Raw genomic sequence first — 72,089 nt, 5'->3', positions numbered from 1 at the left:
CTGTTCGAAGTTACTTTTGAGACAGCGGCTCCACCAACAGATATCGGGTGTTCACACTTGTGTCATAACTGTTGCTAGCAGGTTAACTTCGGGGAAAAGCCTTTGTGAGTTAATGTTCCTCCGAGCTCAACAACCGTCTGAAGTGGACCTAGAGGGTCGATGGGATCCCTGACTACTCGCACAGGTTACAACAAACATACTCTAACACTAACCGCAATTCACACAGGAGAAAGAAAATTCACGAGCGTCATCGCAAATAAAGACGTCGAAAGAATGTATGCCTTTTGACAAGACCTAGGGCGAGTCCAGTCTTACTAGCTGCTCGACCTTCTACCATTCTTTATAAAAGTCAACAGGCGAGAAAGGTCAAAGATCTCCCGGCCTCCCAAGCGTTCGCATAGGCGGGCAAGTCGTTTGACTGCTCGACCAACTTTGGTATGCATCTTATGCGGTCGAGCCTACCTCCTGCTTATCTTGCTAAGAGGTGTACGCACCTTACGCGGTCGAGCCCATCTCCTGCGTAATCCCACACTCGAAAATCTTTACTGCATAACGCAAGAAGAACGAATGACTAGGGCCAGCTCCCAGAATTTATTTCTCTACAGACGGAGGCGGATCAGTTCGATTACATATTTTACCTTTAAAGGATTCTCAAGGTCACAAGTTGCCCTTAAGAATTGTGGGCAACTGTAAAGGGGTAAAATACCCTAGGCTGCAAAAGGGTTTTCAAGACCCAGCTCATCAAGGGGTCATCACTGGAAGACAAAGGAATAGAGGGGGAAAGGGGACAAGAGGGGCCAAGAAGGGACTAGGGGGCATGAAGGTGTCAAGAAGCATGGAGGTGTAAGGAGAAAGTGAGAAATGAAGAGACGATCAGACACGCAAAGCAGAAATCTCTCACCACTACCTAGGAGCACGCATGGAGAGAGGCAAATAAAATGGGTAGGATACCTACGGTTTCAGGGACTCTTCAACTTCTTCTAACTTTTGGGACTTGTTTTTCAACCAAAAAGTTTCAGAGAGAACATCTTCTCTAGCAAGTAAATCTGCAGCTCCAATTGTACAGTGATAAATGAAAGGTTATGAGAGATTGTAAACAAACTTATTATAGTAGAATCTCCCCTCCCCAAACTCTTATGGACGTAGGCCTAGTGTCGAATCACGTAAATCTGTGTATTCATCTCTTTATATTTTCTCTACATTTAATTATTGTTTATTGCTATGGATCTACGTATCGGCACTGTACAACCGCACTGAACCACTGCCAGGAACTCCAAACAATACTGATCCAAGTGTAGCCCATTTCAACCCCATTTCTACGCGTCCCAAGCATGAATATTTCTTCCGTTCCACGCTGCGAGTTTTTGCACTTTAACAATGATCATCCATGCATGTATCGCGATCAAAGGTTGTTCTTACAAAACAATTACCATGGATGCTTACGTTGTCCGACTTGACATCTAGTTAGAATACCATAAGTTGACGAAGTCCACATTAACTTTGGCGAATCACGAGTACTTCCGCATGCGAGTTCCGCGTGTGAAGTACTTTTGGCAATTTCAACAAAATATTTCAGAAAATTTCGGGTGTCAGCTTTTTTCACTCATCTTTCTGTCCTTTCCTCTTGTTTTTAATGTTTTTTCTGTTCAAAAGGGTGTCTATATTATATATAGTAAGTAATTAACTAATATCAAGTCTTGACGTAATATCGGGTATTTATAGACCATGCCAGCGAGTTAGCTAGGTGTAATTGTCTGAACATATATATATATATATATATATGCGCAGTCTAGCTCTAAAATTAAGGAAGAACCAAAAGTGAGAAAGGAGTCAGGAAAGGTACCCCGCACCAGCAAAGAAAGCGATATGGATCATGAGCTCCAACCCATTGATGTTCAAGCTGCAGAAGATCCAGATTTATTATAAGAACTAAGCAGTACAAATCTTAGTAAAATATTATTTCAATATATAAAATCATGATCATCTTATTCAAAGAGAAGGGTAACCGAATCTCTAACCAACCGACACGAAACAGGGGGTAGGTTTCCATACCAGACTGACAACGCATCCAAGGCAATTGTGGAATTCTTCATGGAGCCAGTCATCAACATCAGTATTGAATAGTACCAACTCTCCAAGCTGTTTAATTTCATTACCAGAAAAAGAAAGATGAACGCAATCCGATATTGATCAGGAAGAAGGAAAACATGTATTTTCAAAGTCTTTTAAGGACAAAAATCTCATCTTCATCTTACTATGGTCTTGTTTTTCCCAAGCACATGGAATTTAACAGTAAGAATAGCAATCGAGAAATTAAGCTTAAGAGAAAACTACCAGAGCATGACTCCTGAAGCAGCAGAGAGCTTGATGAATTCCCAAAGTCCAGTAAAGGCTTGGGCAGAAAATCCAGTCCAAGTTTCAGGAGATCCACCACACATGGCATAGCCACACAACCCCAAAACCAAAACCCACCAAGAGATATCCAAAGCAACAATAATACCAACAAGCCCAAAATCCAACACATAAAGGAAGAGCCAAGTAGCAAGCAAATTAACCAGCAAAGCCGCAAAAGAAACCCACGCAATCACAAAGGTCTTAAGTTGCGACTGCAAGAACCGTTGCACTGGGAACAGGAACGTAAATCCGATCTGCAGCGGTATTAGGCACAAGGCCACCACCTCCGCCATCTCCGCCACTTCGTCGGAGAGTCCTATGAGTTTCATAATCGGGCCAGCAAAAATGTTAATGGGTAGGAGCAAAATACCACAGAGGAAGAGCACAATCCATGACCTCTGCAAGTATATGCCCAACATGTGGTACCTCTTCGCCCCAAAGGCCTGCCCACACAGTGTCTCCAAGGCGCTCGCCATCCCTAACTGAATTTCAAACTCTCAGAATAAATTCATTCCAGACATGCAGAGAGACTAGCTAGCAAGTCATAGAACATAGAGTTGAATCAATACCATGAAGCCAAGATTGAAGCCGCAGATGAGAGTGAGGGATATGGAAATGGCAGCGAACTCAGCGTCGCCGAGATGGCCGCCGAAGGCTAGAGTGATGAGGTTCATGGAGAAGGTTACGATGCGGCTGAAGATGGCGGGGCCAACAATATGCCATAGCTTCTTTGATTCAATCCAGAACCTTGAGGAAAGGTCTTTATTAGCTTCTAGATGATCTTGATCTGCTTCATCTTGTATCGACGATTCTGGCCGTATGAGCGAATGGTTCAGATTGTCATGATCATCTTCCTGGTTTAAACTGTCCCTCATCGAAGGTGAGTAGTTTTTGCCCACTTAATTTGCTAGTTTTCGAAATATTATTCGGTAGAGTGTTTGCTTTGGAAGAGAGGCAATGGTCTACTAAATATAAGATGTCGACAATCGACAAGACTTGAGTACAAATGGTCGTTTGAAGATAAATTAGAAAAAGTCTCACAATTTTTGTTGGAATATATTCCAATATCCTATAGGTTAACTTTAAGTATAGGTGAGGTATGAAATTTCATATTATTTGAGAATTTTTAATCTTTATAAAATTTTAATGAGATTTTAATTATATTATTAATTAATTTTTTAAAATATAGACAATATAATTTGAGCAATTAAAGTGTTACAAATGATATGGAAGACTGAACCATATGCATTTTCACCACGAGCCCAATTCATGGCAAAGATATCAAAAACTGCAGCACAAAGCATTTTTCCACTGAATTTCATCGTAGGTGAAAACGTGGCAAAAAAATCGTCTCAGATGCCTCTGATTTCGCCTCAAACAGGTGCGCAGAGAATAAACCCCCTGTTGGGACCAAATTTCCAGCAGCTTATGTGAACATAAATTCCTCGCAAAAGCATCTGCTGAACTTGCAAAAACGGTGGAAAAAGATCGTCCGTTTCCTGCGTTAATTAGTGCCGCCGTATGGGGTTTTTATGATTTTTCTGCAGTTTTGGTTCTGTCGGCAAAAATGTTTTTCTACAAACTGAATTTTTTCCCATTTTTCTGCAGTTTTTTGTTCCGTCGGCAAAAGGGTTTCTCTTTCTGCAAAATTGCCTAATTTATTATTTCCCGCAGTTTAAGAATTCGGCAGTTACAACTTGAAATACTTGAGAATCTCCTTAAATTTCCTGCAGTTTTGCAGCCCTCGAAATTGGGTAAGTTCTTCTGAACTTATTTTTTCCACCAATAACCATTTGTTCTTCAGAAGCCGTAATTGGCCTGGCTTTTTAAACTACTATTTATTCATGGTATGAATTGAATTTCTGAAACTGCCAACTGAAAATTTAAGTTGCAACTGGAAATTTCAGAAGCTGCTACTGGAAATTTAATGATCCTATCGTATGAATTGAATTTCTGAAAAAGAAGAACTATGTCAATGTCTCTATGGTACTCTTGTCTCGTAGCCCACATTCCCCAACCCAAACTGCACATCCTTATATATTATAAACTGCACAAGGTACATTCTCCAACATATACACACATCTAAACTTACAGTAGCATAATGTAGCTGAGCGTATTCAACTTAAATTCAAGGGCAACATAACCAGTTTGTACTGAACTAATACATGGAGTAGTATATATCCTTGTTGTAGGCAGCTTTTCAAATCTTCAAGCTGTTGCACAGGCAAAAGCAGAGATGGGGGTAATTGAGTTGTACAGGCAATCTGGTCCAACACATTCAGGCCAATGTCATCAATTCTCTGTAACAATAAATGGCAGAGTCATCAATTCTAGTAACCAAGGTTTCCTATCTAATATTGTTACTATAACAGTTAAATAAAAGCCATAACTCTTAATGGTCGATAGATGCTATTAGATTTCAACTATAGATGAATAATTGGATATGAGGAACTCTTGAAAACAAGTATTCTCTGATGAGAAATAGAGAGCTTGGGCACAAATGGAAGAATCTGGAATACCACAGCAAAGAAACAATATAGTAAAAATGAGTAACACACTAACTAAAGTGCACGTGCATACAAGTGATTAAAAATAAATTTAATACACTAATAGGCTCCATCAAGCTGGAGTGTGTAAATTGATAACACCCAGCTTGGATAGAAGACTATGAAATCTATTTGTTCCTAAAGGCCTAGTAATAAAATCACCTAATTGATGTTGAAAAGAAACATGTAAAGTAATTACAGTGCCATCTTGAATCAAGTCCCTACAAAATAACAATCTATCTCAATATGTTTAGTTCTTTCATGAAAAAAGAGGATTAGCAGCAATATGTAATGCTGCTTGACTATCACAATACAAGACAGATGGAGAGGAAAAAATAATTTTAAAATCAGCAAGTAAAGCATTGAGCCATTTTATTTCACAACAAGCAGAAGCCATTGAGCGATACTCAACTTTAGCAGAGGATTGAGAAACAGTAACTTGTTTCTTGGACTTCCATGAAATTAGTGAATCACTAAGGAAAATGCATAAACCAGTGACGAATCGTCTGGAATCAAGACATGTGGGTCAATCTGAATCACAAAAGCCTTTCAGCTGCAGAGAGGATGAACTTGGAAAAAACAGCCCTTAACCAACAGTAGCCTTAATATATCTTACAACTCTAAGAGCAGCATCATGGTGAGATTAGCGAGGGTGGTCCAAAAACTGACTCAAAGTATTCATAGAATTAGAAATACCAGGCCTAGTGAGTGTCAAATAAAGAAGTCTACCAATCAACCTTCTATAAGATGCTGAATCATCAAGTAAAGGGCTAGAAGAATCAATTTTGGACAACCGTAAATTTTGATCCATAGGAGAAGTAGCTGGTTTAGCAGCAAAAAGACCAGAATCAGTAACAATCTCTAGTGCATATTTTCTCTGAGAAAGAGAAATACCTTTAGTAGATCTTGCCACCTCAAGACCCAAAAAATACCTCAAATTGCCAAGGTCTTTCAGCTTAAAATGTAAATGCAAAAAAGCTTTAAGGTCAGCAACAGATGTGGAATTGTTAGAGGCAATGACAATATCATCAACATACACCAACAGTGCCATAAAAGAACCACCAGAATTCTTTGTAAACAAGGAATAACCAGATTTAGACTAATTAAAACCATAAGTAATCAAAGTGGAAGAGAACTTAGAGAACCATTGACGAGAAGCTTGTTTTAAACCATATAGGGACTTAAGGTAACTTGCATACCTGAGAGTCTCCAGGTTTAGAAAAACCAGGTGGTAATTTCATATAAACTTCTTCATCTAATTCTCCATGAAGGAAATCATTGTTCACATCTAGTTGATGTAATTCCTAGTTGTGAATGGCAACCAAGGCAAGAAAACAACGAACGGTAATAAGCTTTGCAACAGGAGAAAAAAGTATCAAAATAATCAATGCCCTTACGTTGAGTATAACCATTGGTAACTAAACAAGCCTTATATCTCTCTAAGTGCCATCAGATTTCAACTTGCACTTATATACCCATTTACAACCAGTTGACTGCTTGCAGGAGGTAAATCAGTTAAAACCCAAGTAATTTTAGCTTCAAGAGCATTAATTTCAGCTGTCATTACATCCTTCCAATGAGGATGTTTTATGGCTTGATGAAAAAATTTAGGTTCATATAGAAAATCATCAGAAGAACAAAAATGTTTGTAAGAATTGAAAATTTTGGAATATGATGAGAATGAAGAAATAGGATAGACAATACCTGCTGCTGAAGAACCATCAACCAAAGGAGAATGAGCAACTTCATTGTTAGAGATCAAGGAACAATGGTAATGTTGTACGTAATCAGGTGGTCTTCTATTTCTTGTTGATTTTCAGGTAGGAATTGAAACAAACTCATTTTCTGGATTGGTGGAAATATGAGATGATGTGGATGGAAGATTAGATGAAGTGGGAGTGTCTAAGATTGATAAGGATTTAGAACATTGTCTAAAAAAGGGGCTGGTATAACAGGATCAGAAATAAAAACAGAATGTAATGAAATTATAGAATCTAATTTGAAAGGAAAAATAGTCTCATGAAAGACAACATCTCTTGAAATCAAAATCTTGAGTATGGATATTGTACAATTTATACCCTTTTATGCCAGTTGGATATCCAATAAATATACAAGCTTGAGCTGGAGAATAAAATTTGGTTGAAGAACCACCAAGAATGGATGCATAACAAAGGCAACCAAAGTCTTTAAGATGATTATATTGAGGTTAATAGAAAATAACACCTCATATGGTGATTTATTTGAAAGAATAGGAGTTGGTATTCTGTTTATGAGATAAACAGCAGTTAAAATACAATCACTCCAAAAATTTAAAGGAATATGAGATTGAAATCTAAGAGCTCGAGCAACATTTAATATATGTTGATGTTTTCTTTCAACAGTAGCATTCTGTTGAGGAGTATATACACAACTAAGTTGATGTATAACTCCTTTATCAGCAACAAAAGATTTCATATCAAACTCCAAAGCATTATCAGAATGGACAGTTTTTATTTTTGAATTAAACTGATTCTCAACAAAGGAGAAAAAAAAGCTTGTATGTAAGATCGAGTTTCAGATTTTGATTTAAGTAAGTATATCCAAGTACACCTACTAAAATCATCTACGATAGTTAAAAAATATTTGAAGCCATTATAAAAGGGTATAGAGAAAGGTCCCCATACATCACAATGAACAATTTCAAACATTGATATTGAATGAGATGTGCTCAAAGGAAAAGGCAATCGTTTTTGTTTGCAAAGAGGACATATATCACAATGATTAATATGTTGAGATGTAAAGTTGGAAAGATTAGAAGCAATTTCATGTAATCGAGATTTAGAAATTTGTCCAAGTCGACAATGTCATATGTAAGAATTATTTCTAACAGAATTACAGTAAGGTGAAATATCAATATCAACATAATTACATGAAACAGAAGTAATGCCTGGTACTTGCATTAAATGATATGGTCCTTGTGATTACTTAGCTACTCCAATCGTCCTCCAATTGGAGAGGTCTTGAACATAATAGAAATCACGTCAGAATAAAAGAAAACATGATAACTGTGAAACTGATTTGCTTACTGAAATAAGATTGAAAGTAAATGCTGGAACATACAAAACATCAGTTAGACCAGGAATCAGAAAGTCTAACCGTGCCCTTATGTGACTTGAGTGTATGACCCATTAGGTAATTTGACAGAAATATTGACAGGGAATTTATGGAAGAAAAAAGGGACAAGTGGCCAATCATGTAATCGGTTGCATCTGAATCACGAATTCAAGATTGAGATGGAATAGTATTACGAGTATTATTAGCAAGAACAATAGAAGTACCTAAAAAAGAGGGATCGAGTGTGGAGGGTACAGAAGAATTAGAGGGTGTAGAAACTGTACTTGCTTGATTTACAGTGGGAATGTTAGACTGAGTTTGAAGAAATGTAATGGGTTGTTTACATTGCTCTTGAGAAAACGGAAATGATTGGGTTAAAACTAAATCAGAAACATTAGATTGGCTAGCAGATACTTGATTGACATTAGAGTTTCGTGATTTTAGTTTGTATCCAGGAGGATACCTATGAATCTTGTAACACTTATCAATAGTATGTCCTAATCAACCACAGTGTGTACAGTATGGTCGGTGCTTATAAGAAACAAAAGACTTGCCATGTTTGAATCCATTAGATCCATTAGGTCCAGTTGATCCATGATTAAAATCTCGAGTAGAATCACGATTCGAAAACATAATGACAGATTCAGTAGAAGTCAGAGTCAGATACAATTTCTCTCTATTTCTCTTCTTAAAGAACAAAAGAGAAAACTATATTAATTGGGGCAAATGGATCAGAAAGTAAAATCTTACTGCGCAGATGAGCATAAGACTCATTGAGGCCCATCAAGAACTGTAGAACACAATCTTCTTGTTGAAAATCAACGATTTTCTTTATAGCTCCACAAGAACATGGGGGCAGAGGGCGAAAATGAACCATCTCTTCCCAGCAACTTTTTAAACGGATAAAATAAGAACTTATAGATGAAGCTTCTTGAGTTAAAGAAGCAATGTTCTTTCATATCTGAAAAATGAGAGGACGACTGCTTTGAGCAAACATTTCCTTTAGATTGTTCCACATCTCCTCAGTAGAATCGATATAGATGACAGAGGTCGCTTTCTCCTTCAACATAGCGTTGAGAAGCCATGATAAAACCCTTGTATTACACCGGATCCACGCATTATGCATCGGATCAGAGGTAGGAGGAGGAGGTGGTGGCAGAGCACCATTCACAAAGTAAAGCTTATTCTTGGAAATAAGGGCCATGGACATAGACTTGTTCCAAGCAAGGTAGTTATCGCTGTTGAGCAGTTGAGAAACTAGAATAGAGCCAGGATGGTCACCGTGTTGAAGGTAGAAAGGATTAGAGTAATCCTCAAAGTGATGAGAATAATCAATGGAAGAATGTGGAGGTAGAGAGTCAGAAGCCATCTTCAATGTGAAACGAAACGGCGTTGAGAAATTTTAAGGTTTGTTTATATCTAATACCATAATGGAAAATAGAGAGCTGGGGCACAAATGGAAGAATCTGGAATGCAACACCCCGTATTTTAGTGTATTTTTAATTGAATGATTATTTGTTATTAATTTAAAAATTGATTCTCTTGTTTTAAATTTTCAGATTTTAGTAGGTTTATTTTTATAATTTTTAATTTGTGAAAATTGAATTTGACATGTTTCCCTAATATTAATTATTGTTATGCATTTAAATTTCTTTTTATATTAAATTAACTTCTTGTTGGATTTAATTATTTATTTTCATTTTAATCACTACGTTTGAATTATTTTATTTTACTTGTTTTTTTGAAATCGTTTCCATTGAATCATTTTTATGACCCAAGATGTGAGGATTGGACCTCATTTCTTTCCCTCACTTTTTCTTTTCCTCTTTTTCTTTTTTCCTCTTTTTCTTTTCTCCTCATTTTTTTTTCTTCTCCCCTGCTTCCCGCGCGACGCCAGCCTCCCTCTCTCTCTCCAGTGTGTTGCTTCTCCTCCACCCAGCCCGCCGCCGTGCGCCACCGTCCGGCGACACCGCCCAGCCCACGACCTTCCACACCCACCGGCGACCTCCCCCTCCGGTTTTCAGCTCCTCACTTGTCGCCATTATCCTCCACGCACGGCTTAAAGCCGCGACATTCTCTTCGCTCCAACGCCGCCATCGCATCGCCGTGGCCTGAACCGCCTAACCCATCGTCTTCCCCTCCCCTCGGCGACCACTTCCCTTCAGTTGCAGCCTCCCTCATGCCGCCGTTAGCCACCACGAGCTCCTCAAAGCTGCGGCATTCCTTGCGCCGTTGCGCCGCCGCCGCGCCACCTCCGGCCACCATTTTTTCACCACTTCATCCTCAACCTCCTAGCAACCCAATGCACCCAACCCGAGCTCCGATTTACCACCGGTAAAGCACATCCAACTCTATTTCCATTTTGGGTATTTTTGCACTTCAACCACCCTCTATGCCGCCACCCATGGCCAACCACCACCACCACTAGCTTCACCGACATCCCTAAGCCCTACCCTATCAATTTCGGGTCTTGGTTTGCCCCCGTTCAAAAGTGGATTTTTGAGACCCACGGCCACAGTGCATTTTGCACTGTTCTGTTGCTGTGTCGCCACTTCTAGCACCTCCGTGATCTTTCAAAAATTATATTATAGCATTGTAAGTATTTTCTCAAAGAACTTTTGAGATTTAAATGTATTTTACACTAACTCATATTTACTGTGAATTGGTTGGTTGTGCAGGACTGAGTCCGAGGAGTAAAGGGTCGGTTGGATTGGATTATGGAGTTGTTTTTGTGATTGGCTTATGATGTGAGATTTTTTTGGCTGTTTCGGGTTTAAATATTGGTATTTTGAGTTTGACGTTGGTTACGGTGGATATTGATGATTTTAGAAAGTGGTGATATATTTTGAAATTATGAAGGTTTTAAGTTTTGTGGAATTAAAATAGGTTATTTTAGAAGTTTAGGCTTAAATATCGAAATATGTGATTGATTGGAAACTTACAGAAATTACGTGATTATTTTATAGGTGACGATTTATAGTCGACTCGACATTTTTTAGGAAAATTCTGGAAAAACTAAGAATTCCAGGTAAGCGGGGTTCCTATGCTAGACCTTACAAGAATTATTGAGACTGATGTTGACTTTCTGAAAACTTTGCATATTGTTGTGATGAAATGAGAACTTTGGAAAAACCAACCTCAGCCGCTTATTTGCACTACTCATGAATTCTGTATGAAAAAAAAAAAAAAAAATTTGGACATGCATTGTGTAGACATGAGCTAAATTTTGCCATGTTGTCTCTGAAATCTGAAAAAGAGCGATATTCAGAATCTGAAAAATTGTGCATTGATTTAAAAAGATGCTCTGACTTTTGTTTTCGGTATGTGAGAACGATTTGATTATGTTTCGGTACTCTGTTTTATTTTGATATGGCATGTGAAAACCTTTGGCATAGTGTACTGATTTTGTATCTAACTCTGTCTCTGCTTTGCTCTGTTATGCTCTGCTCTGTTTGGGTTGATACCAACTTCTCTGTCTTTGAGTGCACCCACTTTGGAAACAAGGTGGTTTTATTGTGATCTTTTCTGTGTGCACACTCGGGGCTCCGAGAAGAATAAGGAAAAGATTTCACCTCTGTCTCTGCCCAGTTTTGCTACCGGGGATAGCACAATCCTACCACAGGGGTGAAACATGGTCTCTGCTCTGTAAGATGTCTGTTTTGATATGATGATGATGCTCAGATTGTGTTATGCCAAAGTATTTTTGAATATGAAATGGATCATTAAATATGAACATTTGACTCTTTTGGAGTATGAAAAGATTGAAAAGTCGCTCTGATTTTCTGAAACATGTTTCTGAGATCTGCATATAAAAATATAATGTTTTGTTTTTGCATACTGAACTTTCTGAAAAGGGCTCATGCTTGCACGCTAGTATATGTTCTCTGCTTACTGAGTTCTTGATAACTCACCCCCTCTTATCTCTAATATTTTCAGATGATTGGAATATTTCCAGTTGAGGATCAAGAATATGGAGCATAGGTAAGATGAGTTAAGAATAGTGGTTTAAGCATAGGAGGGTTACATGAGTATTGAGGATTTTGTTATTCAGTAAGTTTGATGCGTTTTGATGATATGAATTGTTGGGAGGTTGATGTTTTTATTAAGATTTTGTATTGTCTTGGATTAATTATACTAGAGTATTTGATGTGAATTAATTAGTAGTTTGTGAGATAGAGAAAAATTTGATTATGTACTATGTGGATGAAAAATGATTTTTAGCGACATGCGTTAACTCTCCGGAACTTCGGAGACGGGGCGTTACATGGAATACCTTGTTTTATTTCATCAAACAGTGAAGAAACAATATATAGTAAAAGTGAGTAACACACTAACTAAAGTGCACGTGCATACAGGTGATTAAAAATAAATGTAATACACTAATATTCTCATCACACATATCAATTCAATCTCATAATATTTATACACATGCTTTTGCCAAAAACAAATCTGAAAAACATGCATTATACTTTCTATTGACCACCTGCAACTAACTTAGATTAAAAAAAAAAATCCATCATGGATAACTCAAACAATTTAGTGTATTGACAAATAACATCATCACTTGTAAATACTCCCTAATTTCATCCCAATATAACCTCTCCCTACATGTTATTCTTATCAACAAGTATCAATTTGGCTTCTTTCTTCCTAAAACCCCTTGTTTGGTAGCCATGCACATTGAACATTCCTGAACTGCACAAAATCAAAAAACTGGATATATGAATCTGCAATTAACTCTTGTCCACATTGAACCGCATATTACAATTTTTTTATGAAAAACACCAAGTACTCTAACTACAATCCATGCTAAGTATAAACCATAGCCCATCATATACTAAACACCAACTCTAACTATTTATTTATGCCAACTTCCTATACTAAATTCTCTGAAGATAATCATAATGAGCATCTTATACTTTTGATGAGCTTGCAACTAAGTTTATGGAAAGCTAGAAATCCAATAAACTCAAGTTCACCATACTAAATTCTTTGAAGTTTTCATTATAAGGTATCCTAAATACATATAAAAAGCAGAGGGAGAAAAAAATCTATACATCTTCCTCTACTGCAGCCTTGTCCTTGCTATAAAAGTACAACTACCATTTGGTTAATAATAAGCATTAACTGATTACGATAATCACATATATCATAAAATGAAATTTTATGCATTTTCCCTTTTTATGAAGATAAGGCTATATTGGAACATGCCTCAGTCCTTCAAGATAATCAAACTTATTGGAAAAGGCATTAGTATTGTGCCCAACACGAAACCCATGTTTAAATTTTTTTTATATACGGATGACAAGCTCACTTGGGTTTTAATGGATAAATTTGGGTTTCAGCTACAAGCCCATTTTATTTACGAAGATCTAGCCCATAGTCAGCCTAGAACCCACGTCAGAAAACACCACACTCAACCTCACCAAAGGGCCTCTGTTTTTACATCTCAAAACAGGGCACTTCATCTCATTCGGTGCCACCAGCCATGGCAAGGGAAGCCCAGGGAGGCCGATGCCCCAACCACTCCATGATCTGCCGCTGCCCAACCACCTTGTCGCCGCTGCATTGCTGCTCTCTCGGTGAGTATCTCGTGCGGTCTCTCTCCCTCTCACGGTTTACTCTCTTTCTCCCTTCGTGTTTACTCTCTCTCATCTCTCTCTCTTTCTCTCTCTGTGTGCTTCAGCCTCACCATACACCATCGACCTAGCCAGCCACCGCTTCCGTCGTCTCTGGCCATTTCTCTCGGTGAGCCCAGACTTACTCGCACGGTTTTGTCTCCCTCCAGTTTTCCTTCTGCTTTTTCATAAGGAAGTATTGTCTGTTTCTGGTGTTTGGTTCCTGCGTACAGATTTATTACAGATTTATTGAATAGTATTAATAAGCCATTTTTTCGTATAGCATTTGTAAAGCATAGTAAAGAAATTATTTGAAGTATATTTATATTACTGCATCTAGTTTACAAATCAGTATGCTTTCTTGCATTTTGATGTTTATTTTGATATTGAGTTTGATTTATTTGAGATGTTTCTCGTAAGTCATGTTTAGCATGAAATTATAATTTTATGTAGATAGTATTTAAAGATCTAAAATTTTAGTTTTATAGTAATAATTGTTATAACTATTTTCAGTAGTGGATTAATAATAAGATTTTATTTTATTATAAATGCTTTAAAATATATTTGAGTATATCTTACTAAATGAGTTTTCCCTTTTTTTTACATTATTTGAATTTGACATAAATATTTTAATATATTGTAAATTGTAAGTGTAGGTTGGCTTTTATATTTTAGAGTTGGAACATTCTTTTAAATCAGCTGACTTCTTATGATCTTGATGTTTAAAATAGATTTGTTGTGTTTTACAAAAACTATGTTAACAATTTTTAATGAACTTTATGTTATTGTATTAAGGGACTAACGTATTATTTTAATTTGGGTTGTGTTTAGTATTGTTAAATTAGGCATGAGCTTATTTGGATAAAAAATATTAGCCATAATCTTGATTTCATAGAAAATATTTAAAGACTTTAATAAAACTATCTAGTACTAATTTTATAATTAGTTTGGTAGTATATAGTAAGTGTTCAATCTTTTATTTTAAAATACTTTAAACCTATTATATAGAAATAAATCGTTGATGGTTTAATTTAGATATGATTAGCAGTTTACATGATTTTTAATATAAGTATTATTAAGTATATTTTATGAATTACTATTGCTTAAGAAATTTATGATGTCCCACTATATTATTTGTTCTCAGTATTAAATTATTGTTTTAATAATAATTTATAGAAAGATGAGTTCTAAATATAATTAATTTAATTTTTGAAATGAATTTAAGTTTGTTTTGTCGTATTTGATAAAACTATATTATAATAAGTTAAGAATGTACTTTAAACGACGATAGTATTTTGTTAGATTTCTGATAGCTAATAATTATATTTTAAAAAAAACTATTTTCGTAGTACGAATTTAAGTAAACAAAGAGTTTTAACAAGTCCTTTTAGAAGTTTAGTAATGGTTAGTGTTTTGTATAGGTGACAATTGACATTCATTCAGTATGATGTGGAAAGATTCAGAATAGTACTTAAGAAGTCTAGGGAAGCGAGATTTATATACTAGTTTTGCACAAAAGAAATGAAATGAAGTTAACTTTAAAAATATGCATATTTGTTTTTGAAAAGAAATCTGAAAACGACCTCAAATGTTTATTCTGCATATGCATAAATTTTATATAAGACAGTATTTTACTGTGATGACTGGTGTAGACATGAACAATTTTGTGCATTCTGTTTCTGAACTATACAAAAAGAGTGAATATGAAAATCTAAAGTTTTTGCTGTGAATAAATGAAGATGTTTTGATTCTGTTTATTTCAAGCATATGAAATGATCTGAAGCTGTTTAGTATTCAGTTTTGATATGATGTAGCATCTGAAAAACATTGGCATGAATTTCTAATTCTATATCTTAATATGATATGGTTCCGATGATGTTCTGTTCTGTTTCTCGTTAAGGTCCCGTCACGGATATAATGGTGGTTTATAACCCTATCACGGGGGGTGAAACATGGTATACGGCCCAGCCACGAGTATAATGGTGGTTTATAACCTCACCATGGGGGTGAAACATGATATACGGCCCAACCATGGGTATAATGGTAGTTTATAACCCTACCACAGGAGTTAAACATAGTATTTGTTTCGATGCAATGCTCCGATATGATATGAAGATGATGTCTCAATTTATCACATGTCGAACGATTTTTGAATAAGAAAATTTTTCTCAAAGTTTCACTCTGATGTTTTGTAAAAAGTTTTGTTTATGCATTTTGAAAGTAAATATATTGTTTTTGCATTCTGAAAATAAATGTTTTGTTTTGCATACCAAACTTTATAAATGTTCATGTTTACATGCTAGCATATGCTCTCTACTTACTGAGTTGCTGATAACTCATCCATGATCTCTACAATATTTTCATATATTTGATAGTTCAACTGAAGATCAAGATTATGAGACATTGGGTGAAATGATTTAAGTATAGTGGATTAAGCATAAAAAGTTTTTATAAGTATTGACGATTTTCTTAGATTTTTTGTGTTATGATGACTTGACTTTTGAAAATTTTGTTATATTGAGAAATTAGTTTGAATTGAAATTTCTATATGATATTAAGAATTGGAGTCTATAATTATATTGTTAAAATGTGAGTTTAAGTGATAGGAAGTAACTCCCCCCCCCCCCCCCCCCCCCCCGCCAAGTGCACTAAACGTGCTAATCCATCACCCTTTCTCCTATGTTCCTATTATTGGTTAGAAAACAAAAACTTCACAAAAAATCCCAATATCAAAGGAAAGAAAAAGCAAAGTTCATATTTTCCAGTACTTTCTATATAGCCAAACTAGAGAAAGCAAAAAAGATTGCTAACATTTGTAGAGCCAAAATCCAAGGATTTATAGCTAAATAAGGGACAAGGCAGATAAACCTAATGCTAGAATAGATCAAAGTGGAATTAAAACATTTAACTGTAAAACATGGAATGATAGAAGCTATGTACTCTACCACTCTTGATCGTCAAGCTCCACAAAAACACTCAAAAGCCTTACTCGTTATAAAAGCCTCTGTCATAACTTTCGATCTTTTCTAATTCATAATGAAGCACTCAAACGAAGGAAAATGTAGAAAAATCACAAATTACAGAGGTTGTAGTTGAATCGTGGCCACAAACATCATATGCTTTTAGAACTTCAATAAAATCCAAATTTTGTCACCGACTCAACTGGGTATTCTTAGAAGCCGTAGCTAATATCTTCTCTGCCATTGTCATCCCAATCTTCACTTGTATTTAACTAAAATCCTCTTCATAAAAGTCATAAAACTATCAAACCCACTAACCCAAAAAACAATGTTAATGAGATAAGGTGATACAAACCCAAATGAGCCATGGGTGGGAATTATTGACAGTGTCGCTAAAGCAAAGCATACCAAATCTTTCTACTGAATAAAAAAGATAAAAAATGGAACAAGATTTAAGCAAAGGTCATTGAAAACATTTTGAAAAATAAATGGGAAAGAAAATTACTTTCATGGAGACCTAGATTCATATGTAAGAGTTTTATTTAAACTCAATGTCCCACACACCTATCTTGATAGAGTTTGGAATAGTTCAAAACTTATCAGTTAATAGATGAGTTATAATAGGATAAGAAAACTCCTAAGAGATAAGATTAATTATATATCTCTAATCACAGTCAAACACTAAGTCTTAGATTTCTTGATGGTCAGAAATCTATAAATAGCACTAAGAGGTTAAAGGATTCTCACCTATAACATCAGAGTGCCTCTAGCCATCGGGAGACACTTAGGAGGCTAAGTTGCTAGGGTGATCTTTCTCTCATAGTCAAATTAATTTTCTCATCAAACAGATGGAGAAAGGGACATATTTAATTATCATTGTTTTATTATTGTGGATCATAGAAAATAAAAAATCCAATTATTAATATTCATGTTAAAATATTTAACATGTAGTATCAGAGCCAAATTTTAGATTTTTTATGATCTCAATAAAATGTACGGCGAATAAATATCTATTTGGTTTTATATGTGCTTTCGTGTACCTATAATTTTTATCACATGATATGTTGAAAATATTGTCCTTTCTATCTGGCAAATTAAATTCACGATGATGTTGCACAACATCTATTCTGTGGTTGTCTTTTATGAAAGACCACGCACTGACATAATGCACATGTGTTGCTAAAAAGTTCAGAATACCATGTTGTGCATCTGCTTGGTGTTGTTTCATATAAATATATATATATATATATATATTCTCCCTTTGATGTGTGGGTTTCTAGACTGTGTTGTGTGTTTTGTATTGCACATTGTAATGGAGAAAGGTTGAGATATGCCTGTAGAGAATAACCATGTGAGCCATTGCAGTGTGGTTATGTAGCCCGTGTATTGTGTATTGGCTGGATGTGGGGCAAAGTGTCATGTGTGGTGGTCAGTGGCTCAACACGCGACTGTAAAAGAGGTGGCTTTATAGGGCGGCGCAAAGGGGCTGTGAAGTCCCGAATGGGTGCTGCCTCTGCTTGTTTGAGGTTGTCATTGAACGTACGGTGAGGTCAGCGCTGGGGGAGGAGAGGAAGTCCTCCGTGATGGCCCTGTAACGATGGTAGAGGGCTTTAAAGCCCACTGCCACGGTGGTTCCATGGTATGAACAAATATATATTAAAAAAAAAAAAAAGTGACCTTGGGGTTGGCGGCGGAAGGAGGACATCGTCCTCTCCACGCCGAAGATGTCGTAGCCAAGGCTGAAGACTGTGGCAGCTGAAACTTGAAAGGATTAGTGGCAGCGGCTGAAGGTTGAAGAAGATGTTAGTAGGGTTTCTGTTATGCAATGAGGGATGGGCTACTAGGCTGGGCCGTGGCCTCTGGCCCAGTCCAAGACCAAGAGAAAAGAAACGGGCCACTGATGTGGCCCAGCCAGGAAGAAAGCAAAAAAAAAAAAAAAAACCAAAATGGAAAATCAGGCTGTAGGCCCTGTACAGAAGGCCCAAATTGGGTCTTTGTTGACCAAAGGCCTCACTAATGAACCGGGTTTTGGCCCGAGTTACTGGACTGATCCGGTCCAAATCGGACCGGTCAAATTATAATATTATTATTTTAATAGTATTTATTTATTAGAAAAACTTTTGAAATTTGATTTTTCTTTTATATGCATGTTATTATTATTAAATACATGTATTAAAGTTTATTAAGTTTTCTATACATGCTATTATATGTATATACATGTATTAAATTAAATTTTATGCATGTTATTATTGTTAAATACATGTATTAATTAATCTTATGTACATGTTATTATTAAATACATGTATGAATTGTTTATTTTGACTCTCATTATCATGTCATGTATATTTGTTTATCTAATATGAGGTAAATAATTTATTTTAAAATTAAAGAAAAGATTGGTTGCCCAAAGGTACAAGATTTTTTTAATTTTGGTGAAAAATCATTAAAACTCCATAGTAAGGTGAATAAAGTTGGAGTGAACAATTTATATGTCAAAATCTACTCCCAAATGAGGGTCTTGATGACACTACTAGTTCATCCATTAAAGTAAAAGCTGAGGTGAATAATTTATATGCCAAAGTTTACTCCCAAAGGAGAATTCTGGTGATACAGTTAGTTCATCCATATAATTTAAAGTTGGAAGGAATACTATGTATGCCAGAGTTTACTCCCAAAGGAGAATTCTGGTGGTATAGCTAGTTCATCCATATAATTTAAAATTGGAGGGAACACTTTGTATGTCAGAGTTTATTTTCAAAGGAGAATTCTGATGATACAACTAGTTCATCCACATAATTTAATACTGGTAAGAACACTTTGTGTATTAAGATTTACTCCCAAAGGAGGGTCTTGATGACACTATTAGTTCATCCATTGATTAAATTTTGATTATTGTTTTGAGTGTCGAATTCAAAGCATTAATGTGATTAAAATGCTTTTCTTGCAGTAAGTATACGAATATCTTTACAAAATTTTTTGTATATAATTGATTCTAGTATAGAGAAACATGAGCATGGCAAATTTATATTACGAATTGTAGATCCTAGTTTATCCATTTTAAGCCTTAACATCAATTATTATTGAAAATAGTGATAAGGGTAAGAAAAGTACAATGTTCTAGAATATTGGATTAATTACTACATATCAAACTATATGAATTTCTTAGTTTTGTACATAATGGTTTACTTCAGATGAATTATTATTTTATTAACGTAATGAGATATAAAAAAATTGGTAGCATGATTGTTAGCAAGATACAAACTTATTTCGCTAATTTGTATGAAAAATCATTTGTATCTTTTGAGAAATAATGGTGATGAAAATATAAGAATTGTCTCAATTGCAGTTTGAAAGAAACAATGACACATGAAGGTTTATGTGCTATAAACATGAGACATGATTCGAAGGGAAGAGTAAGCATTTTTTCTGTATAAGTTTCGAATCAGATCTTATATATGTTTATACATTCTTTTAGAATGAATTTGAGTGCAAATGTTCATATGTATCTTGTCTATATAAGTTTCAAATCAAACTCTAGAAATGTTGATACTTATTTTAGTCGTTGAACTCAAGTACAAATGTTTAAATTTTTAAATTGTTTCAAAATGTCATTTATGTTTGTTCCAATTTTTGTTCGAATAAAATTTGTATTTATCATGCCTTCATATTAGTGTTTTTGTTAAAAGTTTTTTATTTTCACACGTGAGGCATGTATTGGAATCAAATAAAAAATTATTCATAAAATTAATTTTACAATTTATGGCATAGAATATGAAATATAATTTGGGACATAAAAGTTTGGAAAATGTCTCCAAGAAAAGTTGAAGAGATTAATAAATAAAATATTTTCTACATTTAGATTTTCTAATCTTAGGATTTGTATTGATTTGTATAAAAGGAAAACAAATCAAACATATCAAGAAAAGATGGTATAAGGAATAGAGAGTTTCTTGAGATGATGTATATAGGCACATGAAAATCTTTTCTCTATATGTTTGATAGATATAATTATTTCATTACTTTTATAGATAATTTTCATAGTAAGGATGTATCTATCTGCTACATGAGAAGTCTCAAGTCATTAGTAATTCTTGAAGCACTTCTCATGGGGAGAAAATGAACTTAGGTAGAAAGGTAAAAATCATCAAATTAGATTAAAGTAGTGAATGCTAGAAAAAATATTATGAGTCAGGTTATAACCCTGACTTATTTTGCCAACCATTTGAAAAGATGTGAAGTAAAATTATTAAAGAAAATGATATATATCTCAAATTGTATTCTCAGTAAGTAGTTTCAAAAACTTATTTTGAGTTGTGGAACTTGATTTAAGGCTTATACTTGTATGAATAGTCAATCTAAAGTAAGACTTTACAATCCAAATGAAAGAAAGTTGGATCGTATAATAGTTATTGGGTACATTATTAATTATTCATGGAGATCCAAATGATTTAGGTTGTATTGTCTCTATTTATAGTTTGAATTTTGAAGAAATTGAAATGTCAGATTCCTTATGGTTGGAAAAACCAGTGGGAATATAGAAACTAAAAATGTGATTGTTGTGAAATGCATTCTTATACTTTGAAAATGCTTGTAGTTCATTTTATGATTATCTTAATGATAACATGGAATAACAAGCAAGTGATCATCTACCTCATCAGAGAAACACCACAGAAGAATTGGACATGGAGACATCAGAACAGATAACCTCATATGATCTTCTTGATTTGATTTTTGGTTAGATTGCATGGTATATTTTCAAAATTTAAATTTGACATAAAAATAAATGAAGGTTCGTATATGTTTTCACAAATTATAGAAATAAATGATTTTATAAAAGAGTGATTGAAATCTATGAATCAATATAAAGTCTGTAATTTCGTCTAAATTGTCTGGAATGTATAAAAGTCGAATGTAAATGGGTATTGGAGACAAAATCTTAACTTTAAAAGGCAATATTAAACGATATAAAGTTAGACTTTAATCAAAGATTTCACTAAGAAATTAGCATTGATTAGAAAGAGATTTCTAATAAACTTGAAAGAACTCATTAAGAATCACTATGGCATGAGTAGCTCATTATGGTCTAGAGTTACATCAAGAAGATGTGAAAACAATTGTAGAATGAAAGTCTGAAGTCTACAAGAAACGAATAAAAGAATTACTTAGATGAGGTAACAGATTTTCTAAAAAAATTGGTTTCTGAAATTTGATATTGTTTTGGAATTAAGAAAAATATTGTTAATGTATATACCCATAAGTCAGTGGGAGTATATTTGTATTTATGGTCGTGCATGTATATGACTTTTGACAACTATGAATTATAGTTTGTAATATGACATTAAAGTTATGTCTCTAAAGAACGTTAAAAATAGAATTCAGGAATGAGACGTTATTTGTAATTAGGATTGAATTTTAATGCCAAGACAATGACTACTAGGATTGTCTCAATATAGTTGCATAGAGTTTTGAAAGATTTTACATGAAGAATTACTGTTGAATAGATGCTTTAAAAATAAAATGTGACATGCTCGGTATTTTACGGTATCCTCAAAATGATTAGGTTCTTAAGGAAATTTTGTATACGATTGTTATAATAAATCTGATAATTGTACAAACCTGTATAAGGTTGAATGTTAGTTTTTCAATTGACATTCTTGGTTGTTGTCAAAATAACCCAAGTATGTTTGACCCAAAAGCTGTGAAAAGAGTGCAATATTATTTGCAAGAAATTAAAGGCTATTGTTGCTTTAAAAAGAACTGATACTCTTAAGGTAACTGTATATTCAAACCCTATTTTGTAGAATTACTCTAATGATGAAAAATACAGTTATGGTTATGTATTTTGCTATCTAGTAGAATTATTTTATGGAAAAGTATGAGACAAATCTCTTACTGCTTCATGTGTAATAGGGACTGAGTTTGTGGTATGCTTTAAGGCCACAATATATGGTATTTGACTGAGGAAATTTATCTTATAATTTTGAATTGTCGACTTATAGCCAAGCTGCTAAGAAAGTATTGTAAGAATTTCTCAGAATATTTTTCTCCGAATGATAGGTATTTAATGAAAATTTAAATACATAAGTGTTAAGGAGAAAGTACAGAAACAAATATGTCCATAACAATAGTGTGTTAATGATTATACTTTAAGGGATATGTTGAAAGATGGGTCATATGCTTATACCCATGATGTGAACATGCTAAAGAGATCATTAATATGCTGATTATTTTGTTACTTGAAATTGAATTGAAATTGAAAGATATCTATTATGGTTGTTTATGTTTTCTTGTCTTTCCATTTTATATGTATATTGAATGGTATGGATAAATGATGACAAGATAATGTCTACGATAGACATGAATTAGAACTCAAGATATTACAGTATTAACTTTAATTATCTCAGTTAAATATCATGTTAAATTAAGTTACTGGTGTTGTGATACATGAAAGGAAATTTATTGATCATATAACAGAGGACCGCTATGACTCGCATTGGTAGTTGATTTGACATTGATATTATAGAACTCATGAAATATATTTGAGTTATAAATGTTTCAAGAAATGAATTTGCGTAGTATGGTTAATTTTCTGTAATAAACCCATGAACAGAAAATATTATTTATGGGCGTATGAGCCAAGTGGGAGAATGTAAGAGTTTTATTTAAACTCAATATCCCACATACTCATCTTAATAGAGTTAGAATAGTTCAAAACTTACCAGTTAATAGATGAGTTATAATGGGATAAGAAAACTCCTAAGAGATAAGATTAACTTTATATCTCTAATCACAGTCAAACACAAAGTCTTAGATTTTTTTATGGTTATAAATCTATAAATAGTACTGAGAGGTTAAAGGGTTCTTACCTACAACATCAGAATGCCTCTAGCCATTGAGAGATACTTAAGAGGCTAAATTGCTAGGGTGATCCTTCTCTCATAGTCAAATTAATTTCTTCATTAAACAGATGGAGAATGTATGTATTTAATTATCATTATTTTATTATTGTGGATCATAGAAAATCAAAGATCCAATTATTAATATTCATGTTAAAATATTTAACATCATACCCCAACCTTGAGTCTCCTTCCATGAAGGCGAAGGTTTATAGGTCGTGCAAGGACCCTCCCTTCTTGCTATCGACTACATTTGAGCCATGGAGCTGTCGAATATCGACAAGTGACTAGCATAGTACAAAAGATAGTGAACACTGGCGTTCAGGAAATTTCTGTAGCTTTCATCCTAAAAAAAGAGATCGTAAATAATGGCGTTTAGGAAATTTCTTTCATAGACAAATACATGCAGCCTTGCAGGTAGGTCTATTCGAGATTCAAGAAATGGTCTGATTTTGAGTGTCTAATTTGAAGGTGAAGACAACAGAGACATCGATTTTGAGAGGGGGAAAATACTCTGTGAAAATGTAAAATTTGGATGGATACTTTAAATAACCGCCAAAAAGTTTTCAAGTCTATTTCAAAGATTATTTGCGTAAAACTCACCAAAGGTTATTTTCAATAGAACAATTACGTTGCATATGATGTAAGGTTTGCTTCTTTTTTGTCTAACTAACAGCGTCTGTAAAATGGTTGCAAAAAAGACTCTTTGCCCACCGTTAATGGCATGCCACAACAGATTTGGCTAGAAAAAGCTCCAACTCTTTTCGACGCTTGTATTCTGCAGCATCAACCTCGAATTTCCACAGACTTGGCTTCGTTTGGTAAGTAAACTCATCTCAATTCATCATTACAAATTTTTCAAATCTCAACATAAAATATAATAAATAATTCAATTTTTTCAAATCTCCAAATAATAATAATATTAAAAAATAATATTCCAACAATATTTTATCAACTCAACTCAACTCAACTCAGTTTAATATCCAAACGCAGTCTTAATTCACGTAAAAGAAATCAGCTGCAAATGGGCATATGTGTTGTTGTGAGTACAAATGTTGTTCGAAGATTTGAAAAAGCCTCACGTTTTTTTGTTGGAATATATCCCGATATGCTATATGCTAAAGATAAGAATATGTGGTATATGAAATTTCATATTGTTTGAGAATGAGAAATTTTTGCTCGTTATAAAATTCTAATGAGATTCTAATTATATCATTAGCTAGTCATTTAAAATATAGGCAATATGGTTTGAACCTTTTATTAGGGTGTTACAAATGATATCGGGGCCTATCTCAACCAGGAATGTGGAATTTAAACTGTGTCGCCTATGATGGATTGGTTTGACGAGGACGTTGAGAATTTAATGAGAGAAATTATAATACCCAATATGATAAGTGGAGGTATGTGGTGTATAGGATCCCATATTATTTGGGAATGAGAAGTTCTAGCTCTTTCTAATGTTCTAAAGAGATTTTAATTCTATCGTTGACTAGTCTTTTTAGAATATAGGCCATGTGATTTGAGCATTCTATTAGGGCATTACAAATAGTATTGAAATTTGAGATTTGAGCCTTATCACCTGGGAAAAACAAATAATCATGTTTTTCAATTTTTTTTTTAAGAAAATGAGAAAATGAATTCGTTTCCCTCCTAATTGTTAAACCCTAATCAATGACCAGCCCAAGGCCAAGCTTAGCCTACCTAGCTTTAAAAAAGAGTTGCTACTCACCCTTTTTTCAAAGTTTTTACGCTCCTTTCACCTAAATCCTAGCCGCTCAATTCTCTCATCTCCTTTGTATTTTTCGAGTCTCTCAAGCGTTTCGTCCTGTAATAGCCCAGCCCAAACCAAAGGTCCAACCCTTTACCCAGTTAAATTGGGTTTGGACTTAGTAAACTGAAAATTACTTCCATGATGGGTTCATATTATGCAGTTTTAGTATTTTAATCTATCTTCGTAGATGGGCTGGAAATATGTTCTTGGGCCGATAGTGTCAATTGGTATGTGTAGTTGGTATGGCATTTCAGTACGGGCCTTCGGCCTTTTGTTTGTAGGCCCAAGGCCTTATGGTGTTTTAGTATATGTACTAAAGGGAGTTGCTCAAGGGATTCATTCTAGAAAAATCTAAAGAAAGGTTGGGCACCTCGAATGTCCCTGTAACTTTCTCAGTGAATGAAGCTTATGAGTATTTTCCCCATTATCATCCAACTTTTACACTAGTTTGCTTATACACGTTACACTACAGATCAAAGTTGTTAGTTGTTAAACCCCCCCCCCCCCCCCGGGCGGGGGCTCTCTCTCAATTCTCCCCCCACCCGGGGGGTCGCCTCTCTCTCTCTCTCCCTCTCTCTCTCTCTCTAACCTTCCGTGTGTGTATATTGTGTATATATACACATATTATTTTTACTTTTTTACTCTCTTTCACTCACTAAACGGTACAAATATATATATTCTCTCTCTATTTCCCCCTCCCTATATATATATATCTCCAATTTCCCTCCCATCCGTACATATATTTTATCTCTCTCTCTCTCTCTCTCTCTCTCTAACCTCCACCCATAACCACTAGTCCTTGTTATTTCATCACTACTAATGATAATATTAGGTAAATTCTCATCCCTCATAAATAGTAGATTTAATGAATTTTGAGTATAAAATTGTTAATATTTAGTGTTGTGAATTATTGAGAATATATCTAGTTGATTATGTTGTTAAGGTGTATTCAAGATGTGAATTGTTGAGAATATACCTAGTTGATTACGATGTCAGGTTGTATTGAAGATGAATTTAATATTCAAGGGTTAGTGGTGAGTATTTGCTAAAATTAATCTATATTGATGTCATTATTATATGATTGAGTGTAGACATTATTTACTAATAAGGGGATACAGGTCGTGCACGTGCTATCCGACAACTTATTTGCAACCTAGAAATTTGGAGTTTATCAATTTTCGAGAATAATCTTTTAGAATAAGTCTAAATTCACGTAATTAAGAATTGTGTGAAATTTTAGAGTTAAGTGATATCGTTTTTAGTGTAGAAGTTGACGGTTTATACTGGCCTTAAAATCGGTTTCGAGTGCCTATTGGCGAAGGAATATCGTGACTATTTTAAGTAGAAATCGAGGTAAGTGGCTCTTTAATGAGTTTTTAAGAAAAGAAATATTGGTTTTGTTTGGAATGGTGCACTGGGTTATTATATTTTAAATTTGTGTAAACTTTGAATTTGTGCATATTCTTATGCCATTTTGGCTTTACTTATAGGATTTGTACAAATTTTGTAATGGTTGGAATATTTGAAAAATATCATGTGGCTTATTAAATTTGAAAGTTAAATATGAGCATGCTATTTATTATTAAACCCATGATATGAATGTCTTCGTGACATGATATCTTTGTGGTATATTGGTGATTTTTCTATTATCATGTGGCCTTGAATATGATATTTAACTGAATATGGTAGTTGAAATAAAATTGTATTACTTACATTGTTTTGTTAAAAAGTTATTCACTTTCTTATATTCAAGAAAATTGCTAACTCACAGACCCCATTAAATTGCTACTTATTGAGCATGTGGCAATTTACCAATTTATTTCATATATTTTTCGGAGTTGTAGAAAGTTTTTTTTCCTTTGAAGTGACAGCTTTTGAGCCAAAGATTCCAGAGTGGATTTGGTTTAGTCACTTGAGGTTAGAAGTTTTGGAGCTTGATGATTTTGTTGCTTGAACATGGTTTTATTGTACAATGAGTTTTCTTATGGTCATATTATTTTTTAAGATCATTGTATTATAGATGTGAATGCTTTAAAAGTTGTGTATACGCTATATGTTGTTAACAGTGAGAAAGTCTGGGGAGTTGGAGGTGGAGTCCAACTTCGACTCTGATTCTTGTCAACGTCAAAGTTTGGAGTTGGATTTTTTGACTATGTGGGAGTAGGACCCCGCCCTAGCCATGTTCTTCTCTATTTTTACGCAAATACAAGAAGGATGCATGAAATGTGATCGAATCTGCTGAACTGAGACTCGTCTTAGTACTCGTTGAGTTTGACCCTCAATGCCTCATTAATAAAAGCTACAATTATCATTGGCCACATGGGCTACCGATTCTTTTCTAATACAAGCATTTATAAGAGCCAATACCAGCGTGGGAAATATTCAACGACAGCAACATTTCACTGGTGCTAATTGGATGTCATGTCGAGACATATAGAAAAAAGTTCCTTTTAAATTTGGCAAAATATTTTAAGATTTCAAATTAAAAGAAAGATAAATATATTAAGTCATCAAGATTACAATATAATTCACAGTTGTTAGTATACAGTTTATTTTATTTATCTATCTTTTTGTCAAATACAAGTCAAAATATCTAATTCGAGTAAGAATTTAAGATAATCTTTTTGGGAATGATTTAAAAGAAAAAAAAAGTAAAACAAAAGTAGAATCGATCACACATCACACAATATTTACGTTGATCGACAATATGACTGTATCTATGAAGTTGCAGAAGATTTTATTTAGATGAGAGACAAAAATATAATGCGACAGTATGACAACCGTAGATGGTTTAATACAATATATAGTAACTCCTTATCTATAGGTCGGGTCGATTTAAAAGCTAAAATAGGTCAAAATTTGTTTTGCTCAAATCTCATTGAAAACCCACCAAGAACCCACAATGAATCCTTGTCAAATTGAGTTCTCAAATTGGACCACACACAAACAAAATCAGACTCTACACAAAAAGGTCCAACAAATCTTAGTGCACTAACCTTGATTCATTTCCATTCATTTGACAAGGTTATTTGTAAGATATGGGAGAGAGAATGTTTACAAGAAAATATCATTCAATGTTCGATATCAAAGGTTTCCATTCTTCGTATTTGACCGTACTTGTCATTGTTTTTCACCATATCCTTATAATTATAAGAAATGTTATATACCATACTCTAATCTCACTTTTATTCTATTATATAAAATGTAGCATATTTATTATAATTTCATGATAAATAATCATCTAATAAAGGATCATCCAATAGTGATACATGTGTCACATTTTACATAGTGAGATGGTAGTAGAGTTTATAGAATTTTCCTATAATTATATATCCTTAAAATATTTATTTACATATGAAGTTTTGTGTTATGTATAACTCCCACTCATGTAATTCTCTCTCAATACTTGAAATATTAAAATGCTCAGTAAAAAAATTTAAGAAAGTAAGACCAAGACCAACTTTGATCACATGTTACTGCAACGTGCGAAACAAATTAATAAGTACCGATACTTAAACTAGCACAACATCGTTCATAACTATATTCTCTTATATCAGGATCTGAATTATTTTTATTTTTTTGAAGTCAAAAGTATTTCCTTTATTGAATAATCAGTAAACTTTAGTCATTACAGTATTTTTCACTAAGAATAGAGTTAGAAATAATAGAGTTAGAAATCTGCAGAGGACCATCCTCAATCCACACCCTCTCAGAAAAATCAAAAGCAAGTTTAGCAAGTTTATGTGCTATGTTGTTTGCTTCTCTATACACAAACCTAATACTCCAATTTGAATTCCCAGTAAGAATCCTTTTCGTATCCTCTATCACATTTCCATAATCAGTCCACACATCTTCGTCACTATTTATTGCTTTCACTACCACCTGATCAGAGTTCCCTTCTAATACCAAATTTGAGATTCCCAGCTCTAGACAAAACACTTCTGCTCTTCTTAAAGCTAGAGCTTCTGCTACAGTTGGTTTCGTTAGGTGATTAACACAAGAGCTCAAACAAGCGACCAAGTCACCATTTGAGTCCACATGATAACTCCAATTCCAACTTTCTTTGCATGAACATCCACATCAACATCCCAATTTGCTTTAAGACCCATATCAGCTAGTTTCTCCCATTTGACCCCCTTTCTATTTCTGCCTCTGTTCAATTGGCCTTTCTGTTGAAGTTGCTGAGCTATAGAAAACTCATTCATAGAATGTCTTGCAGCTTTAAGGATACTTCTCGGGCTATCAAACTTCTTCTCAAACAACAATGAATTCCTCCTCAACCAAATCTTATTCATGGCGTAGGCCACTAATTCCACATCCTCCACTTTCAAGCACATGTTCATTCTTCTCCATAGCCCCAGGACGACTTCTAAACTACTCAATTTCTGCACAGGGCTATCCTCCTCAGCCCACACATCTGAAGTAGCAGGACAATTTCACAAAACATGGGTGGTTGATTTAGCCTCTCTTTCACATATTGGGCATAAGGTAGAGTCTGTGATGTGCTTGTTGAAAAGGTTGAGCTTGGTGGGGAGTAAGTCATATCCAGCTTTCCAAATAAAATGCTTCATTGCACCCTAAACATTCAAACCCCACATCAGATTCCAAGCTGTCCACAATTGATGTTTCCCCTTCTGCGCGACCTTTTCATTATTTCCTTCTCTAGATAATAAGCACTTTCAACTAAATATTTTCCATTGTTTGAGGACCCCCACACCAATTTATCCTCTGATCCCCACCTGCTTAGAGGAATGCTGCAAATTGATCGACCTCAACATCAATATTGATGGTGTCAAAGACTAGGCTTTCCTTTCAATTGGCAGTATCAATGTCAATAAGCTAGTGCACATTAGCTTCACAGTGCAGATTCTTGATAGGGGATTGTACACAGTAAGAAGTGGGAGTCGGCAACCATTTATCTTTCCAAGTCTTGATTTTACTTCCATTCCCAACCCTCCAAATCAAGCCTTCTTTTACAAGGTCTAAAGAAGACCACAGGCTCCTCCATATAAAATAAGGACCAGGCCCCCCACCTTTGCATCTAACAAGTTTCCAGCCTTGAAATAGTTCTCCCTAATAATCTTAGCCACCAAAAAGAAAGGGGACAAGATTCTCCAGCACTACTTAGCATGCATTGCTTTATTAAAGCATTCAATGTCCCTAAATCCCAATCCTCCATCCCTTTTTGAGTCACCCATTTTGTGTCAACTTCTCCACTGAATTTTGTTGCCTTTTGTTTATGCCCCCACCAAAACTTAGCCATGAGGGAAGAGACCTCCTTGCATATTCTTCTTGATAATTTAAACACACTCGTAAAGTATGTTGGTATAGCCTAAACCATATCTTTAGTAAAATCTCTTACCTGCCTATGATAAGTACATATTCTTCCAGCTACTAAGTTTAGACTAGACCCATTCCTTCAAGATTTTGAAAGTGTTATACCTTGATCTACCCACCATTGTTGGTAGACCAAGATACTTTTCATAACTTCCACATTTAGGGACACCTGCTGCTCTTTGGATCTGTGACATAATTGATACCGCAGTATTTGTACTAAAGAAGATTGTAGTCTTCTGTAAATTTAGAAATTGTCTCAAGGCCCTTTCATTAGCCCCAGTACCCCTTGAATCTTCTACCATTCAGCCATCCTTGCTCTTTCAAAAATTAAACAATCATCTACAAAAAGTAGATGATTTATCCTTGTTTCCCCCCTTGACACTGCTACCCCTTTATATTAGCCCTTCTCTCAGCTGCATCAATCAAAGAGCTTAGCCCTTCAGCATACAAGATAAATAAGTAAGGGGAAATAGGGTCCCATTGTCTTATTCCTCTTGTAGGCTTAATGACATCTCCAGGTTGCCCATTAATCAGTACTGAATAAGTGACTATAGTAACACACTACATCACCAAAGAGATCCACCTGTCACCAAAACCAAGTCTCCTTATCATACTCTCCAAGTAAACCTACTCAATAATGTCGTAAGCTTTAGACATATCTAGTTTGAGGGCAATGCTTTCAATCCTTCCCCTTTGTCTAGTCTTCATTGTATGTAATGTTTTATATGCCAACATCACATTGTCAGTAATAAGCCATATAGGTATGAAAACACTTTGACTGCTAGAAATAATGGCTGGTAGTTTGTTTAACCTGTTAGTTAACACCTTTGAAGCAAATTTATACATCATGTTACAAAACCTAATAGGTTTGAAATCACTAGCAGCAACTGAACGCTTGACTTTTGGAATTAGGGCTATATAAGTAAAGTTTATACACTGTTCTAACCCCTTTTCCCCATTTAAGAAACTGAGTATAGCTCTACATACCTCTTTTCCTATAGTGCTCCAATAGGCATGGTAGAAACAAAATCCATACCCATTGGGTCCAAGGGACTTTAGGGGCCCATTTTCTTCAGTGCATCCTCTACATCCATTCTTATGAACACCTTTCGTAGATCTTCATAAATGGAATTGGTGACTCTTGGTTTCACCACTCTCAAACAGTCTTCTAGTCTTCCACAGTACTATGGTATGAGGAATTAAAGAGGCTTTGAAAGTAATCATGGAATACCCTCTCAACCACTTTTGGTTCTACTACCACTTTGCCTTGAGAGTCTTTTATTTCCTTTATCCAGTTCTTCCTTCTTCTCTAGCTAGCACATGAATGAAAAAAACCTTTTCTTTTTTGTTGCCCATCTGGAACCAGGTCCTCTTTGAGCTCTGCTTCCACTTCATGTCTTCCTGCTCTAGCAAAAGTCCTAACTCTCTTTGCAAAGTTTTAATTATCTCAGTGTTATGGGGCCCCTCATTTTCTTGTTCATCTTTCAACCTTTCTGTCATTTGCTTTAACTCTTGCTCAACTTCCTTCTCTTTCTATGAACTTCACCTAAATAACTCTCCATCTAACAAGTTTCATGCACCTATTTCAAAGGGAACTATTCTATTGTCCTTCTAGCCCACGCTTCTTCTATGATTGCCCCTCCTTCCTCATCCATTGCTAGGGTTGTAACCGATCCGGTTTCGTCCGAGTTTAGATCTATTTTAGAACTGAACCAGTATATATCGGTTTTGAGATTTGAAGAACCAATACTGCACCGACTACACCCCTAAACCGGTACTTCCGATTTTACTGGTTCAGTCCAATTTTTTCGGTATATTATATAGTATATATAATATATCATATATATTATAGTATATAATAATATAGTGATAATATATTGTAGTGTATTATAATATATATCATAATTATAATATTATGGGATTTATAATATAATATTATATTATAATATATAGTGATATAGTATTAGTATAACTACTAATACAATAGACTATAGTGATAATATATAGTTATTTATATGGGATTTTAAAATTTAATATTATATTAATTAGTAATTTATCATATACTACAAAATTATTTTATATATAATTTTATATATTATTTATAAAAGTTATATATAATATAAAAAATCATATATTTTATACAATATAAAACTTAATATATATATATATATATGAACTGGTCCGGTATTAGAAAAAGAAAAATCTTAACCGGACCGATTTCTACCGGTTTTGAGAAAAATGGAACCAATACCAGACCAGACTGAACTCGTCACCGGACCAAAACCACAGGTTCAGTCCGGTCCGGTTCACTGGTTCGCCGATTTGTTTTCACCCTTATTCGTTGCCCATTTGGCTTCAAATCTAAAGACCCTATTTTCTTAGACCTCCACAACTCTTTCTCGAAATAAATCTAACCATTGAGGACTGCAACAGCCCTGTCCAACCTCTCTTTTGTGAATGTATGATCTGCATGCCTATTGATCCATGTAAACTTGCTGCCCGTCCATCCCAAACCATGGACATTGTTTAATTCTAAGGCCAATCTAAACTCTTCCATCTGAAAATCCAGTCTAGGTCTACCACCCATTTTTTTCCCTTGGCACACAATTTCATTAAAGTCACCTATTATACACCAAGGTACTTCATCTGGTGGTTTTAACATTGAGAGTAGATTCCATGTATCTCTTCTTTTGCTGGCCTCAGGATGACCATAAAAGCTAGTTAACACCCATCTTTGTTCATGGAAAATATAAGCATTAATATGATATTGGGAAAAATTGGCAATCTCCACTTCTACTTCTTTGCTCCATAACAAGGCCAAACCCCCCTTTCTACTCATTGAGTCTACCACAAAACACTCCTCCTAATCCATCCCTTTCTTTATAGTATCAAACTTGCAGGCTATCATTTTAGTTTCCATTAAAAAAACTATCATGGGCTTCTTTTCCTTCACCATATGGTGAAGATCTTGAATTGTCCGAGAGTTTCCAAGCCCCCAGTTCCAATTTAATATTTTCATAATAGTTGGCATAGTTGGCTAGCAGCCTTCGCCAATCTCATCTCATTAGCAATCTCCAACTCTAGCCCTTTCAGTTTAATTCCCTTTTTTAACTGGCCCCTCTTCAACAGTCTCATTCTCAACCATAGCCAGATTACGTTTACAACCATAAGCAGTCATTGAAGCACAAACTTCACCTGCTGATCTAGCTCTCCTCTTCCATCGGCCCCTCGTTGCCAACCTTTTCTCTTCACTCTCCATTTATTTCAATCCAGCATCTTTGGACTGCTGCTCCAAGTAGTTCATTGAGGCCAAAACATTTGGCCTCTTTTCTTGGGTTTCAGCAGCCTTGTGGTCATTGGGCCCATCAGTCAAGACTACATCCTTTTGGCTAAGATAAAGGCTTTGATCATCTCCCCTCTCACATCTTTCATCTTTTTTCTCAAACGCTTCATCAACACTAGCCACCTAAGGTAGCATGTGACGCCCCGACTCCCACGTACAAAAACACTAGAATCGTGACGTCAGGATGATGATAACACGGGTCACGCATCTCAACAAAATGTACTCAAATGTGTGCAACATGCAAAAATGCACAATAAAAATCGCAACAGATAATATAAATAAGTCATCTAAGTACCAGAAGTTTAAATACAAATATTCAAAATAAATTACCTTTAAAAAGTTATACAGTCATCCCAAAATATAATACAAAGGAAAATACATAAATAATTGATAAAACAAATCGCGATATATGGGAGCAATCCCAGATCACTCCTCCAACGGAGCCAAGCTAAGGCTCGTCATCCACATCTGCATCAAAAGCTGCGATACCATAAAATGGTACCACAGGTAAGTAATAATCCAAATAACTCTCGGGATAAAAACGCATTAATACAATCAACAAATAGATCTCAAAACCTCATTTTTCCCGAAAATAATTATTTTCCAACACACGCCAAAATCCCAATTTGGCCAAAAAATATAATCCGTCATTTTCTCAAAAAATGATTCACACAAAAATCAACCATTTATCGGACACTGTAGGTGAGAATTGCAGCCGAGACTATACCACCATCCCTGCTTACCACCATCCCTACCGCGTGCACTGTAGGCGGGAATCACAGGCGGGACACAACCACCATCCCTGCTTACCACCATCCCTACCGCGTGTACCGTAGGCGGGAATCACAGGCGGGACTCTACCACCATCCCTGCTTACCACCATCCCTACAGTTCCTTTCCACACAAGGAATACTTATCAGAGCATTGTAGGCGTGAATTACAGGCGGGACTATACCACCATCCCTGCTTACCACCATCCCTACAGTTCCTTTCCACACAATGAATACTTATCAGAGCACTCTGTAGGCGGGAATCACAGGTAGGACTATACCACCATCCCTGCTTACCACCATCCTTACCGCGTGCACTGTAGGCAGAAATCACAGGCGGGACACAACCACTATCCCTGCTTACCACCATCCCTACAGTCTCTTTTCCTTTTTCTCAAACCAGTCAATCTAGTCGTTTCAAACACACTCAGAATCATTTCACATGAAAATCCAATTTTCAAACAAACATATGAAAACTCTGTTTTCAATAAACACATGAACATGAATGTATATACACGAAAACTCAGTTTCATTTACAGACATGATCATGCGTGCAATATGCTATGTACATTAACAACGCCATAACAACAACCAACAATGCAAACCAAATACACAACAACTCCGTCCACAATTCATCCGACCTCCGAACTCCTCGGACTCAGTCCGGCATAACCAACCAGTTCACAGATAAAATGAGTTAGTGCAAAAATACATTTAAATCACGAAAGTTCTTTAGAAAAATACTTACAGTGCTATATAATGATTTCCGAAGGATCATAGAGGTGCAAAAGGTGGCGACACGGCAACAAAACAGTGTAAAATACACTGTGGCCGTGGGTCTCAAAAACGCACTTTTGAACTGAGACAAACCAAGACCCGAAATTGATAGGGTAGGACTTAGGGATGTCGGTGAAGTTAGTGGTGGTGGTGGTGGTTTGCCGTGTGTGGCGGCGTAGGAGGCGGTTTTAGGCCAAAAATGCCCAAAACGGAAATGTGGATGGTGGAGCTTCACTGGTGGCGGATCGGAGCTGGAGATAAGTGGGTTAGGTTGCTAGGAGGTCGAGGATGAAGTGGTAAAGAAATGGTGGCCGGAGGTGGAGCGACGGCGGCGCGCGGGCTCAAGGAACGCTGCGGCTTCAAACCGTGCATGGAGGAGAACGCCGGCGAGATAGGGGCCGAGCTTGGTGGGGATGATGACCGGCGGGAGGGGAAGCTATGGTGGTGGGTGGTAACGCTGGACGGTGGCACACGGCGGCGGGCTAGTGAACGACGCACGGGAAGAGGGAGAGAGCGCGCGGGAAGCAGGGGAAGAAATGGGAGAAAAGAAAAGGAGAAGAAAGAAAAAATTGAGGGAAAGAAATGAGGTCCAATCCCCACATCTTGGGTCACAAAAATGATCCGATTTCAAAACAGCATCTCAATTAAAATAATTTAAACGTAAGGATACAATGAAAATACAATAATTAAATCTAACAATCAATTAATTTAAAATAAAGAACAATTTAAATGCATCACAATAATAAATATTAAGAAAACATATCAAATTTAATTTTCACAATTTAAAGATCATAAAATAAACCATTTAAAAATATCCGATAATTTTAAAACAAGAGAATAAATTTTTGAATTAATAAAAATAATTATTCAATAAAAATACACTAAAATACGATGTGTTAGATAGCATGTAGGAAAAGGTACTCATCACTACCGTTTCGTCCTCAGTTCGATCCCCTTCCACCTCTCCCTGTCCAGAGCTAGATTTCGACCCCTTCCCTTTCCACGTTTTCCATATTAGGCTACCAACCACTTACCCCTGAATTCTCTCTATAGTGGTAGCTCTGTTTTTCTGAATTTCGCCCCCGTGAAGTATTAGTTGCCCGGAGCCATGGTTCGTACTATGATTTTCCATCCCTTCCTTGTACTGAGTTTCCCTCCAAACTACTACAGCCCCTTACTCCATGGGTTATCTTCCTACGTTTGAAACACAATTTAGGTAACTTCTCATACCTCATCGGCACCCATATTTTGTTAACCATTATGTTCACAGTTCTCCTTCTAGCCACCATTTTCTGCAGATCTAATTCAATCTTTACCCTCAGATAACTGCCCCATCCGATTCCATTCTCACTTACATCAACTTCCATGAAAGTCCCGACTGTTGCACCAATATGGTACCCGATATCTCGGGTCATACAAGCCAGAGGGAGATTCGACATCTGTACCTAGAATTTCTCATTATCAAATTTCATCATTTGAGGAACAGTAAAACCATCAAAAGGTTTATAAACAAAGAGGTTATTATCAAACAACCACAGTTTCCCTTTCAGAACTCCACATTTGTCCCTCTGATTCGCAAAGGTCACCACAATAGATTTGAGTTTATCTCGTGAAAAACAAAGGATCCCCCCACACCCACCCTCGATATCTTCGCCATTGTTGACCGAATTACTTCCTTACTTATCTTCCAATTTGACTACAATTTCCCCTCTAAGCTTATAAACTCTCTTCCTTACTCCGTGAGCAATCTGAGACTACCACTCCACCTGAAACTTTCTCCTCAGAGAAGGTCTAGAGGAGACTCTTAGTCGATGTTTCTTATCCAGGTAGGATCTGAATTATTGAACTATAAAATTAAAGCCACTTATAAATTAATTTGAAAATTAAGTGGAACAGAACCCAACTTTGACATGCTATTCCAGCTGCCAACCTTCGATCATATTGTCGGCCGTCACAGCTGGCTAGAATTCAGCAGCCGCTTGTAGCCACCATTAACATTTTTTTAAACTAGTACAATCAATATTGATGCCCAAAATCATCTAAGAGTAAGAGCAATGGTAATTAGATGGATCTTTAAGATAGCATTAGCATGTTTAATTGATCTATGAAAATCCCATGAACTGCATCAAATTAATCAAAAATTGATATGAAATTGAAGAATCTCTCAATTTTAATTTTTTACCTCGGATATAAAAAGGGAACACCAATAAGTTTTGAAGTTTAAAACTAACACAAAGGAGATCAGAAGATCATGAGCCACAATTAAGATACGATACGATGAGATTAAGCCTCATATTCGTGAGACGTTGATCAGTGGCAAGATCCTTGAACAAGAATGTACATGTTTTTAGTGTTGAACTTCCGGCCGCTCTTCTGGTGTAGGGTTTGACCACTTAGTTACACGCTTGCTAACTTCCTTAGCCTACAAATCCAGGACCAGAATTTTGAGTACGTTTCTGTATTAATTAACATGTAAAAATACTACATGACCTAGAGATAAAAAAAAAAAAAAAAAAAAAAAAAAAAAAAAAAAAAAAAAAAAAAAAGGGTCTAAATACTACGTACCCGTGTTGCCCAATATCACAGTCTGAACGGCCATGCCACCGAAGATCATTCCACTCCAAGTACCCTGTTACCGGCCCCAACTCGCGTAAGTGTTATAGAAAAGCTTGATCTACTTCAAAGAAGTACGTATATGCATGCTACATACATGTATGGAGATCATAAGTTTAGAATTCAACCTTTTGTCGTCAAACGTTTTGCTGAATACATTGTACCCAATTTAATATATAGTAGCATGTCATTAAATTAAGAGAGATGTGCTCTACAACCACAAATAGATCCAACAAAAGTATACCTATAAACTGTAATGACTTCACATAATATATTAGATTTTTTTTACAACAAAAATAGCTTTATATTAATCTAACGTACTTACCAATCAAGTCTCGTTAGTTTATGTGTTTACTTTTTTAAAATCTATTTATGATGCATGGCTAAAGCATTTAAAGATAATTATAAACTTTAGTGCTTTTCTCATTTTATTTTGTGCATTTTTTCTTCATATTTGCAATATTGGTAACGTACGTACGTACCTAGTTAAGCGACTTATTGACTGAGTACTACTGGTTGATCGAGAATCCAATAATATGAAATGGTAGGGAAAAAAAATCATGATTCGGAAGCTAAACACATATACCGTACCATAACCCCCAAGTGGAAGACCCACCCCATTAGAACTCCAAGAGGAAGTCCAATAATGTAGTAGCATCCCAGATTTATATATGCTACTGTTGCTTGCCTTCCCGTTCCAACCGCTACCCCTATCATTGGGAAGGAAAATAAAATATATATTAATGGTTTCTTGAATTAATTATTTTGAGAAATGATAGTTGCAGTCGTAAGTGTGCAAGTACCGTACAATCATTTCAAAAAAAGTGAATAAATTCGGGATCTATATGGAAAGAAACTAATTTTTTAATAGTGGACCGTACTCTTTTTCAAAACGACTGCATAGCGCTTGCATACTTTACGATTGTATGTAGCATTACTCAATTCTTTTTAGTCGAAAAAACACTAGAAATTAGGGACAATATATATATATATATTTCCTGATCATGAAATTCATGACTAAATCAATAACCTTTATGATCATATATATCCATGATATACATTATAAGAAAACTGTTTATTTGTGACCAATTATTTCTTGTAAAAATTATTATTTTCTGTTAAAATTAGTCTATTTTTATCATAAATAATCATTTTCGCCTTAAATAATCCATCATTTATGTTCTTTTTTCTTACTGTAGAAACTTCAAAAGGAACACATAAAAAAGATGCATTACCATTAGGGAGTTGTATTATATATAATTAATTCCCTTTGATGAAGGATTGCGCGCGGATTAGTAGAAATGAAGTACTTACGTACCCGATAAAACTGGTTACACTGTTGAGTAGAATAGTGACCCCTAAGAGGTGCGACATCTTATCAACTTCTTTGATGACATCAGTGCTGGATGTGAATATGTATGCGATCTTGTCGTGGATTATTAAGATTAATCCGCAGAAAAAAAGTCCAATCACAGCTGAATACGACACAGACACTAGAGTAGCAAATTTTGCAGCTTTAGCATTACCGGCTCCTAATTCATTGGCCACCCTTACTCTGTGATCAGTTTCATGCACGCACAAAAATAAATTTTGCAGAGTAGTACATGAATTTCTATTAATTACTATAATCATCATGAACAAATAATCAACAATTTTTGACCTATTTCCAAATATTAATAAAAATTCTAATATTAACATGAAATCTTGAAATATGGGGCTCCCATCATGTATTTATGTTCTTAATTCATATATTAAGCTAATGCTAACAATTTGAACCGTGATGAGCTAATTAAGAAATTGATCAGTCATTGTGTATTATTGGGTAGCTCAATCACGTGATTTAGAAGCTTGGGTGTTGTCATGCATTAAAGTGGCAAAATTATTAAATTAAAAACAAACACAATAAATTAACTACCTTCCTCGGTTTAATCACAGTACTCTTGAAAGAAAATTAATTTAGCATTAAAGGTTACATACTAAGCTTGGGTCATAATGTTCAATTTCATTAGTTTGCGAGCAATGCTGCATACAGTCTCCATTTGAAGACTGCATTGTAAGTCTAGTTTATTTTATCTTTATATTTTTTTTAAAATTACAATAATATCCTTATCAAAATGGTACTTTTTTCTATTTAATAAAGGATTTGTACATGCAGTTCCTATTTAGGAACTGCAGATAGAATTTCTTTTAATTTGCCTCAAAGAGATATTAATTTCCATCTCCCTAATCTCTCCTAAAAAGAAAAACAAAACAAAAAAAAAAAAACAATTATCGGACTGCACAACATTTTTCCAATCACCATATATCCTATCTAGAGTTTTGTTACTGATCATTTCTTATACACCACTCGTATACTATATTTTTTTTTTTTTGTTTTATTCATTCTAAACTAATTGAAATATTTTATTTATTATCTATACATCACATATTTGATTAAAAAAAATTAAAAATTAAAAAAAAAGTGATATGTGATATAGTAAAATTTTTCATCCATCGATGTCCAAGAATGTCACGTTTCAAAAGCTGGTTAATTAACATTATTGTTATCGATGATTACGGATCTGATAGATCTTTTAATTATTAGGTTGTCGCGCGGAGGTACGTGAGATAATTTAGATCATAAGTTGACTAGTCCACCTGAAATTTGGCGCCCCGAGAATTCCGCAAGAATCCTCACCGATCTTTGTCCGTTCCTCCCCGTTTTTGACTAGACAGAGCATGATATCGCGTTTGGTGTTATTGTTACTGTCAACATATTAATTACTATTAATTTAAGTAAAAGGGAACGTGGTATATTATATATATACTCTGATGTAATATTCCCTAGATCCTCTGTGGCGAATGCATGCAGTCCTTTATGATTTCGTTGTAATTTAGATGAGGTGAAATTATTTTGTTAAAAATAAAATAAAATATTATTAAAATAAAATTTTGTAATAAAATTTTTATTTTAAAATTTAAAAAAAGTTATATTATTTATTATATTTTAAATAAAAATTTAAAGAAATTATAATAATAAGATGAGATGTTTTATATATCCAATTAAACCGGCCTAAAATGAAGTAAGAACCGCGAAAGTGTGAAGTAGGTCAGAAATGTTACGTACCCTGCACCAGTAAAGAAAGCGATGTGCATCATGAACTCCAGTCCATTGATGTTCATGCTGCAGAACAAGATTTATTACAAGAATTACAAGACCTTGTCATGAATCTAAAACCAACCGACACGAAACATGCAGCAGGAGGTAAGGAAAATTAATCTCGTACGTACCAGATTGACAAGGCATCAACGGCAATGGTAGCATCCTTCAAGTATTGCATGTGTAGTACTTATATATATATATATATATATTCATAACCAGCAAAAGGCAGATGTTTTTCAAGTGTAACATTAACAGTACTACAGTCTACCTACAATATTCCAACTTGAGATTTAACACTGAAATGAGTGGAGAAAGCTGCTTGAGAGGTAAGTACCAGAGCATGACTCCCGAAGCAACAGAGAGTTTGATGAACTCCCAGAGACCCGAAAAGGCTTGTGCAGAGAATCCAGTCCAAGTATCAGGACATCCTCCGCACATAGCATACCCACACGACCCTAAAACCAAAACCCACCAAGAGATGTCCAAAACAATAACAATCCCAACATAATTGGAGCAGCGAAAACGTAAATGGGGAGGAACAAAATACCACAGAGGAAGAGCACAATCCACGACCTTTGCAAGTATATTCCCAACATGTGGTACCTCTTCGCCCCAAAGGCCTGCCCACAGAGTGTCTCCAATGCACTCGCCATCCCTAACTGAATTTCTAACTCTCAGATCAGTAAATGCATTCTAGACATACAGAGAGACAAACAGGATATAGAACACAGTTGAGTTAATTACCAGTAAACCAAAATTGAAGCCGACGATGACATTGATGGATATGGAAAGAGCAGCGAGTTCAACGTCTCCAAGGTGGCCACCAAAGGCTGTAGTTGTTATGAGGTGGCTTGAATTCTGATTGAACAGTGCAAGTGTCGTAGGTTCGCTCGAGCGGAGGTTCACTCAGCTCGAGCGAAGTCAGACAGAGAGCTTCGCTCGACATTCGCTCGACATTCAGCTCGAGCGAATTCAGACAGAGAGCTTCGCTCAAGTATCGCTCGACATTCAGCTCGAGCAATATCCAAGTCAGAGAGCTTCGCTCGACACTCGCTCGACACCCAGCTCGAGCGAGTTCAGGCAGAGAGCTTCGCTCGACTCTCGCACAACTGTTGGCTTGAGCGAAGTGCAGAATATCTACGTTCACTCGACACTCGCTCGACGTTCGCTCGAGCCAATGTTCACAAAAGTGAATTCTCACTTTTCCTATAAATATCAAACGACGCCTCTCTCATTGTTAAGACTTCAGAATTCATTTGTTATTTGTTTTAGTGTTTTCTTGAGAGAGAAGTCTAGAGAGAGTTTTGAGAGATAACTTCCTTGTGAAGTTTTGTTGTATTGATTTGTACTCCATCTCTGTTGATAGTGAAATCTTCGATACCGACCCCACCAGTGGACGTAGGCTCGTTTTAAGTCGAACCACTTAATTCTTGGTGTTCATTCTGTGTGATTGTCATCAATTTCTAACGTTTAGTTCCGCTACTATACTTCGTGTTAGTCCTAGCTACACTTATTCCCAACAAACTGGTATCAGAGCTTTGCTCAGGATCTGAAGGGATTCAGGTTGTGGTGTACTGATCCTAAATCACCCAAGTTTGTAATCAGTAGGGATGTCACTTTTGATGAAAAGTCCATGCTTAGTCCGAGGAAGGAGAATTCTGAGTCTACAGGACAAGAACAGGATGTTAGAAAGCAGGTGGAGTTTCAGGTGGAAGCATCACAAGGGCTGCCCAACGGCGCCCAAGATCATGCTATTGAAGATGAGCATGATTCCGATTCAAGTAGCGGCGCACAAGGTGAGCAAGACTACAGTATAGCGACTGGTAGACAGAGGAGGCAGATTAGACCACCTCAGAGGTATGCCCATGCAGATATGGTTATGTATGCTCTTACTACGGCAGAGAATATAGTTGGTCAAGAACCTTCCAGTTATTCAGAAGCTGTCAAGAGCGTAGAATCTGCACAGTGGTGCGCAGCTATGACTGAAGAGATTGAGTCTCTTCACAAAAACCAAACATGGGATTTGGTTCTGTTGCCAAAGAAGGTAAAGACTGTTGGCTGCAAATGGGTTTTCAAAAGAAAAGAGGGAATCCAGGGTGATACAGATGCAAGGTGCAAGGCACGCTTAGTTGCTAAGGGCTTCAGTCAGAGAGAAGGCATCGACTTCACTGAAGTCTTCTCTCCAGTGGTGAAACACAGTTCGATCAGATTGCTACTAGCTTTAGTAGCATTGTATGACTTAGAGCTACAGCAACTCGATGTTAAAACAGCGTTCTTACATGGTGAACTTGAAGAAACCATTTACATGCATCAGCCAGAGGGATTCATTGTTGAAAACAAGGAAGATCATGTGTGCAGATTGAAGAAGTCTTTATATGGTTTGAAGCAGTCGCCAAGGCAATGGTATAAGCGGTTTGATTCCTTTATGATTGATCATGGTTATTTGAGAAGTAACTATGATAGTTGTGTTTATCATAAGGAATTATCTGATAAGTCTTTCATTTATTTGCTATTATATGTTGATGATATGCTTATTGCTGCTAGAAGCATATTTGACATAGGTTTGTTAAAGACCCAACTCATAAATGAGTTTGAAATGAAAGACTTAGGTGCTGCAAAGAAGATTTTGGGAATGGAAATCTTCAGAGATAGGAAAGCTGGAAAGTTGTACTTGTCCCAGGGAAAGTATATTGAGAAAGTGCTTCAGAGATTTGGGATGTTTGATTCCAAACCAGTAAGTACACCACTTGCTACGCACTTTAAGCTTTCAGCTTGCCTATCTCCTCAGACAGATGAAGAGGAACAGTTCATGGCTAGTGTTCCTTATTCAAATGCAGTTGGCAGCATCATGTATGCAATGGTTTGCACCCGCCCAGACATTTCACAGGCAGTGAGCGTAGTTAGCAGGTATATGGCTAACCCAGGTAAGACTCATTGGCAGGCTGTGAAATGGATACTCAGGTATCTGAGGGGAACCCTGAACTTTGGGTTAATATTTGATAGAGATGTCGATCTCAGTTCCAAAGTTACTGGTTTTGTTGATTCAGATTATGCTGGAGACTTAGATAAAAGAAGATCATTGACAGGTTATGTTTTCACTCTGTGTGGGTCAGCTATCAGTTGCAAAGCAACACTGCAATCCACTGTTGCTTTATCAACTACCGAGGCAGAGTACATGGCAGCAGCAGAGGCTGTTAAGGAGGCCATTTGGTTGAAAGGCTTGGTCAATGATTTGGGTTTACAACAAGATGGGATCTCAGTATTCTGTGACAGTCAGAGTGCAATACATTTGACCAAAAATCAAATGTATCATGAAAGAACGAAGCACATTGATGTCAGGTACCATTTTCTCAGAGAGATTGTTATAGAGGGTGCTATACAGATTCTGAAGATTGCTACTACAGAGAATCCAGCAGATATGATGACTAAGCCAGTTGCAGTATACAAGTTCAAACTTTGTTTGGACTTGATTGGTGTTCGCATTTTGTTATTCCCGTAAGGGATTTGGTGGTGGGGATTGGTTTTGTGGTCGGAGGTTTTTTGTGTTTTGGCAGAGTTCAAGCCAAGGTGGAGATTTGGTGGTGGGGATTGGTTTTGTGGTCGGAGGTTTTTTGTGTTTTGGCAGAGTTCAAGCCAAGGTGGAGATTTGGTGGTGGGGATTGGTTTTGTGGTCGGAGGTTTTTTGTGTTTTGGCAGAGTTCAAGCCAAGGTGGAGATTTGTTATGAGGTGGCTTGAATTCTGATTGAACAGTGCAAGTATCGTAGGTTCGCTCGAGCGGTGGTTCACTCAGCTCGAGCGAAGTCAGACAGAGAGCTTCGCTCGACATTCAGCTCGAGCGAATTCAGACAGAGAGCTTCGCTCAAGTATCGCTCGACATTCAGCTCGAGCAATATCCAAGTCAGAGAGCTTCACTCGACACTCGCTCGACACCCAGCTCGAGCGAGTTCAGGCAGAGAGCTTCGCTCGACTCTCGCACAACTGTTGGCTTGAGCGAAGTGCAGAATATCTACGTTCGCTCGACACTCGCTCGACGTTCGCTCGAGCCAATGTTCACAAAAGTGAATTCTCACTTTTCTTATAAATATCAAACGGCGCCTCTCTCATTGTTAAGACTTCAGAATTCATTTGTTATTTGTTTTAGTGTTTTCTTGAGAGAGAAGTCTAGAGAGAGTTTTGAGAGATAACTTCCTTGTGAAGTTTTGTTGTATTGATTTGTACTCCATCTCTGTTGATAGTGAAATCTTCGATACCGACCCCACCAGTGGACGTAGGCTCGTTTTGAGTCGAACCACTTAATTCTTGGTGTTCATTCTGTGTGATTGTCATCAATTTCTAACGTTTAGTTCCGCTACTATACTTCGTGTTAGTCCTAGCTACACTTATTCCCAACAGTAGTGATGAAATTCATGGAGAAGCTTACGACGCGGCTGAAGATTGCAGGCCGACAATGTACCATAGCTTCCTTGATTCAATGCAGAACCTTGATACAAGGTCTTTATTAACTTCTCGATCTTCAGCTTCATCTTTTGTGGACTATTCGGGCCGTAAGAGTGGATGGTTAAGATCTTCGTCGTCCCCGTTGACACTGTTTCCCATGGAAGGAGACTAGCCTTTGCCCACTTTTCTCGACGATTACTCGAGACGGCTAGTTTTCCAAATATTCTTTGGTGTAATGCTTGCATGGAAGAGAGGCAATGATCTGGTAAATAATCTCTTCGTATGATCTGCTGAGCGGACACTGTTATTCTTACCCACGAAGCTACAATTATCAACATATGCCACATGGGTTTCTAGTTCTTTTCTAATACAAGCTGTAATGTCTTCAATGACAGCTACATTATTTTACTAGTGCTCCTTGGAAGCATCAAGACAAACAGAAATTAAAATCTCCTCAGATTCAAACAAGTATTGGTATTAATTGGACCGTCATGCAAGCGTTAAATATTGCCATTGTGAGAATCACAAAATGCGTGGCTTGGATGATAGGTCGTGTTCAATGAAAACACAGTGGAATAACTATCAATTTAAAAATCAACATGTTAATATTTAGGGTGCATTTTTGGTCAAGATATAATATGAAAGTGAATTTCACACCCTCTAATTGCAAATCTCCATGTCATGGTTTTACTAGAGTTAGCGATGTCACATGCTTTAAATAAAGTTAGGTAAGAGATTTCATGATTAATAAATCAACTGAATAATAAATAAATAAAGCTTGAAACTAAATCTGACTGCTCCATCTAAGCTTGGTCCACTTGCTCGTACTAATCGCCATCCTCACTTAGGTGGTTAAGAATATGAAAAACTAAAATAGGTCGAAGACTAAGTAAGGAATGCATAACAACATAAACATAATAAATGTAAGGTTTTCATAAAAGTTTTCATGCTGAGAGTTTAAAATCATGACTGATCATATTGATACTTGCATGACGTGTCTTCATTTATCTAAACTAACTGACTAATTTGATTTAACTCACTGAGTTGACTGGCTAACACACTTATCCCAGTGTGTAAGGTTGTGCACCGACTCCACATTTGACTGCATTACGTATTAATTGCAAAAATGTTAAATATGTATTAGAAATATATGTTAAGAATATTGCTTCAAAATATATTTTTGCCCGATAACAAGCTATTTAAAGTGTTTTTTATTTTGATAATTTTTACATTAAAACTTCCCAAAATCCTATATATCCCTAATTTTTTTATTTGTGAATTTCTGCATAATCATGACAAGGAGAAAAGATAAGCACATTTCACATGTTCCTGTCCCTAACAGACAGCTAGTGAAAGTAAATGAGTCTGCTTCTCCAGTTGAGCGGTAATAATCACTTCTTAACCATTAATTAAAAAAAATAAACAATTTTACCAATAATCACATCCTTGATCATTAAGAAACAAAATACCCAAGTTGTAACTTTGTGCGGGCAAAGTAACATTTCTTTATATATATATGTATATATATAATGAGTGTATAAATAGTACTACTCATTATATATGAAATCCCATGACGCATGAAACTTATGAAAAGCTGATATAAAATTTAAAGTAAAGGCTCGTCAAAATACAAACCATTATTAAGTTCTAAAACACAAACATATATAAATTACCAAAAGAGAAATAATTAATAAATGGTGAGAAAAATACAGGTCTCATATTGGTGGATGTATCAGTATGATCAAAGCCCATAAGCAATTTGGTTAATATTGCTAAACCTCTGGTTTAAGGTTTGACCGCTATAACTAGCACGCCTGCTGCAAGCTTCCTTAGCCTCAAATTTATAGGCTAATTATCAGTGGCAACATTGATCCATGCATCAACTTGAATTTTGTTAGAATTCAACTTCTGCTTGGTCTTCTGAGTCGGCTAGGGACGTTTGTCCACTTACGTATGCGCTTGCTGGCTTCCTCAGCCTACAGCAAATCAAAAAACATATTTATGAGTAATTTATATATATGAATAAATATATATGTAACAATATATGATATGATATCTATATTCTAGAGAAAATATGTCTAAACCTACCTGCATCATCCAATCGGTTCGCATTGTTCAGATGGCCAATATCATAGTCTGAACAGCCGTCCCGTCGAAAGACCATCCCACCCCAAATACCCTGTTACCCCCAACTTAATTGCATAAGCATTAATCCAGAAAAGCTTGATTTAAAGAGTTATCATGTACATCATGATAATATATATCATACTTTTTACTTGTTTTATATATCATTACTCATATATATCAACCTAGTTAAAAGTTGGTTAAATGCCAATGCATATTCTAACTTGCATACTTTGATATTGGTTAATGGACAGGATAATGTTCGAAATTGATCAAAAGTAATATCACATCATTAAAGCTTAAACTTTTAGTAGTGCCATCTCTCCTTTTAGTTTTTGTTTGCATGGGAAAGTTAGTTGAATGATTGGGCCAGTCAATCAAAACACACACGCACGCGCACACACACACACACACACACACATATATATATATGTAATAGTAATATTAGAAAGAAAATACAATCCATAATTAGGGCAAGATCACTTGTTAACACTTAAAAAAATGTTTATTTGTAATCAATTATTTGTTATGAAAATCACTATTTTTTGTTTTCTATCAAAATGAGTTCATTCTTATCACAAATAACTATTCATAAATACTCATTTTGTAATATAATTGCTCTTAGATAGGGAAGAAAATCATGATTTGAAAGCTTATAAACGACGTAGGTGGGTGTTCCATCCCAAGTATAATTCCAGACGAAGTTTTGGTGTGTTTTGGACCATTTCGACTGGATTCCAGTATTCCGTTAAAACTAAAGATAGAAGCCACTGCAAGAAAAATGACATTTTTCAGTGCCCAATTTCGTTGCAAAAAGTGCCTAAAATCGCCACATTTAAGTATTTCCTTCAATTTTTAATTCGTAGCATGTTCGTTGGCATTGCCTGTTCACTTATGTGGAAAAGCAACGAAACTCGAAAATCATCGCCAAAAAAATTATTTCCAGCATTTTTCCCTTGTAATAACCCAAAATTTCGCTGTAAATGGACATCCTAGATTCCTTAAATTATCATTGAGAAAACTTAATTCCAGCATATAATTTTTGTCGCAAATGATAAGAAAATCACGGCAAATGATCCGAACCTTTTGAATCGATCATATTTAATTGCCGCAATTGTACTATTACCAACGATTTTATTATCATCGAAAAATACTATTTCTGGCGACTTAATGTCGTTAAGTCGTCGGAAATACTCTTGCAAGAAAAAAAATAATTTTCGACAACACTAAGTCGCCATAAATGGTCTTTGATAAGACAAAAAAATGGCGATACTAAAACATTTTATATAAAAAAATACAAATTCACATTATATTTCAACATGCCTTGCAAGAACACTGCATCCAATTGACATTTAATATATACCAATGAAAGAATTTTATAGAAAATAAAGGGCTAAACAAAACATATATGTAAGCTATAAACATAATCTTAAATTATAAAGGGACAAAACAACCATAATTCTAGCAAACAGGAAAAACCAAAGAACCAACAAAAAAAAAAAGGGGAAGAAAAAAGGTTGTGTACTCACCACTGAGAGAAGCTTTTAGTCTTTCTAATCATGAAATGGTGTGAGATCAATGTTAAAGTGCTGCTTCCCCTTACTTAGAAAAGAGGAAAACATACACGTCAATATTGAGCTTTTGGTGAGTGGAGTGGCATTGTTAAATTAGTCCCAGCTAAAAGATTCTGAAAGATAGACTTATATAAAAAGGAACTCCTAAAGATAAAATGAAAATTGTGTATTAGCCAATTTGACACCCACGACAGATTGCATTATTTAATTTGATTTCACATACAAAACCGATTATGTATGTTTTAGTCATTCAGCAACAAAGATAAAATAAGTTTATGGTTAAATGAAAACAGCTATTTCTAGAATTTCATGAGATGAAACTATCGACCAACGGATAGAGAGAGAGAGAGAGAGAGAGAGAGAGCACGAGAGAGACACTCACCTGCTAGGCGAGACGGCGACAATGATGGAACGGTAGCAACACAACTTGGGAAGGGTGGCGCAATCATGCACAACGTGATAAAACAAAATTATCGAGTTAGGGGAGAAGAAATTGAAGAGCGAAATAAGTTTGAAATGATGACCGGCAAAATTATTCACCGCAAAAAATGGATTTTGTGGTGATTTTCACATTTTGACTAAAAGAAAATCCTGCTATAGTAAAAATTATTTGTTGTGACGATAAAAACCATCACAATGGGTATAAAGTTGCCATAACAAAGTGCACAATGAATTCTCTATCAACATTTCCCAACTTCATGTTGGAGTTTAACGACGAAATGAAGAACGTCACAATTAAGGACTATCTGCAACTACTTAATTATTTTATCGCGAATATAAAATTGCTAGAAATGTGCGATTTTTTTGTAGTGAAAAAATATGATTTCACACTCGGATGGAAATTGGAAAATGGAAGCAACTAGCAGGGAGTGGATGGTAATGGTATATTTAATCGGAGGCTAGCTACGTGCATGCAGGTTGCACTATTAATATAAGAGTCCTTCTACGCAACTTTCCACTATTACTCAACCTCCACACACCAGCTTACGTGTAAATAAAAACTGAAACGGTACGTTTTAAAGGTCCAGAAATTTGCAAATCCAAATTCCCCCTCCAGCTCGTTCTTCTTCCACATTGCAAATCTAAATTTGCCCCCGACCCCCGCATTCTCTCCTGCCCAACTCGTTCTTCTTCTGTACGGCTTCACCCCTCCGCCCTCAGCTGACATCATCATCGCCCATCTTGTACTTACGCTGCCATCTGGGGCCGCCGACAAGGGTAAGAACCCACTAAAGAAAGGATTTTTTTTTCTTCTCTCCATTTCGTTTCCCAGTATCTCTTCATTTCTAGCATGAATCATCTCATGTATTTTTGTGTTTCTTGGATCATCTACAGTTTTGTGTTTGTTGGATCTGTAGTTTTTGTATTTTTTGGTTGCTGATTTTGGGTTTTTTCTCATCCAAGAATGGCATAAACAGTAGCAAGGATTACTCTGCAACAATATTGCTTTTTTTTTTTCACGATGGAGCAGAAAAAAAAACAAATAGCAAAAACAGAGAAGAAAAAAGTAGACATGAATGATGATTCCATTCTTGCATGTTCATGAGCGTTAGTTGGCATAAATAGTAGCAAGGATTAAGTGACTGAACAATTGCATTGGGTCATCACTCAATCTAACAAGTTAGTCAAGGTGAATCTCAGGTTAACAACTTTCTGTTACTCGTCTGAGTTCAACAAGGGATTTTACTTAACAGATCTGATTCCTATTAGACTAGGAAGATGAAGCCTTTAGGCATTTGTGCTAGTGAATCATAGCTTAAATGGAAACTGCCCCCCACCCCCGTTTCCCCCTGGTAATGGATTAAAGACCTACTTGGTGTGAGTAACTGTCAAAAAGAAAACTTCTTGAACTGGGTTTAACGGGGTGAGTTTAATTGATCATGTGAGTTTAGTTTCTAGCTAATTCTTTACCTCTAACTGGTTGTCAATGTTACCAGAAACACAACCTTTGTGAATTTACATAGCTGTTAGTGTTATGTATTAGATGGTCAATATTTATTTTTAGCTAGATTTAAATGCTTGTGCTATATTGTATTATACACGATAAAGAGTTTCTCCAATATTATTCATAGCAAGTTACCACGTGTTTGACACTAGCTATCGTTTGAAGCGTAGGTATTAAAATGATTCCTTAGTTTTAAAGATGATTATTCGAAGGGATTTGTGTGAATTATGAGTTTTTTTTTTCCTTTGTTGGTACAGGTATAAATAATAAAGGTTCAACATGCAAAGGACACTAGAAGTGAAAAGGCCATCTTTATCGCTTCCAGTGCAGAGGATTGATGTTGAAAGCATACTGGATTTCAAAATGCACGTTTAAGCGTGCATTATATGTATTGTGGACATGATGTGCTTCTCCACACATGGTGTTGCTTGAGAAATTTGAATTTCCAGTTGATGAGCGTCACTGGAGCTGCTTTGATAATGTAGCTTGGCATTGGGTTATAGTGTAATCTGTTTTTCTGATATAGTTTTGGAAGTGTAATCTTTTATTGTATCTAAAGGTGGTATTTTGCTATTTTTAGTACATTGAAACTTTATAGATTTGGATCATTGTTTTGTTTTAAAAGAATAAAGGGATGTTCCTATATAAAAAAAAAAAGGAAAAAAAAGGAATAGAGGGATGAGAATTTTCTCAGATTCAAGTAGTAGTGGGAACATTACATACTTGGGTTCTACTCTGTTTTGAACTTGGTCAAGGTCGTTGCACTGGGGTAATTGACAGTGACATTCTATGTTTTTGATTCAAGGGATTTTCCTTCTTCCAATTTTGGTTGTGAAGATGCAGGTGACTAATGATATGCACATATATGCATGCATGGTGGGCAATTACGTACTTGGCTTTTTGCTCTATTTTTATTTTTGTTTTTGTTTTCTTTTTTTGTTTTTGTTATTACACAACAATATGGTCCAGCTTGCATTTCCACATTCGGTTCGAACAATGCATGCTGAGTATTGGCATTTTTTTGAGGGACAATAAGCTAAGAATTACCAACAAACAAAAATAAATGCAACAATTATTTTTTCCCAAACTTTATATTTTCATGTAGTAGATGCATAATTGAATGAACACCAGAAAAGTCATCAGGAGAGAGAAAATCTACCATGTTGCATGAACCAAATGAAGGAAAAAAAATTTATTTTGCATAAAAGGAGCAATGAAAGTTAATATTTACATTTAAAACTAACACTAGTCCGAACCAACTAAAAACTATTACAACATATACGATCCTGTACAGACAACAACAATATACGTGCACTCTTATTCTCTACGATCTACTTTCAAAGTTCATCCTCTTGCTTGTGAAGCTCATTCTCTATATCTATCAGTTTATCCTTTTTTTTAGCTCCATACTCACGCACTAATAAGTCATCCTCCCTCTTTTGAAATGCATTCTCTTTTGTTAAAATCTTTTGATCATGTACTGATTGAAGTATATCCGCCAATATGAAAAATTGATTCAGTTCACTTACAAAGGAGAAAATGATATAAAGAAAAATATAAAGAAATGACAAAAGAGAAAGATCTTGATACAGTTCACTAGAAAAGTAGTAAGAAGCTTAGTCGCTTACCATGGCTATCGAACAAGTTTAGATCCGCCACATCTTGCAGCATGGACTGACGATTGTGCAGATGTTCTATGGCATATGGAGGATAAAGGACTGTTAACTTCAGGATTTTTTTCCCTATAATTCTTCAAAAGAAAAAAGGAAAAAACATATAACAGCAAAGTAAGCCACACTCTAAAGGCTTGTGAGACATTTACTTGACTATTAAAAAGGTGTTATTAGCATACAGTCAAAAATATTTTATCAAAAAAGAAAAAGCCAAGCAATGGCATTATCACCAATTTATTGTCAAAACACCATACACAATCAATAAAGCCATAACAAAAGCTTAAAAATCAAAGGGTTTTACGAGTGGAATAAGAAGAAAGAATAAATGATCTCTAACCTTCTGCAAAACAACATAAAAAGGACCTTGATCTGAAAGGGCCTGTATAAATCAATGGCTACAAAGAATATCCCCTTATTCCTACAGCACAAATAACAACATTTTGTTGGTCAAGCAATATTAAAGGATAAAGTTTCCTTCGTCCATAACACACCCAACAAAGAAAGTTAAATAATAATTTTTGCTTCTACCTAATTAAAGGAAAAAACAAAGCATTTCATGTGAAATGGCCATCGTATTTTTCCTCTAGTTATAAAGCCAGCGTAGCCTATAAAAAATTTAGCAGTTAACATTTAAGTAAAGAGAAATGACGTCTCAAGTAATGTTTGGCCATGCTAATTTCCATTCAATCTCGATGGAATAAACAATTAACATTTAACAGTTAACAGCAGCAGTTGAAGCTCCAAGCTGCTGACACACGTTAAAGGTCCATCCGACATTAAAGGTCTATCTGCCATATACATGTGAGTGAGATTATATCTAGCAACGTAGAGAAGCTTGGGCTACAAGAAGATCTTTTTCTTCTTAAAGGTCAAGGCATACACAACGACGAGATCGTGCGATTGTGAGTGAGGGAACCTGTTACCGATCGAATAGGTCTGCAAATTGAAGCTTTCAGCTGCCTTCCTTTCCTCCTCCTTTGGTTGGATTTCACCGTTCAACCTCATACCTACAGGAAAGGAAAAGAAACCCTAACTCCAGAGATGAAACAGGGGATATGTAGATCCCATCTAATCTAACACAGAATAGAGACATGGACGTGAGAGAGAGAGAGAGAGAGAGAGAGAGAGAGAGCAGTTAGTGGGGTTGCTGAACACACTCGCATTGGAGAGGTTGCTGAATTTTTCTAGGGTACTGGAGATTTTGGGGTTAGGGCGTCGGGGTGAGAAAGAAGGGGTGAGAGAGAACTGTCTGAGGTTTGAGAGGGAGAAGAGGGAGAGTTCAGAGGTCTGAGGGTCGAAGAGGGAGATGCGTTGCGTCAAGTGAGATGTCGGAAGGAGAAGAGGGAAGTGAAGCAGCTCGGGAGGGAAAGTGAAGCAGCTCGGGAGGGATGTTTGATAAACTGTGACGTGGGCAAGAACCGAGTTCGGGCACGTCAGGAGTGTGGTGTGCGGTTAGGAAACTGGAGGTTGAGTAGCTTTTTTCTTAATATAAACATTGACATGTGCCAATGGTCTTATCCCCGAATGGCATTCCGTACCTGGCCGGCCTAGTCCTTTTGGATTATGGGATCCAAGGGTTGTTAATTATTCCTTAAAATTTGCCTTTAAAAAAATAAAAAAAACAAAAGGATCTATAGTTTTTCTAAGTTTCAAAGTGTTTTATTAAATTAGGAATTTCTATTAGGTATTAATTGCAAAAGTACTAAATATGTGTTAGAAAAATATGTTAAAAATATTGCTTCAAAATATATTTTTGCCCTATAGCAAGCTATTTTAAGTATATTTTATTTTGATAATATTTTCATTAAAGGTTCTCAAAATGCTATATATTCCTGATTTTATTACTTGTGAATTTCTACAGAATCATGACAATTAGAAAAGATAAGCACGTTTCACACGTTCCTATCCCTAATAGACAACTAGTGAAACATGAGACTCCTTCTCCATTTGAGCAGTAATAATCACTTCCTTAATCATTGAGAAAAGAATAATAAACAATTTCACTCATAATCACATTCTTGACCATTAAGAAATAAAATACCCCAAGTTGTAATTTTGAGCAGTAATTTTGAGCAAGCCAAGTATCATTTTTCTATATATATATATATATGTATGCATGCATGCATGCATGTATGTATGTATATAGTACTCCATGCATGTCAAATTTATGTACGAATTATATATGAAATCCCATGATGCATGAAACTTATAAAAAACTGATATAAAATTTAAAGGAAAGGCTCGTCAAAATACAAACCATTATTAAGTTCTAAAACACAAACGTTTATAAATTTCCAAAAGAGAAATAATTAACAAATGTTGAGAGAAAAATACAAGTCTCATATTGGTGGATCATGTATCAGTATGATCAAAATCCATAAGCAATATTTAATTTGATTAATATTGCTAAACCTCTGGTTTAAGGTTTGATTGCTTATAACTAGCTAGCACGTAAGCCTGTTGCAGGCTTCCTTAGGCTTCGTTTGGATCCATAACTCATCTCAACTCATCATTACAACTTTTTCAAATTCCAACACAAAATATAATGAACAATTCAACTTTTTCAAATATCAAAACAATAATAATAATAATAAATAATATTCTAATAATATTTTATCAGCTCAACTTAACTCAACTCAACTTATTTCAACATCCAAACGCACTCTTAGCCTCAAATTTGTAAGCTAATTATCGGTGGCAACATCGATCCATGTATCAAATTGATCTGTTAGTGTTCAACTTCCGCTTGGTCTTCTGGGTCGCTAGGGACGTTTGACCACTTACTTATGCGCTTGTTGGCTTCCTCAGCCTACAACAAATCAAGAAACATATTTTTGAGTAATTTATATATATGAATAAATATATATGTAACAATATATGATCATGATATCTATATTGTAGATTAGAAAATATGTCAAAACCTACCTGCATCGTCCAATCGGTTCGCATGGTTAAGATGACCAATATCATAGTCTGAACAGCCGTCCCGCCGAAGACCATCCCACCCCAAATACCCTGTTACCCCCAACTTAATTGCATAAGCATTAATCCAGAAAAGCTTGATTTAAAGAGTTATAATGTACATGATCATCCTGATTATATATATCATACTTTTTACTTCTTTGATATATCATTACTCATATATATCAATATAGCTTAGGTTGTTAAAAGTTGGTCAAATGCCAATGCATATTCTAACGTGCATGCTCAATTTTTTCTCCTTTTAGTAACATCACATGATTAAAGCTTAAACTTTTAGTAGTGCCATCTGATCTCCTTTTAGTTTTTGTTTGCATGTGAAAGGTAGTTGAATGATTGATCCTCGATTGGCTGGCCGCCCAATCAATCAAAACATATATATATATAGAGAGTAAGGCTACTCATCATCTTAACTTTTATTATCCTTCCATCATCATATATTGGTAATATTTGAAAGAAAATACAACCCATTATAATTAAGGCCAAGATCACTTGTTAACAGTAAAAAAAAATACTTATTTGTAATCAGTTATTTGTGACGAAAATCATCATTTTTTTTCCTATCAAAATGAGTTGATTCTTATCACAAATAACTCTTCATAAATACTCATTTTTTAATATAATTACTCTTAGATAGAGAAGAAAAATCATGATTCGGAAGCTTATAAACATATATACCATACCATAACGCCAAAATGGAAGATCCATCCCATTAGAATTCCAACAGGAAGACCAATAATGTAGTAGCATCCAAGATTTATAAATGCGACTGTTGCTTGCCTTCCCGATCCAACAGCCACCCCTGTCATAATGTAGTGAAGAAAATGGTTTCCCTCAATTCTTTTATAAGTGGAAAAAACACCAGCAAATAGGGTAAATATTTCATAAGATGCACTAAAAGATACACCTGCTGGTTGCATGATTAGATGAAACTACTTAATTACCCGATAAGACTGGCTGAATACTGTTGAATAGAATTGTGGCCCCTAAGAGGTACGACATCTTATCAATTTCATGGATGACATCAGTGCTTGATGTGAAGATGTATGCGATCTTGTCGTGGATTATTAGGATTAGCATGCAGAAAAAGAGGCCAATCACAGCTGAATAGGACACAGCCACCATAGTTGCATATTTTGCGCCTTTACCGTTGCCAGCTCCCAATTCGTTGGCCACCCTTACTCTGTACGTGAAAATAGTCATGCAAGATAAAAATAAAGTTTAGCAAACAATTTAACAGTTTTTTCCAAAAAAGTAATGCATGGTGTGCTACCAAATCATGTTCGATGTGTATTAATTAATTAATTAATTGTTACCCCATTGTTTATCTTTATTTTTGGGCAATTTATTTGGGCAAAACACAAAATTATTGCACCAATTTTATAATATGCAACGACACATGCAACTGATATTTATATATTTTATAGGATTCCGCTTCCCTCTTGTAGATCTCTAAAATGGTATCTCCATTTACTAAAATTATATATAATTTACCCTCCACGTGTTTATAAATATTATAATTTTTTAAGTGATCAAAATAATATCAATATCATGTAGTATCATTCAAGATTGATCTCACCATCCATGCATGCATGCATATTGTGAGGGGAGAAATCACCAAGGGCCGGGCCTAGGATAAAGACCCGAGCCCAAGGCCCACGTATAAGACCTAAGAGGGGCCTGGACGGCCCAGAAGGCCCTGACGGAAGGACACGAGTCAGGAGCCTTGACAGAAGGACGGAAGATCGTGCGACTTGGCACCTCTAACGGAGATGCTCCCAACCCTGACACGATAGGGTTGACTGACCGACCGTCAGAGGCATCCCTGTCCCTGTCACTGCTGCCTAGATGGCGTAGGAGGGAAAGAGAGCTCGTCCAGAGCCACGCCACATTTAATGCATTCTAAGGGTCGACGGCATGCCTTCCTGGCGATCTAGCGGAAGGCAGGAGCCTAGCAGGGGAGTGCGATCCCCGTATGGAGCCACATGACTAATCAGCATCATCTCGAGACCGACCCCGACCAAGTATAAATATCCCCCACTCCACCGAGAGAGGGGTTACACACACACACAATTACATTCTTGAACACTTCTCTGCCATCTCATTCTAGCTCTCATTTCTCTCTTCATCTTCTATCTTGAACAGACTTGAGTATCGAAGGTACCACGGCCCCCGAGCTCCTCCATTCTCCTCCTTACAAGGAAGAGCCAGAGTGCTGCTAGCATGAAGTTGTCCAGGCCCGCGAAACATGACATCAACACATAACATATATATTTTTAAAGCTTTTCCAACATAATTAATATGATTGATGATTACAACTCTTTATTAGTGTTGTCCGATTTGGGACTTAAGTTGACTAAAGTCCTCATGAAAGTAGTGTTGTAGTTTAAAGAGCACCATTGTGTCTATCGTGTGAGTTGTGCTTGTCTGAACATATATAATTATTATTATTAATTATTACTTCAGGAAAAGCAAGGGAACATGAAGATTTATATTGTGATGTATGGCATCCCATAGATTCGGATTTATTACAAATTATATAGGATATTAGATCCTCGATCTGTATCTAGCGTGTGCATGCAGTACTAGTTATACTTTAAAAGGAAGAAATTAAGAACCAAAATTATGTGACAGAAAGGGTCAGAAATGGTACCCTGCACCAGCAAAGAAAGCGTTATGGATCATGAGCTCGATCCCATTGATGTTCATGCTGCATAAGATTAGATATATATGTTATAATCTTTAGCCAATTACAGACAAAAAGCACAGGTGGTAGGAGTAATCTCATACCAGACTGACAAGGCACCCACTGCAACTGTAGCATTCTTCAAGTAGCCAGGCATCAACATCAATATTGTATAATACCAGTTCTCCAAGCTGTATTCATCACCAGCGAAAGACCCATTTTTTTATTCTTAGCAAAACTATCTACAACCCAATAAACTAAATGTGTTGATTTTCACAAGAATATGGAATTTAACACTAAAATGAATTCAGAACGCCTTGAGACTTGAGAGATATATGTACGTACCAGAGCATGACTCCGGAAGCAGCAGAGAGTTTGATGAACTCCCAGAGACCCGTAAAGGCTTGTGCAGAGAATCCAGTCCAAGTTTGAGGACATCCACCACACATAGCATACCCACACAACCCTAAAACCAGAACCCACCAAGAGATGTCCAAAGCAACAACAATACCAACAAGTCCAAAATCCCACACACGAAGGAAGAGCCCAGTAAGCAGCAAATTAACCAGTAAAGCAGTAAAAGAAACCCACATAATCACAAAGGTCTTAAGCTGGGACTGCAAGAACCGTTGCACTGGCAACAGAAACGTAAATCCGAGCTGCAGCGGTATGAGCCGCAGAGCCACGACCTCAGAGAGTTTCGCCACTTCTTCGGGCAGTCCAATGAGTCTCATAATCGGAGCAGCGAAAACGTAAATGGGTAGGAACAAAATACCACTGAGGAAGAGCACAATCCATGACCTTTGCAAGTATATTCCCAACATGTGGTACTTCTTCGCCCCAAAGGCTTGCCCACACAGAGTCTCCAAGGCGCTCGCCATCCCTAACTAAATTTCAAACTCTCAGAATAAATGCATTCTAGACATACAGAGAGACAAACAGGATATAGAGCACAGAGTTGAATTACCAGGAAACCAAAATTGAAGCCGACGAGGACATTGATGGATATGGAAATGGCAGCGAGTTCAACGTTGCCGAGGTGGCCACCAAAGGCTATAGAAATGACATTCATGGAGAAACTTACGACGCGGCTGAAGATTGCGGGACCGACAATGTACCATAGCTTTTTTGATTCAATCCAGAACCTTGATGATGATGTAGTGTCATTCACTTCTGGATTAAGATCTTCATGCTCCCCGTTGACACCGTTTTCCATCGATTTAGGAGACTGGTTTTCGCCCACTTGGCTAGAGGATTAACAGTAGTTTAGTGAAAGAGAAGCGTCAATGATCTGCCATAGCTTTTGGGCTAAATAGGAAATATTTTTATGTAAGTCATGTTGTGATTTTCGCCGGAAGAAAAACTAAATTAAGCGACTGGAAAAATCTGTGTCATGTTCCTCGTATTTTTTTTTCCCACTTACAGTACAACACTAAGATATCTGAAGTAATCTTTTGATCAGCAGAGACCAGTAGTCTTACCTTCAAAGCTACAATTATCATATGCCACGTCGGCTACTAATTCTTTTTCTAATGCAAGGATCAGGAACCAAGCATCAGCATGATGTATTCATTTTGTGAATGCTATATACATTTCACTGGTATGATTAATTTAGATGAACGTAAAAGATTTTAACACTTTTAATAGTTGCATGTGTTAAAAAAGTTTAATAAATATGGTAAAATTCGCTTTATATGTAATGTATATATATTTTCTAGTTAAAATTCTTAAAAAAAATTAAAGAATTGTTAGTAGAAAATAAATAATAATCCTCTTATAACTCTTTTACAACTAACTAATTTGAATATATATATATATATATATATATATATATATATATATATATATTAATTTGGTTTTACAGGTGAGGAAGGAAGTTTGGACGGATAATTTTTATTTAGTTCCACTATATGGTCCATATCTATGTAAGAGGCCACACTAGATATTCATACCAAATTCGTCAAGCATCAAGTTTTTAAACTTTTTTCTCCAAATTAAATTTTATCATTTATTATAATTATTATTATTATTATGAACAATATATTCTTCACATCAATTTGCAAGTAAAATAACTATATATTACAAATGAGTATTGCTATTCATTATGTCAACTTCTATCATCTTCCCATCATCTTATGATGTGACATTAGGTGATTGTAAATTATTTATTACATTTCACTTGTAAATCTATCATCTAATGTCACATCATAAAATGATGAGAGGATGATGGGAGTTGGGATAATGAATAGATTTATTCATTACCAATAAGGGGTCTAGATGGTTACTATAAAGCTATACTGGCCGGAAGTTGAGGGAGTGCAAAAAATAAAAAGTATTTATGACGGGTTATTTATGATGAAAATAATTATTTACAACGATAATTGACCATTTTAATAAAAAATAGTATTTTTATAGAAAATAATTAATTCCAAATAAGCGTTTTTTTAAAAAAAATTTTATTGTGCCAATTGTTGATGGTGGCTCATGCTCACTAATTTGTGATGGGTTCCACACTAACGGAAAATGGAAGATGACGGTGGAACCAGAGTACTGGTATTGGACTATTAGAGGCTGCTGGTCCGTGGTTGCACCAATATATGATATTGACATGCATGAGAATTAAAAAAATATATGAATTAACGTATATTTATGAATTATGAAATCCACTGAAATCATGATGATCAGACTTGTCAAACTTGCAAAAAGCTGATACGTACGTATGAACTTTGAAGAAAAGGCTAATAAAAATACACCTATCATACAAGCTGGCAGCTTAAAATTACATGCATATATGCATGATGCATGCACATCAACTCACAAACGCCAGTAGAAATTAAACAGTGATGAATTAATATATATATATATATATATATATATATATATATATATGTCTCATATTGGGGGACCCCTGTGGTCAGTGGCAAATGCATCGATTCATCGATCCATGCATAAGTTATGCATGAGCATAACCGGTCAATGTACGTTGTCAATCAAGTCGAACCTCTGGTAATTTAGAGCTTGACCACTTACGTACTAACTCGCTTGCTGCATGCATGGCTTCTTGATCAGCCAGCTTACAAATCCAGGTATATACAAATGAGACCGATCTATATATATACCGAATAAAATTGGAAACTATATCTTGAGATTAGCATATGTATACATGACTCTAAGATGCCAAACCTGTTTCGATGTTACAGTGGCGAATATTAAAGTCTGAATGGCAGTCCCACACGTAGAATATTTTAATTAAATGGTATAAAGTGTAAAGTCATGCATGAGTGCTTAAATTCAGAACTTTATTTTGATACCTGCATGTAAAATCATCATTTGTCCAAAAAGTTTAAATTATTGAAAAAATGCCTTAAATTTAATTATTTGTATTATATTTCAAACACGGACCTATTACACGAACTTGCATATATATATATATATATATATATATATATATATATCTTAGTTATTTAGCATTTCACAAAGCTTGATCATGATCTACATGGAAATACAACACCGATCGAGATAGTTCTAGTGTTGATTACTCATATATAGGTCATCACAAATTAACAAGAAAAAGTGTTTCAATACAAGAGATTGGGTTTTTTTAGACCAAAAATTGTCTGAAAAAACTCAAATTTCATCCCAAAATGATTTTGGAGACAAAAAAATTTTTGTCTCTATTTTGTGTCGAAAAGACCGTCTCAAAAGATTTTTGGAGACTTTTTGTCTTAAAAAAAAATCATTTTTAGGAATGAAATTTGGCGAAACTAGTCGAAACTGTTCGAATAAGACTTTTTTTTTACGAACCTATTTCGTCTCAAAACATTGTTCAAATGAAATATTTCTTAGTTCGAACCAACCTGTCCATTCGAATCGAACTATTAACCATATTTGATCATGTTCGAACGAATGAAGTGTTGGAACAAATTTTATGCGATCGAACCAATAAATTTTTCAAATGACTTTTGTTCGAACATAAATTTTGTCCATTCGAACATACATTTTATTTTTGAAAATTCTATCTGTTCGAACGAGTTTTGAATATTAATGTTGTTCGAAGAAATATTTTATTGTTCAAACAGACGTACGAACTGTATTTCTCGGTTGTTGTTCGAATGGGATAGTTTTTGTTCAAATATGTCTGTTTTTATTCTATTGGATTTATAAATGGTAATTTACCATACAAACTAGTTATTAACCGTTCGAACAGTATTGATCATACAGAACAAAATTAATTAAAAATATCATATTAATATTACACAAATTATAATTCAAACATCAATTGTTCAAATGTTTTGGAACATCATAATATAAAAGCAATTAAAGAAAAAATAAATTTTTAATATTGTGGTGGTGACATAGAGTTTTGGGACATGATGATTTACTGGAACTGTTTAAATATTTTTTGGTTATTCAACTGCAGTTTCTCTTCTAATCTTGCCTCTAAATCCGCTGCTTGATCTAATCGGGTCAACAACTCTTTTTCCTTAGATCTCAATCGTTTTATCTCAAGTGTTGTTTTCTCTAATTTTTTAGTCTTGTCGTCATTCGTTCTGGCTCGATAAGAGGATGATGATGTTGATAATGGTTTACGCAACATCCTAAGCCCCTCAAATATCCAGAACGTGATCCAAGAATTTGAGAAAAGATTTGAACATCATTGAAGATGATTCGTCAAATGGCTCTGTAACAATTTCTTTAAGAGATATCATATTGTCCTACAAAAATAAAAATATTAAAGTTAGTATAAGTAACAAAAAGATTATTAGACAATGGAATTAAAGAAATTTAAACTTACATAATTTGCCTCTGCTTCGAGACTGGTCCAAACGTCATCATCACGATTCACTAAATTAGAAAGTTGCTTTTGCGGCCAACTTTATTTTCGGTGGCAAAGATCACGTAGGAAATAGTCATTTTTTGCCATACTGACATCCCACTTTCGTCGCCTCAACATAGTGCTAGAATAACAAACTTATTCCAGCGGAAAGTACTTCATAATAATTATGTACAAATATATTCTATTACGGCGAGAATTGTGTTTCAACAACGAAAATATATTTCCACAAAAACATAACAGTCCTGTTTTGCTTATTGCGGCTATATATGTTGCCACAATAACTTTCAGCTTTAATGTTTTGAATCCTTTCCCTCGATGTATATTCCCTCTCCTCTGCCTCTTAATCTCCTACGAAATACATTGACTCCCACGAAGGCAAAATTTGCTTAACTCTCATGCCCTAGCTTGTCCGATCCGCCACTGTTCACCGCCAACAACTCACCACAGCCATCCCTCTTCTCCATAAATCCTTCCATTCAAAAACTTCTCCCAAAATGATTTTTCCAGAACTCAACGTGGATATTCTTTCCCCCACTCGAGCCCACTTATCAGATGGTTTAATCGAACCACCTGGGTTTTAATGCTATTCTTGGCCACCTAGTTGTTGAGTCTCGCTTGTGATGCCGAGGTGGAGGGCACTAAGCAGAACCTTTGAAATTATCATTCAATGGTGTGGCCATGTCTGATGGTTCTGGGGCAAATCCAAGGAATGGCACATCCTGTTATGTGAGATTTTGTCCCCTATTTAATTTCCAATTTCGTGTTAAACTTCACATTTTTTTTAATGATATATTTGCTACTTTTATGTTAGAATAGTGTTTCCCTGGAATCCAAATTTGATGCGAAATTTTCAATGACTGTCCCCATATCCCCATATCTCCCATCTCGGTCAGAATATTATTGGAATCAATTAATTACCATTTTTTTTTTATCATTTTCCCCACAACATTCACATCATCATTGTAACCTTTTCATGCAATATTTTCTTATATGTGGTTTGAGATATGCTTTGATTCGTGATTAAGTTTGTTGTGTACAACTAACCCACATCTTTCACTGTCGTATTTAGTTGACTTTGTATCTTCTGGTTATAATAGAAGCATTGTCCCGATAGTGACAAGTTGACAAGTGATTACCCTTTAATGCATTTGTAAGAGACTAAGAGTACTTCTGAAATTTGTTACCTGACGACAAGTATTCCTTATTCCAGGTATGACTCCAACAATTTCCTTGTGTTTCTCATATTTTTAACTCTTATATATATATATATATATATTTAGAGATTTAACTAGGACTGATGTGTATATAGAATACGATTATTTCCTGTCATCATTCCAACGAGCAGGCCACAACCACTCTGATTTTAAAAGTTCCAAGGTCACTCATAAAGAATCAGAAGGTGAAATTAATGTCATAGGAAGCTGCTTTCATTCCTTTAGAGATAGTACACGACAATATATTCTGATTTCACCCCTTTAGGATTAATTATTTCTTGCTTCTGCTTTGGATTTGCTAAACTTGTTGGTAGACATGGTTCAGTTTTAATGTCAATTGTTGATATTGCAAGCTTGTTTTGGAACCCTACTAAATTGAGGACGACTCTAGAAACCCCTACTTCATATATATACTTATTTGTTCGTGCTGGAAAATACCATGTTTGATAACATGTTACTTTTAAGAAACTGGGTGCATTGGTTCTGTCGGTTAATATCTGGTGCTTTATTTGTTATGCGAACTATTGTGTTTCAATGTTTTGGTCAAATGGATGATATTGAACATCTTCCCATTGTGTAGTTCTAGGTGTTGGCGTTTGACTTAATCCCTATAGAATTGACTAATATTTCTTTGAGCACACTCTTTGTTACACATGCACCCAACTCATACTTAAGCATATGAATCTGCACTGACGGTTGAAGATAGATACATTCAATAAATATTATGTTGGTACCTCAACCTTCTTGTACTCTGGGAATTTAGCTGCAATGATATTATGCTAGGTTGGGATTTGTCTGGAAATTTTCTCAGATAACAAATTTGCCCAAGCTCGGTTGTTTTCTTTGAGTTTACTATTTAGTTGAATGAATTTGTTAAATGTGGCCTTTCCCCTACTTACTTTAATTGCTATTTTAAGTCTAATTTTGTTTGTACCCATTAACCAAAGTATGTGAAAATTATAAATTAATGTGGGGGTTGCATATTTAAATTTAAATTGATCAGGCGAGCCAATATAAGCTCCAATCTGTTTATATCAACCTGAAAGCTGTCAGTTTTTAGAATTTAACTTTTTACACTTCTTTTTCCAATGACGTCTATGTTACAACTGACTAGCATTGATCAACGTATATTGGAATTTTCCTTATAACTACAGTTTGTAGATCACAGCTTGACTAGTTTATTGCATTTTAATTGGCCTATTAGAGCATATTCAACACAGTTAGGAAATTAATATGCAAGCTTGGTAATTTGCTATCCTACATGAGACTTCCTGAACCAATTAACATTTTGTACATTAATGCTGCTGAGGTAGGGATTTATGCTTAGCAGGTTTTTAATTTCCTACTTATAAAATACTATTTGGCCACTCAGAATAATCATGTTTTAAAAAACTCCATAGATTATTATAACATTGCCTCTTAGTTATGCAACTTCTTTGGTACCTATATGGATTTACCTCAAGACATAATCTGAACCTCAACTTCAGCACAAACTGCCATTCCTCAAATTTTTGAGGTTACAATCTTCTCAATGCTCACTTGATACTAGTAGATAAGCTTAGATACTCCACATACTATAGTGACCCCCCTTTTCGAACTTTTAAAGTTTTTCACTTGCACATGTTCCCAATTCCAACTCTCTCTCTCTCTCTCTCTCTCTCTCTCTCTCTCTCTCTCTCTCTCTCTCTCTATATATATATATATATATATATATATATATCTCTTTGTGTGTACATTGCACAGTCGTTAATGGTTCATCATGTTTTCTATAAATACATCCTCAGGTTCATTATAAGTTTTGTTAAATGGATTTCTATTACCAAGAAATGAACGTTGCTTTCACACTTTCTTTTCTCGCATTGTGTTTAGATGGACAAGGCGTGGATGCATATTGAAGATAGGTTTATGTCTAACGAGTATGCATCGGGGGTTAACCATTTCATGAATATGGCTCGAGACCATGAACCAGGGGGCATTGACATTAGGTGTCCATGTCGTAGATGTCGTAATATGCTCTTCCAACCAATAAATATGGTCAAGGAGCATTTATTTATTATAGGGATTGATCCTTTTCATCAGAATTGGATATTCCACGGTGAGGAGGAAGTGTTGGATGTTAATTCCTCAGAAGAAGGTGATGAGGCAAGTGAAAATGATGCCTATATTGATGATATGGATGAGATGCTTGATGACATTTAGGCTGGAGCCTCTATGGACCAATCCAGAGGTTTTCAAATACCTGGTACTGATGGTGTGACACCACTTTTCAGAATTGTTAGAAGATGCACGGCATCCACTCTATCCATCATGCTTGACGTTTTCAAAGCTTTCTTTTATCGTAAAGTTGTGTCATATCAAGACAATTGGTGGTTGGAGTGTTAAATCCTTTAACATGTCCATCAAGCTCCTGAAATCTACATTTCTTGACGCTCTTCTTCCAGACTCCTACAATGATGCATGCCGATTGGAACGTGGCCTCAACTTTAATTACATAAAGATAGATGCTTGTTTGAATGATTTTGTTTTATTTTGGAAGGAGCATTCTGATAAAGAGAAGGGCCCAAAATGCAACACTCTGAGATGGGTGTTAAGCAGTACTAAGCAAGAGAAAATTCCACACAAAGTGCTAAGACATTTACCTCTAATCCCAAGGTTACAAAGACTATTTGTGTCTAATAAGACTGCCAGGGCAATGAGATGGCATGATACTGAACGCGTCAACGATTCTGATGTAATGAGGCACCCTGCAGATTTGAAGGCATGGAAAGATTTTGAGGTGTAGTACCCACATTTTGCCTTAGATCCTCGTAATGTGAGAATTGGGTTAGCGAAGGATGGTTTTAATCCATTTAACACTATAGCAAAACCCTACAGTATATGGCTAGTGATACTCATAGCATATAACTTGCCATCTTGGTTATGCATGAAAGATCCATACCTCATACTTTCCTTGCTAATTCCTAGCCCAAAAGCACCTGACAACGATATTGACGTGTATCTACGCCCTTTAATCGAAGAACTAAAATTTCTATGGGAAGTTAGTGTCAATACATATGATGCATTTGCATTACATTCGTTTTGATTACACGCAGCATTACTCTGGACCATTAATGACTTCCCAGTGTATGCTAATCTTTTTGAGTGGAGTACAAAGGGAAAGATGGCATGTCCTACCTGTAATGATGCTACGGATTCATTGTGGTTGGTCCATGGGCGAAAGCACTGTTACATGGGTCATCAGCGGTGGTTGTTACAAGGGCACAGGTGGAGATCTAATAGAGCTAAATTTAATGGTAGTACCGACCATCGGCAAGCACCTATACATTTGTCAGGAGAGGCTATCTTGGAACAATTGAAAGAATTACCAGATGTACACTTTGGTAAGTTATCAAAGAAGAGGAAATGCACAGCGAATGAGTCGAATTGGACCAAAAGAAGTGTATTCTTTGAGTTGTCTTATTGGAAATCCTTGGAATTGAGGCATAACCTAGACATCATGCATGTTAATAATTCTTATATTTATTATATTTTAAGTATTAGTTTTAATTTAAGTATTAATAATTCTTAAGTTTTTTAAATTTTAAGTATTATTTTTATGTATCTTATTAGTCTTTTAAGTAAAATCTTATTAGTCTGATTCTGTTTGAAATCCCTTTCGAACGAACATTATAATGTTCAAATGGGATAAACCTAGATTCCATGCACGAAACAGAGACAAAACACTGAATCAGAAAACACAATTTTCACAAACATAATGTCATAAGATACATATTTCAATAGGATACATTTCACATGGGATTGCACAAACACAAATATACCAAAAATCCATACATAATTAATTAAAGACTATAAATTATCAAAAATCTAAAAATTAGAAATCTTACCTCAAATTTTTGCAATCCAATAAAAATATGAATCCAAAATACCTACATATGCATAAAACGCATTACGAAAAAACTCTAAATCAAATTTAATAAACCAACATTAATGAAACTCGAAATACAAAAAAAAAAAAAAAAAGCAAAAAAGCAACTTATACCTCTTCTAAACCTCTTCTCTCTCTCAAGAATCCCTTCTCTCTCACTAAGACTGTTCCTCTTTCTTTCCACAACACTATCTCACACACAAAATCGCCTCTGCGTGCTCTGCCTCCAAAGGAATCCAATTTCATTGTGAAAATGAACTAAAAGTTGAGGTATTTGAATCTGTGAAGTCCCGTTCGAACAGAAAATTTATGCATCCGAACATGAAAATTTCAAAAAGCTGCCAAATTCTGCCGCGATTTAATTCACATTTGAATGTGTAATATAGTAGTTCGAACTAACAAATCAGAATATTCCTTGGCATATTCTTCAAATGTAGAGAAGATAAGAGGGTATTTTCGTAACCAAATTCCACCAGTGCATTCGAATGGGGCATTTTCATGTTCAAATAAGTGAAGCATTAGATTATTTGGTGCAAAATTTCTCTCCAAACACATTCTACGAAATAAATCAGTTCAAACGGGACGTTATTCTGTTGGAACTAATATTAGTATTATTATACTTATAAGTATTTCCTATAATTTTCATAATTTATTATATATAATATTTTAATATTATATAATATATATACACTATAGCAACTATTTTATATTATAATTGATAATATATAATATACTTTTGGTCTAATAGTTAATATAATACATATACTATATATAGTCATTATTAATTATTATATATTAGTATTAGTAATATAATTAGAAATTCGTATAATAACTGTTCGAACTACATTTATTAGTTTGATAACCGTTCAAACGGATATTTTACTGTTCGAACAAGATGTCACGAACACCATATACCTAGTTTGAATAGATTGCCATTTAGTAATCCAGTTCGAACCAAAATTCGTTGAGAGCAACCAGATCGCCCCTTATCTCCCCAGCAAAATCCGCCATTCATCTACTGTAGCAAGCCCACATTTGAACTTCTAAGATATATAGATCAAGTCTCTTATTCTATTATTTCATTTTATGTTCGAATGGGTTGTGTTTGGGGGCTATGGATTTTGAACCCAAAATCACTCATTTTGGTGTTTTCCGGCCAACTAACACCAAAATAATCGGTAGAAATGATAGAGGCTTCACTCCTTAATAATTTCTACCGATTAAAACAAAGGATAACATCTAGATTGGATTTTTTCGTTCGTGGTTGAGTCGACTCAGCCATGCCTGTTTAGCGTGTTCCAGTTCGAACGTACTCTAATCCGTTCAAATGCCCAGTTGCCAAACAGATATATCTCTATTCGAACAAATTAAATTCATTCGAATGAACACAAATTGTCTATTCGAATGAACAGAACATGCCATTCGAATAGAGATTTTCTTAGTTCGAACTATAAAGTTACGTTGGTTAGTTCGAACAGAATATGTTTCATTCGAACTAATTATTTCAATTCAATTTAATATAGTATAATTCTTCAATAATATAATTAAAATTTTATTAAAATTATATTCTTACTTTCGTTGTGGTTAAACATTATACTAAGGGTATCCAGCGGAAGAAGACGTGCAAGAGATCAGACCAGCCAAAGTAGTGGAGCAACTCATGCTCAAGAGACGAGACCTATATTTGTCGAGCGGGAGATCATTTTAGATAACTTTTGCGATCTTTCATGGAAGGGACGGACAATACAGTCCATCATCACTGAGCGGGGATGGACATTGATTTGTCAGCAACAGCGGACTACATATCTAGAGATGATCAGTGAGTTTTACTATGCCATGGGAGAGTATAACGCTGATGCTCTGTTCTACACCTTAACGGTCTGGGGAGTGAGTATTATTTTTTCTCCCCGCATTATTGTTGAGTTCCTTGATATTCTGTGCATGGCCGGCGCATATTCTGTAGCGATTGTGATGACTATGCCCACACCAACGGCTGCACCATCTGATTTAGACACATAGACCGCATCCTCATCACTAGCACTGAATGTAGAGCCGATTGTTGGTAAGGATGATAGTGAGGATGAGGATCTACCTTATGATGGTCTCATAGATGATTAGGTCCATCAGCTAGTGTGAGACCTTCGCCTCCTCCATATGATGGGAGCAAGGTGATCTGACAGGTCGATTCTATAACATTTTTCAGAATGCTTAATTTGATTGTTGGATATAACATCGATCCAAAAAAATACAAGACTAATTTTGAGATCGGTCGAGCCAAATTTTTGTTGTGGATAGCACGCGGAGACCCTATTTATCTAGCATTATATTTCTTCCTTTGCATTTGATCAGAGTCCAGCTACTCTAGTGGAGGTAGTCTATCATTTGTACTGCTGATATCTAACCTCCTACTTCGGTCGGGGGTTACAGTGTCTGGGACTGAGCATAGGTCACCACAGATAAGGCCTGTTAATAAGATCACATTCAGCAAGAGCAATGGGCACTTGCGGAAGACTGGACCAGATCAACCTAGTGGCACGCCAATCAATCCAGCTTGTAGTACTGTCGGTGTTGAGAGACAGCCCCTTGGGGCTACTTTGGATCAGGTACGAGCTCTGTTTGTGGAGGTCGTTAAGCCTATCATGGAGAAACTTAGGGATCTGGATGAACGGATTAAAATGTTACAAGAGGATGTTGATCTACTTAGCAAATAGATCATTTTCATTCGCATCTTTCACTTCATTATTCGAGCGTCCATGGATTTGGCCCGCTCTCCGTCTGGGAGAGGTCAAAATGCCTCATTCCAAATTGTCTTTTTCTACCCCGATAAGGTAATTCGGACAGCGATGTAGCCGGTTCGCTCCTACGCCGCAGTGGGGTTAGGGTAAGTATTCGGGTAGCCTTGGGGCTAAACCCGCTCTCCGTCACGGGCGGAACAAGACGGTCTTTAACCAATCTCATCCCTTTGTTCCCCGCAATAGGTAGGTTGTTCGGGCAGTCTATTTTGGACCCGCTCCTACCCGTTGACACTGCAGAAAAATATAAGTTTGGGTCAGATTGGCACTAATCTCACACTTCATAGTAGTGGGGGCCGGGGTAAGTTATTTGGGTAGCCGTGAGGCTGATCTCATTATCCACTACCGGAGGGATAAGGCAACATTTAGGCCTACCTTTCTCTATGGTATCCCGTAGGGAGGTAAGTCGTTTGGGCAGTCTGTTACTGAACCTGCACCCGCCTGTGACGCTTACGAAGAATAAGAGCTTCTTCCTTCAAGCAGCTGAGGACTAATCCGCACTCCACCGCAGGAAGGATAAGGCAACCTTTAGACCAACCTTTCCCTTTGTGGCCTCGCGGTGAAGTAATTCAAGCAGTTATGTGGTTGATCCACTCTTTCGCCATGATGGAGGTCGGGGTAAGTTATTCAGACCGCTGTGAG

The 72,089-nt window shown here is 35.7% G+C and overlaps 1 protein-coding gene and 2 pseudogenes across 2 annotated transcripts; all 3 read right to left on the bottom strand.

Moving 5' to 3' along the window:
- Nucleotides 1–3,359, bottom strand: part of LOC121243467 — a 10,034-nt pseudogene extending 6,675 nt beyond the window's left edge.
- A 34,703-nt stretch (nucleotides 3,360–38,062) lies between these two features.
- LOC121242145 lies at nucleotides 38,063–41,759 on the bottom strand (annotated as a pseudogene).
- Nucleotides 41,760–47,205: 5,446 nt separating this feature from the next.
- LOC121243466 (protein DETOXIFICATION 27-like) lies at nucleotides 47,206–60,175 on the bottom strand. 2 transcript variants are annotated; one of them, XR_005936144.1, is made up of 9 exons: nucleotides 59,647–60,173; nucleotides 59,025–59,566; nucleotides 58,784–58,870; nucleotides 58,647–58,703; nucleotides 56,938–57,176; nucleotides 56,677–56,795; nucleotides 55,940–56,029; nucleotides 55,685–55,823; nucleotides 55,312–55,491 (listed from the first exon to the last, which is right to left on the bottom strand). XR_005936144.1 is itself a non-coding variant. In XM_041141582.1 (8 exons), exons 1-8 carry the CDS (start codon nucleotides 59,893–59,895, stop codon nucleotides 47,600–47,602), a joined length of 1,458 nt encoding a protein of 485 aa, XP_040997516.1. In that variant the 5' UTR covers nucleotides 59,896–60,175; the 3' UTR covers nucleotides 47,206–47,599. The 2 variants fall into 2 exon arrangements, 1 of the variants encoding a protein (XP_040997516.1); XM_041141582.1 differs by lacking the exons at nucleotides 55,312–55,491; nucleotides 55,685–55,823 and adding an exon at nucleotides 47,206–47,674 and having other exon boundaries at nucleotides 59,647–60,175.
- Between the last annotated feature and the right edge of the window lie 11,914 nt (nucleotides 60,176–72,089).

The sequence above is a fragment of the Juglans microcarpa x Juglans regia genome, chromosome 8D (assembly GCF_004785595.1).
Source record: "Juglans microcarpa x Juglans regia isolate MS1-56 chromosome 8D, Jm3101_v1.0, whole genome shotgun sequence".
Classification (NCBI taxonomy): Eukaryota; Viridiplantae; Streptophyta; class Magnoliopsida; order Fagales; family Juglandaceae; genus Juglans; species Juglans microcarpa x Juglans regia.
The sequence above is the reverse complement of the archived record's forward strand: the minus strand, read 5'-3'. Positions and strand labels throughout refer to the sequence as shown.

Coding starts and splice junctions, on each gene's coding strand:
- LOC121243466 (XM_041141582.1), bottom strand. CDS start 59,895: ATGGAAAACGGTGTCAACGGGGAGCATGAAGATCTTAATCCAGAAGTG. Junction 56,030..56,676: donor TCTTCCATTTTGGCGTTATG/GTATGGTATATA, acceptor TGGGGGTAACAG/GGTATTTGGGGTGGGATGGT. Junction 47,675..55,939: donor GAACCGATTGGACGATGCAG/GTAGGTTTTGAC, acceptor GATTTGCTGTAG/GCTGAGGAAGCCAGCAAGCG.